This window comes from Lacerta agilis, chromosome 6, assembly GCF_009819535.1.
Source record: "Lacerta agilis isolate rLacAgi1 chromosome 6, rLacAgi1.pri, whole genome shotgun sequence".
Lineage (NCBI taxonomy): Eukaryota > Metazoa > Chordata > Lepidosauria > Squamata > Lacertidae > Lacerta > Lacerta agilis.
The window spans coordinates 29,753,382-29,825,470 of record NC_046317.1 but is presented as its reverse complement, the minus strand read 5'-3'; the positions used below and the strand labels follow the sequence as shown (position 1 = coordinate 29,825,470).

General features: G+C 41.5%; 1 protein-coding gene across 2 annotated transcripts; it reads left to right on the top strand.

Annotated features, from left to right (window-relative positions):
- The first annotated feature begins 22,775 nt into the window (after positions 1-22,775).
- On the top strand, positions 22,776-70,927 carry PTGFR (prostaglandin F receptor). 2 transcript variants are annotated; one of them, XM_033151750.1, is made up of 3 exons: positions 22,776-22,849; positions 49,014-49,854; positions 68,480-70,927. In XM_033151750.1, exons 2-3 carry the CDS (start codon positions 49,066-49,068, stop codon positions 68,783-68,785), a joined length of 1,095 nt encoding a protein of 364 aa, XP_033007641.1. In that variant the 5' UTR covers positions 22,776-22,849; positions 49,014-49,065; the 3' UTR covers positions 68,786-70,927. The 2 variants fall into 2 exon arrangements, with proteins under 2 accessions (XP_033007641.1, XP_033007642.1); XM_033151751.1 differs by lacking the exon at positions 22,776-22,849 and adding an exon at positions 40,656-40,758.
- Positions 70,928-72,089: the final 1,162 nt, after the last annotated feature.

Sequence of the window (72,089 nt, the reverse complement as noted above, 5' to 3'; positions counted from 1 at the left end):
GATGCTTTTGAATTATGGTGCTGGAGGAGACTCTTGAGAGTCCCATGGACTGCAAGAAGATCAAACCTATCCATTCTGAAGGAAATCAGCCCTGAGTGCTCACTGGAAGGACAGATCCTGAAGCTGAGGCTCCAATACTTTTGCCACCTCATGAGAAGAGAAGATTCCCTGGAAAAGACCCTGTTGTTTGGAAAGATTGAGGGCACAAGGAGAAGGGGATGACAGAGGACGAGATGGTTGGACAGTGTTCTCAAAGCTACCAACATGAGTTTGACCAAACTGCAGCAGGCAGTGGAAGACAGGAGTGCCTGGAATGCTCTGGTCCATCGGGTCACGAAGAGTTGGACATGACTAAATGACTAAACAACAACAACAAAAGTGAAACTTATTACCAGTAGATTCACTGCTGCAAGATGGTGACACAGCCATTTCCTTGTATGGCTGTGTAATTAATTCATGGAGGACATGTTCATAAACAGCTGTATCACCTATGATGGCTACCTTGAACCTCCCTGTTTCATGCTGGAATTCTATTAAGAACTGTTGCGTGTCAAGGCCCCGAACCCTCCCTCATTTGTTGAACAATAAAACACATAAACACCAGTATTTTAGGTTAATTGGCTAATTAAGGCCACAACTTTATTGGTTACAGAATGTGAGTGGTATTGGCTTAGGCATTGGAATTGAACTGACTATATCTGACTCCTGCCCATCATGCAGGTAGTCTTGTAAGGGTTATGGCATGACCCTAGCCCATACCCGGGCTTTGGACGAGACCCACACCGCCGAATCCCTTTAACGGAATACCCTTAAAGAGGAGGGGCAGGTGATGGCCACATCCTCCCCTCCCATGAACCAGGTTTTGCCAATGCCTAACCGCCAAACCTTACAAAGTTGTGATGATTGCTACGAGGTAGGCAAAAACCACATGGCTGGTGCCAATTTGACAAGTGGAAAAATTCCTACCAGGCCCTCTTAACAGGCGACCAACCAAGGTCTATAGCAAGGCCAAGATGTTGAACGCATGAAAACAGGATGGGAGGGCGGGAGATCAGCTGAAGCAGGAACCAAGAGGGAGAACCCCCAGCTGCGCAGCTGATTAAATACTGTAAGCCACGCCTCCCAGCCAACCGGATTGGTCAGCCAAGGGCGTTACACGGCTGGGACTCCCTATGACGCAGAGGCACCTGCCACGCCCCTTGCTGAACACGGGGAGAGCGCGTGGCTTGCCCACAACACTGCCTCCCAGGGAAGGGGAGCGGCCTTGCCAGGAAACAGCAGAATAAGATGCTTTTAGTTGGCTTTTGGAGAAGCAGGAGACTAAATCCTTGGCTGGATCCAGGAAGGCTGCCTTATATTCTTATGGTAGTGACTTGACCAATACCATACTATGACTTCTTGACAAAAAATAGATGAACTTATACCTTGGACTAAGGGAGTCCAGTTCTCTAGACTAGCACCACACTGTCTCTTTTCTGTTTTTGCACAGTCAGTAACAGATTAAGTTAGAAACAAGAACAGAAAAGTTATGTAAAATAGTTGAGTAAACAGTCACTTGTGCGCAAAGGAAATCTGCCATCACTCTCTATGGCAGCACATCATACACCCTGCTAAGGAAAAACATTAGTCTGCTGAAATCTATCCTATTTCAGAAGTCATGAACATCTGAAGAATTCACCCAACTTCATGTAATGGTTTTGAATGGCAAGTGCACAATGCAGTCGAGTAAAGTACGTTTTCTTCTCTCTTAATGTGTTGTAGATTTATAAATTGAATTCTCGGGAGTAATCATTTATATGTGCCAAGCATCTCATCAGTCTGGACTTCCTCCACAGTAAGGCCTGTAAGTTCTGTATTTTCCTTCCAGAATAGCATATGTTTTGACTTAGTATGGGTGTTTTCAGTGAAAAGTACTAATTGTTTATACATGGAGTCTAAGGCTTAAGCCTAATGTAAAGGTCACAGAGTGTTACAGTGGGTAGCTGGGACTAGTAGTTCTTGACAGAAAGCAGAGTCCAAGATTTGAGTTTATTGTCATAAATACTGCGCTTTCCAAGTTACATTCATTTCTAAAGAGCGCCACATATTTCATTTTTATATTTAAGACTGCTTTTGTACTTTATGTCCAGTCTCACTCACACATCTCAGTCCTCATGGCTCTGAGACAAGCCATAGCTCTGAGAAAAGTGGTCTCAGCATGTCCATGTACAAATAAGAATATCTGTCTTAGGGGTGTGCAGCAACCACATGATTTGCCTTTAGAAGCAGCCCAATCTGTTTCAGATCTGGTCTGTGTCATTCTGAATTGATTCACGGTTCAGTTCTGAATCTGATCTGTCAAATCTGAACCTCTATTTATGATGGGGAAGCTTGAAATGGATAAAACGATTTTCTCCTTTTCAAACAAGTGGATAAAATTTGCAGGCAAAGGAAACATTCCAGAGTGGGTTAATACCGCCAAATTTCAGTGAGATCAGTTTGGGGGCTACAATGCAGAAAAGCGGGCGCGGGGGGGGGGGAGCAGAATGAAAACAAGTGAATTGGAGTGTTATTTATTTATTTAGGAAAAAGAAAGTTTAGGAAAGAAGCAGGCCACCCCAGTAGAGCAGCTCCACCACTTACACTCGGCTCTCACAGACAAAAACTCAGAGGACATGGCAACCCATGTGCAGATCAACTCTACATGTCAGCAACTTTTCTCCGAAATCACTGTAATTAGAGTATGTTAGGAAAACAATTCACTGTGACTAAAAGTAAGACTTGCTCATCAAAATCTCCCAAGAAATAAACACACCAAGAACTTTGGCCAATGTAAGTTTCAATAGTGGGAGTAGTCCCTATTTGCAAATCAATAGTAAATTATAACAAAAACTAATCCATTCAAATACATATATTTAGACAGAGATTACAAACTCAAACAGAGATTACAAAGTCAAACTCAAAGGGATATGTACAACACAATAATCCATTACAGTATTGGAAATGAGAGTCTTTGAATAGAGACAAGTTCATGTTAGTTCATAGTCAGGTTTGATGTGAAGATCTTAGTTTCAATCATTGAGCAGAAGTCAGAAGTCAGTTATGGATCAGAAACCAGGACAGGGCCCTGTTTCGATGTATTCACCTTCATCAGCTAAATTTTAAGGGGTTGTATAAGTTTGAAGAAATCGTATAAGTATATCCTGTTATTTTCTATGTTTCTCAGAGATAACAACTAGGTGTGTGAAGATCGACGTGTATCTTGAGCTTTTCCAAGCTGACTCCAATTTATTTAACATCAAAATCTCCTAGCTCTCCACCTCTCCCCTCTAGTCTCTACCTTCTCCCCCCTAGAATTCACAATATTTTAGCAGTCAAGTTGCTTAATACTGATATACAGAAATCTGATAATATACTGAAAGTTGATTCAGGTCCAACCATTCTTATGTGTATTGAATTATGTCTCAGTTGCAATTCACACACTATATTGTTCTGTTCTATTAGCATTGAAGATGCTTATACATCTGCATTTCTGGGAAAATGTAAAATAACAAATTCACCTGTTTATGTACTTGGGATCCCATTTTAATTGGGACCTGTGCAATAAATCCTTTTGCACTGTTTTTTCCCCCTGAGAATGTCAATGAATGAACAACTCTGGCATCTTTAGCTGTTAATAATTAATAATAATTTTATTATTTGTACCCCGTCCATCTGACTGGGTCGACCCAGTCACAATAGTTTTGCAGATACCATTCCATCACGTGTATAAATCATATTTCTGTGGTTACTCTGTAAAGACTATTCACTCACAATAATTTATGACAGTAACAAGTCCCGCCACTCTGCCACGGTGGAGCTTTCTTGTGAAATATCCCCATGGGGCCAGATTTCTAGTTGCCATTGAACAATAAAAAATCCCCCTAACATTTCTGAGAATATGGCTGAAGGCAGATTCTACCATTCTTGCCTTTGCAAGGTATACCTTACTGTTGAGTGGAACAGCAGCAATACCTGGTCCTTATTTGGTATTGGATAGTTCTGTCTGTTTTGTATTATCGCATGTAGCTATTCAATCACAGAGTAATTGTCTTTGCAAAGTCGTTCAGTAACGCAGCCCTTGCTGTTGTAATGGTGTCTGCCTGATTTACTATCTTCTTGTAGTATGTACAAATATTATCCAAACACAGTGCTTCAGTAATATACAGAATTGGCATTTCATCAATGTCACATAAATGGAAGGTCATTTGTGAGACGTTCGTTTCTCTCACTAGAATGTTAGTGGTGAAGAAATGAATCTTTTAAGCTCCCTGCAGAGTGACTCACTGCACCAACTCAAAATATTTTATGGAAAGATAAGAGGTTCGGGATCTTTTTGTGCTTCAGTGGAGATGCACCCAAGGTGCAGAGTAATATGAGATGACATTTTTAGGTGGCTTTACTTGTTCTGGTGCTGTGCGTACTATTAGAGGAAACATTTTTTTCCTGTTTCTTCAGAATAAGTGTCCTTTAAAAAAACCCTTATTACCTAGAATCTCAAAATAAAGTAAAGCTGAATTGCTGTTGCTGAACTTGCTTCCATTCATGTCTTGTTACTTCTCTGCTGTTAACTTGTATAGCTGACCCAACATCTATTAATATATACCTGGGATGGGGAACTTCCATCAGCCCCAGACAGCATGGCCAATGGTTAGGGAGGATGAGAGTTGAACTATCCACCCCTGGTCTATATACTGTCAATTGAGCAATATCCTGGGAGCAGAGCAAATTGCCCTAGTTACTTGAGATCCAAAATACAACATCATGTGCACTGAATATTGTAGCTGCACTATTGAGGTTCTACATTAACACACACACACACACACACACACACACACACACTGTACCTTCAGTTTTGAGTCTATACAGACAAAATAGTTACCAAGATCATTTATGGAGTTCAGCTTTGGTTATTGTGGCTCAATTAATCTTTAGAAGCAAAGTATGCCACCTTTTTGAGAAAGATAATCCTCAACAGATTTGGGCTGTGTATTCTTGGCTTTGCCTGATTACTATGCTTTGCCTTGGCCAAAATGTGTTGATAACAATGTTAACACCACTGGCTAATCAATACTCCATTGTCTGCCACTTTGGTGAGAAAAAGCAATCAGGTATATTAAACAGAGACTTCTAGATAATATTATGCTAAATTCATTAGCTCTGGTAAAAGAGAGCTCCTCACCTTGTCTACAGCCTAGTAGTGGTTATCATCAACCCACTAGGTATTTAACAACATTAATTATTCCTAGATACAGGAGAGAATTGTAAATGGTTAGATTTAATGCTTTGCCAACAGCAGTTGATTTACGAGGCTGCCTTGGCATTGAAGAGTTCGTCCCTATGAAAATGGCTCAGTTGAAACATTAGCCATTGTTCTTCAATACTGTAATTTTTTATAGAGATATAAGATCCTGATTTATCTGCACCATACTTTTCTCACACTTCAGGAGCTCATATGAATTTTATGTTTCAATTTTAAAAGCAGACTTTGACCATAAGATTCCTGGAAATATAGGCAAGTTCCTTGCTGTAACAATCAAAACGGTTAAAAGGAAGATGAGTTCTCCTGCGTCACAAATATCTGCATTTCTAAATCAATTTTGATTGTTCGTTTATTTTGTGTACTTTTAAAAATTATATAAAAAGGTGCAAATTGTGCTTGTGCATATTGTGCCCCCCCCCAATTTCCTTTGGCTGTCTAGATAACCCAGCACTGTATTTGATGTTCAGTTAAAAAAAAACCTAAAGTTAAATAAAGTAACTTTGTATTAAAACATTATATAACAACCAAGTCAACATTTCAGATCTGCCAACACTTTAAGTCAGAGACTACAGTGGTCTTCACATGTTACATCCAATGAGCATGCAGTCTGTGTAGCTGTGTACCTAATTGTTCAGGTGTACACTCATACAGGCTCCATCTAAACTATACATTTAAAGCCATAACATAGCACTTTAAAATAATTCTGGGAACTGTAGTTTGGTAATGCAGCAGAGAGTTGTTAGGTGACCCCTATTGGACAGTGTTCTCAAAGAGTTGGACAATGTTGGACTGTTGGACAGTGTCCTCGAAGCGACTAGCATGAGTTTGGCCAAACTGTGGGAGGCAGTGAAAGATAGGCATGCCTGGCATGCTCTGGTCCATGGGGTCACGAAGAGTCGGACACGACTGAAAGACTGAACAACAACAATGCCCCTCACAGAGGTACAATTCCAAAAGTTCTCTGGGAACAGGAACGGACTATTAAACCCTGAATCCAATGCCCATCAGTCCAAGTCAGCATGGACAAAGGTTAGGGATGATGGGAACTGTTGCCTAGCAACATCTGGATGGCCATAGGCTTCCTAACTCTGCTGTTGTGAGAAACCGGGATAATTCCCTTAAATTCTTACAACACTGCCATAAATAATCTGAGTTTGAGATTACTTAATGGCTGCCCTTTCTTATTTTAAAAAACAACAACCCTGTCTATGTGCTGCTGCTATTCTGGTTTTTAAGATGCCTTGTGATATTGATTTACTGTGGATTATTTTATGAGGGTTGTTTTTTAATTTTCTGGTGAATTATGTTTTTATTTCAGGCTGCCTTGAGTGTGATTTCATCATAGCAAAGTCCAATGAACTAGACAGATAAATGGACTGAGAGCTTTCTCAGAAGTCATTGTGTACCTATGCAGCTTGTTGTTGGGTTTGTTATGTAGACTGTCTTTGCGCAAAGGGCTGAATGGTTTAATAAGGCTGCCTCACTCTTGCGGGGATTCTTTTGCTGGAGCCTCCCGCGTGCAGGGCAAGGCCCACTGCACACGGGATTCCAGTTGCCGGGGATCTGCGGCCAGCACCTCACATGCGTTCCTGCACGGGCGCCGGCCAAGCCTGCGAACGGGACGGCCGATGGTTCCAGAGCTTAAACTCACACCGGCCGTTGTCCGCCAGGTTAAATCTGAAGGTGCGTGAGTAGTCCGACGAAAAGTGCCTCGTAAAAAATACCTGTAATCACTTGCGACCTCCTAAGTTGTCCCCTTTACTAATGTACCCAAACAAAAGATGGCCAAGACTATGGCCAGGCAAAAGCGCCAATAGACTATGAAAAATAAAATCGAGATGAAATAAAGACAGACAATCACTGTTTCTTTTAGATGGCTTTGGCTGACCCGCATAGGCTATTACCTTTCTCTATACCTAAACTATTCTAACATTCCCTAGGCTAGCCGACCCTGAACCGCCAATTCTTCCGCAAGTTCTAGGCTACCTAAGACTAAAGCTATCTAAGCCTAAACCGCCAAGTCTTCCGCAAGCTAACCTCTCTACCTCCTGCACGCGCTTCCAACCCAACCAACCCGTTCCCCGAAACCCCAACTATCTACATCTAAATCATCTGAACCCTAACTCTGACTGTCCGCCTAATACGGGGAGCCACAGCCTTTTATTGACAACCAAGTGCAACGTCATGATCGATAAATTTACCAATAGGAACGCTGTTGCTGCCCCCAAAAAAGGCGGGAAGCAGATTAACTGATCATTCACATATTCAAACCTCTGGAACCAAAAAGTCTAGGCAGAGGGATCTCAGTGGCGAGACGCCTACTGAGCCCTGCTCTCGCTTTCACTTCTAAACGGAAGAATACATAAAATAGTGCATAACATTAACATTAACTTAAAACAAATAATCGCAGGTTCAAGGAAACCCACGAAGTGTATTCCCACAACTCTTTCCTTATTGTTTTTATTAGTGTACACCTTCTTCCCAGAGTGCTTTTGGGATGCCCAATTAACTCCTTGTTCCTGTTCCTCAGATCAATTTTGCAATGAGCATTTAGTAGTTATGCTACTAACCAGCCTTCACAAAGTGCCTCCCTGGTGATCGTATTGAGTGGCGGAGGCAGGCAAGCAGCAGAGACCAGAAAAAGATGCAGGCTGCTGTAACTACCTGGCCAGGTTCTTCTGTCAACACTGGGACCTTAAAGGGGGAAAGAATTGTGTCAAGTGCATCAGTGCTGCTGATCAGCATCTATCCACTGGGGAAGCAGAATAGTGCGTTGGGAAGGTGACAGGAACAACTGGTGGTGCTGAAGCACCTGTCGCAACATTTTATGTCCAGTGAAGAGAATAGATTGCCTGGACAGCAGTTGCCATCTTCTTTTACCAAGGCCCCAGGGACCCTGGCACTTGCCCAGTTATGCAACATACTTGGGTTGTTCTATAGTTGGCCAGGATAGCCTTCAGTCTTCCAAGAACTTGATATAACCTCTTTTCTCCCACCTTCCTGGGCCTGTAACAATAGGAGATTGCAGCGAGTTTGTAGGCTGCCAGCAATTTCTGGTTTCAGTTTGGTAGGCCACCTTGGAGCAGACCTATTTTAGGGGAAGTACCGGTAATTTCAGAACAAACTTCCAAGTGTACTTTTTAGTTCAAATTACATGGTACTATGAAACTCCCTTTCCCCCACCTGCATAGCTTTGTTATTGTGTGTTAAGATTCCCTTTTCCCTCCCCTTAGCTCCATCCCCGTACTGTATTATTATGGAATAGAGGTAATTACCATTAGAATTCTGCCAACGCCATGCTGTATTAGACTGGCATAGGGACAATGTCCCTATCAGCTTGATACGTCTCTTGCAGGTTTACATTTAGGTACAAGCAGGCTTAAGAGGCCTACATTTCGAATTGGCTCATATTCTGCACAGTTCTTTTGCTGCTGTGCTGTTCCCTTCTAACGAAAGCACATGTTGTCGACAGCTCAAAAGGATCATGTGGGGGAAATTGTCCTTATGCATAAAACCACATAGCATGAATGCACTGACTATTCAACAAAAGGTGGAGAGTGTGCTCCTTTATAATATTAGCCACTGAAGCAAATTTCAAAATATAAGTAGGGTGACAACTGAACAGTATTCCTATTATTCTGAAATTATGGTGCAAACACTAGTCCATGTTACTCATAATTTGGTAGATGACATTCTAATCTGAGGCGGAATTGAATTTGTGCCCTGGGATGGTTCTTGGAACACTGCATCAAGATGTATTTTATTGACTTGTAAATTGAATGTAAAAGGCCGCTCTTGCTTTTTAAAGGTCTGGTGTGATTTTTCATCCAGTTTCACAGCACTTATTTCAGTGGCTGAATTCCAAGCTTGCCCGTGCTTGCATGCTTTTAAGTGCCCCCCCCCCTTATGGGACTTTTATTGATGTCAGTCACACTTATGCTTGGAACCCTTTCATGCATACCATTTGTAGTACTGTACTATATGTGCTGGGGGTTTATTTATTTGTTTATTTTTCTGCATGCATCCACACAACAGTGTTATCATCCCATCACTGCTCTGTAATACTGCAACCATCAAACCACTTTTCCTTCCATTCAACAAAATAAAAAAAACCCAAACAACAAACAACAAGCAACATTTGTGAGAGCTCTTAAAGGGTTCCATGATATTTTCATTGTGTGGAAGGTGCCCTGTTCAATTTTCTGCATTTTGTGTTATTCAGGGTTGGAGCAAATTCCATTTCATGCCTCCCCCCCCCCCCCGGTGAGAATTGTTGCCCCAAACATTTGGAGGATGCCAAGTTGGGAAACACTGGCCTGCTTCACTCAAGGCTATCCCCTTGTAATACATTTGGAAGAAAACTAGAAAATTGTATGGTTATGCATGACCTCTATAACTAAATAAGAGTATTTGTACACAATCCAGTACAAATGTAAAGCTAGTTATGTGCATTGATTTCAGTGTTGGAGTGTAGCTTTTGGAATTGAACTAATATCCCCCCATGACTCCCATGCAGTGGAACAGCCTTAAATCTTAGCACTTCAGCTTGTTGTTTCTTTTTAGTTTGGCAGTTAAATGAAATAGCACTCCAGGCTGGCTCAGTGATCTGCCTGTTCCCATCTTCCACCCCAACTACTGTGTGGGGCAGAGCTGTAGCAGTGACCCTGCAGCTAAATAAAGCCCCATTGGGCTGGGGTACGGAGTTAGGATTGCTCTCTGAGTAGAAAATAAAATTAGCATTAAAGCTCTAGTTCTACACAAATAACTATTTCTGTCAAAACGCCTGTTGAATTAAAAATTAATAGCAGACCTGCTTTCTGTTCTGTGAAATGGCACATTGGAATAACATACCTCCGTTTTGACAGCCAGAACATAGTGTTTCTTCTTTTTTCAAAACACAAGCTGCTGTAGTGAACTTCCTTTCCATGCTATTGAACTAATATGGATTTTTTTTTAAAAAAAACCCTTTATTAAAGTAACCATATGTGTACAAAGAGGCCAGATTCTGATTACGTTAGTTGAACTTAGATCCCATTGGAATCGATGGAAGGACTTATTCATAACATCAGTCCCATTGATTTTAATGGGAACTAAGTGCTACTCACTCGGTCTATGAAAATACTGTGCTGAGAAACCATCTTGATTATTTCAGTTGTTATGTCTAACAATGACCTGATGTTATTAATTTCTATGTCTACAAACACAGCTTAAGAACTGGAAGTCAAGGAATTTCTTTCCACCACTTTCCCCTTATCATAGATGCTAAGGGACATCTATGTGTGCTATGCAGTTTTCAAGGGGCGAAAAGTTAGCCAACCTCACCAGTTGATCATCGGGGGGGCATGTTTTAGCTCTCAGTGCCTACAGCTACTCCTAGGCCTATCCTCCAAGACCAATATCACCTCTAGTAGTGCTGAAATGATGGCCAAAGCAAAAAAAGAAGTCGCATTGGTACCACAAGATTGTGGTTTGTTTTGCCCTAATGAACCAGAATTGCTAGGCAGCCTTAAATGATAGCTCATTATTGGCTTATGAATCTCGGCTTATTAGAGCAGAACAAACCAACTCAGTGCTTTGGACATAATGTTAAGCCATCGCATTCCTTGTTTGTTTGCCTGCTCAATCCATGGGAGAAGTGAAGTGAGATCAATTAGGCTGCATGTCTTAGCACACAGCTTGTGCACAATATGGCTTATTAAACCATTCTTATCATTCTTAGCTTATCTATCTATTAAACAATGGTGCATGCAGCATCAATTGATGACATATCATTTGCTGTGAGTGGGTGTGTAAATCCCAAACTTTAATAATTATAGCAACTTAATAAACATTGTGGTGTGTTTCCTAGTCTTTCTCACACTTAGCATGCATGGCTCGGTTCTTTGTGATGGAAGTCTGTCAACAAATGAGCTCACCCAAACGAACTAAAAGGCTCGTGTTGACATAATGAGTTTGGGATAATTTCCAGTCTGCATCACATAGGCAGCAGAAATTAACAGAAGTAATCTAAGACAGTTAGCTTCATTTAGGCCCCAAGCTTAAAAAAGGGAGCCTAACTCTCAGAACATCATTGTTTAGGTATATAATGGGGTCATTCTTACATTGTAAGCCTCTGGGCAAACCATTGTTTATATTATTTTAATTTACCCTTTAAAATGTTTAACAAGGAAAAAAAATATCCAGCTGCTTTGAAGCATTTGACATGCTTCCCCAACAAACGCATGTAATATATTTAAAAGCATACAAAATCCCTTAGGAAATGATTTCTCATAATCAGGAATTTCCTTGCAAGACGTTGCTCAACCGTTCTTCTTAAGTAATAATTCTGTTATGTATGAAGGAGTGCATGCTTCCATTTCCTCATTAGAAACATCTTTCTCTTGTTGCCTGTCCTTGATTGTGAAACAAGAATCAATGAATTTTTCCAGGCATGATGCACCCCACATTACTTTTTAAATCCACGGTCTCATCTCTTGTTGGCTTCCAGTGCGCTGCTAGTAACCTGTCAAGGTGCTCATCTTCACTGGGAATAGGGTTGCATCATGAAGTGCACCTGACTGCCACAGGTCATATGATCTATAATAATAATAATAATAATAATAATAATAATAATAATAATAATAATAATTTATTTATAGTCCGCCCACTTGGCTGAGTTTCCCCAGCCACTCTGGGCGGCTCCCAATCGAGTGTTAAAATCAATACAGCATTTAATATTTAAAACTTCCCTAAACAGGGATGCCTTCAGATGTCTTCTAAAAGTCTGATAGTTGTTTATTTCCTTGATGGGAAGGCATTCCACAGGGCAGGTGTCACAACTGAGAAGGCCCTCTGCCTGGTTCCCTGTAACCTCACTTTTTGCAATGAGGGAACCACCAGAAGGCCCTCGGCGCTGGGCTTTAGTGTCCGGGCTGAACGATAGGGGGTGGAGACCCTCCTTCAGGTATACAGGACCGAGGCTGTTTAGGGCTTTAAAGGCCAGCACCAACACTTTGAATTGTGCTCGGAAACGTACTAGGAGCCAATGCAGATCTCTCAGGACCGGTGTTATGTGGTCTCGGCGACCACTCCCAGTCACCAGTCTAGCTGCCGCATTCTGGATTAATTGCAGTTTCTGGGTCACCTTCAAAGGTAGCCCCACATAGAGCGCATTGCAGTAGTCTAAGTGGGTCTTGGAGCATGCACCACTCTGGCTAGACAGTCCATGGGCAGGTAGGGTCTTAGCTTGTGTACCAGATGGAGCTGGTAGACAGCTGCTCTGGACACACAATTAACCTGCACCTCCATGGACAGCTGTGAGTCCAAAATGGCTCCCAGGCTGTGCACCTGGTCCTTCAGGGGCACAGTTACCCCACAGTTACCCCATTCAGGACTAGGGAGTCCACCACACCCACCTGCCCCCTGTCCCCCCATAGGCTTCATGATGTGCTGATTCTCTGTGCATCCACAAAGATGCGTGGACAGGGATGACTGGGACCAGCTCATATTGCAAAAATTGTGCAGTCAGCTTCTAGGGCTGTTCTAGAGGGGAAGGGGAATGTAAAATGGAAATAATAGTGACTTACTTAGTAATACACACCCACCCACCCGGCTTAATTGCCAAGGTGACTTCCAAGTGGTTTACGTGTGTAAAGCCAATTACAGACAGCCACACATAATTAAAATATACAATTAAACAATTTCATCAGAACATGAAAATTAATACCTACAATTAAAATGATCAATAAAACAAGCCCCCTGAAACAACACATTTAAAGCAGTTAAAACAGTAAGTAAAACCAAAAACACGGTTATTTAAGGGCAGGAGACTCTCTGCAATGCAATGGGGCTTGAACCCACGACCCTTGAGTCAATCATGTCTGAAAATCATACTTGGATCCTCTGCATGGAAGCTCTTTCCCTGACCATAGATGTGCAGAGAAGAAGAAGAAGAAGAAGAAGAGTTTGGATTTGATATCCCGCTTTATCACTACCCGAAGGAGTCTCAAAGCGGCTAACATTCTCCTTTCCCTTCCTCCCCCACAACAAACACTCTGTGAGGTGAGTGGGGCTGAGAGACTTCAAAGAAGTGTGACTAGCCCAAGGTCACCCATCAGCTGCATGTGGAAGAGTGGAGACGCGAACCCGGTTCCCCAGATAACGAGTCTACCGCTCTTAACCACTACACCACACTGGCTAATAGATCATTTCAGTGTGAAGACAATAGCTTAAATAAGTGCTTCACACATCCTATTGTGCAGAAAACTTAAAAATTAAAAAGCTGCAACCCTATCAATTCAGAATGTTATCAGTCACCACTGCATAGATATGCTCCTTCCCCACACTTTTTTAAAAAAATTAAAGTTAATAGCCTCCTGGCCTTTGACAGAGGAAGTTTATAAAACTGAAGGGGACTCATCTTTTACAATACATATGAAGTTCAAGACAACTCTTTAATTTGGGGTCCAATTGTTTATTATTGAAGGCACAATGCTGCACTGAAGCTCAGCAGAAAATAAATAAATAAAGGGGAACAAAACCCAAGTTTTGATGAATGGATGTTTGTCTCTTCCACACTAGACGCTGCTTCAAGCTACACTGGATAAATGCCATGTGCCCTTCTTAAAAATCTCTAGACTCTTTAGTAAGAAGGACGGAAAATGATCCAAGACAGAAGAGTCAGTTTTGAAGCAAAGTGCAAATTGCCTAGCACATTCCAAATGACATCCGGTACCTTTTAAAAACTTTGCATCGTTGGTATGTCTCTATTTAAGCCCATCTGCCCATGCTATTTAAGTTGGCTTCCAAGAGAGGGAAAAAATCCATTATTGATGCCAACTAGCAGAGTTTTATAAAGCCAGAAACTCTTCTAGTGCCTTTTGATCTCATCCCTGCTCTTGTTTAGACTGCTAGAAATTAAATAATCTTAAGTCTCAATTCAATTGGATCTTGGCATTAGCAGAGACCTATAATAACCTTCAAACCTCTCTCTTTTTTTAAAAAAAAGCAAGCTGGTGTGTTACTTATCTGTTTCTTCATTAAATAAACACTTAACTGTGTATACCATCTCTTCATTCTAGCCCACTAGTGAGGAATCTGCAGCCCAGTCTAGATGTCCAGTTCCCATCCTACAGTAAAATAGACAGCTCTTTTGTGTTTGCTGGGGATCTCTGCAGCTTCACCGTCATAATACTAAATAGGATCTTATGTCTGGTACATCATACATATGTCTGGCATGCCTCATTTCAGCTATTGTTGCTGGAAAAAAAATGCATCCCTGGCTGATAAGGATAGTTTTTTGAATGTTACGAGTCCTCTTTTAGAACTGAAGGGGCTTTCAAGAATCTAGTACTGCAAACTGGGGTCTCCAATACAAAGAAAATATGGCCGCCAGGACAAGCTAAACACTCCATAGGATGTTGCCCTGCTCTACGGTGCTCATGTGGTATTTTTTGGCTATTTTCAAGACACCTCGATGCCCGAGAAGTAGCCTACAATATTTTAAGTTTTCCTCAATTTTTGTTTTTAATATGTATCCATTTTCTCTTGCGGCATCTTATTGCGATAATTTCCCCTCACCTTTCAAGAATCATGCACCTTCTTGCAAAATTTGCCTCAAAATGTATCCTTGCCTTTCATACGCTTTGTATCAGCTCGATGCCTCGCCACCTGTTTTTCATTTCCCTTCACTCTCCGTGATCTTTATGTGTCTTGTCTGATTTAAACTGTGAGCCTGTGGGGGCGAGGACTACGGGACAATTAACTTTTGTACAGTGCCTAGTCTTCTAGGCGCTTGATAACTATATATATTATTATTATTGCCTCATAAAAGCAGCCAGCACTCCAGCCGAAAGCCCGCCAAGCCGCATATGGGATGGCATGGTGAATTGTGGGAGATTCAATCTGGAGGGTTTCACACACTTTAATCAGACCCAAATTTGAAGATTGTGGGAAGAGAATTTCTAGTGGAAATCAGGAATTTGAGTTCATAAACAGAAAAAGCTGTTCATGGGATGGAGAGAGGCTGTGTGTTTGTGCGTGAATTCCCCCCCCCCCCTTTTACGTCAACAAGGTTGGGATGGGGGCGGCAGGGTGAGAATTCAGGTGCCAGCCAGGAAGATATGTCTCTGTTTAAGCCCATCTGCTTAATAGACGTTACATTGTGAGTCCTGTGCAGCATGGCAGAGTATAAATCAATAAATAATAAAGAGCATTCTGGTTGTAAAAATATTAACCCAAGCACTGTCAGGATGAGAACTTTTGGGTCCAGCAGATCTTGGGCTTTCCTGGCTGAGTTGGAGCTATGCAAGTGTAGATCCATCACCCCAGCTGAGCCAGATATACTCTAGCATAAGTCCCTCACACTAGCTGAGCTTAACCGGAGACTCTTCTGTATCTCACTTCATTAAGCCGGGATGCGATAACCTGAAACAGGCTACTTATTAAGCCAAGATAGGATCATTCGAAAACAGCCAGTGACCTCACCGAAGTCAGCCATAGTTTCAGAAGCCAAGGAAACACTGCATAAATAAGTCAGGAAAGAGATGAAGAACAGCACATGGCATCTTCCTGTTCAGAGATATGAACCAGAGTATAAAGGGTTTTCACCCTGCCCTTGACGGCAATAATTCTTGAAGCATCATGAAACCCACATAAAAGCGCTAGTTAATAATAGCATTTTTTCTTTCTTCCAAGTTTGATTGCATGATTAAAGCTGGTGTCCCTCACTGCACAGAAGGAGACCTGCTCAGTGGTTAGATATATCATAAAAGAGATGCTGTGTCATAAAACAAAGTTTTCACTTCTGCATGAGATTTATCATTACCAGCAAAAAGCAGCTAATAAAACTCCAGCGATTGTTCATTACCACATGCACAGCAATAAATAGTGTAAAACAAATGGTGGTGTAACTTCAAATTAGTGTAGAACTAAATAAAACCTTCCAAAGTGCTAATCTCCTGCTGTACAGATGTTTTAAAAAATGTGCACTATAATGTACAGGTGTAGATTTTATTTGGTTGTAATTGACAATCATTTGTTGCGAGTCAAGGGCAACCCCTGCTTGGAGATAAAATAATACACATGGACACCAGTATTTAGGTTAATGGGCTGAGAAGGCCACAACTTTATTGGTTACAGAATGTGAGTGGTATTGGCTTAGGCATTGGATCAGACAGACTATACTTGACTCCTGCCTGCTCTGCCAGGAGTCACACAAGGGTTAACAACCAGTAGGGGGAGCTTGTTGATGCAAATCAACTGGAAGCTTTCCCCTAGAGTCACCAGAGGGTCAAGCAATGACCCTAGCCGCCACCAGGGCATCAGACAGGAACCATGACCACTGGATAGCCAGGAACAAGAAGGGAGAGTCTGTGTGCCCGCGGTCTTTCAAATACAGCTAAGCCATGCCCCTATGCAGGCGTATAGGCTGGCTAGTGAGCGTGACACGGGCACAGGACTCAGTGGTGCAGGGGGCTGAGTTACGGCCCCTGTGAGTGCGGGAAGCGGTTCCTGCTCACAACACCTCCCCACTGGCGGAGCTTCATGCTCCAGCACCAGGAGGCAGAAAGCAGGTGTGGGCAGGGCTGGCACGTGTCCTGGGGGCAGGGGGCGCTGCCTGCAGGGGCGTGGCATGCATCCTGGGGCGGAGCGAGCAGCCTGTGCGGGTGGGGTGCCCAGCGCAGGCTGGGGGAAAGCCACGATCACACCCTGCCGGGATCACACTGCTGGGGGTGGTGCGCTCCCCCCTCACACTCCTCTTCCTCCGCCAGTGCACCTCCCGTCCGTGAAGAGGAGAGGCCTTTTGGGATTAGATTTCTATGGTGCATGAAGTCACTTCTTTCAGACCTAAGATACAATGAATCATAAAAGCACTAAATTATTCTGTTGCAAAATGAAGAAGTCCTGCTTCTTTCAGCCCTCCCACCCCCTTGCTCTTTTGTTAATGCTCTGCAAATTAATGCGGGCTTATATTTTGCAGTAGAAAGATACCAGTTCTATATGTCTTAATCAAATGGAAAGAGAAAACTGAATGGCTGGCCAGCTTTATTTCAAAACTAAAAATATAAATGGAAAAGCACAGCCAACAACACCAGGGCATCTTCTTTCTTTGGAAACAATAGGAAATAAATATATTCCCCTATGCTTCCTGTGTTTCCCTATGTACTGTGGGAAAGAGCAGTTTATTTTCTGGAAATAAGTCCTAGAACCTGTTGTTAAAAAGTTGACCTTAAGCAGTGAATTTCCTCCATTATGTCAAGAAATTTGATTGACTGTGACCAGGGCAAGCTAGAGACTCTGTATGCAATCCTTATGGCTGAAAAGGAAAGAAGATTAGTGTGGACTTGGAACCACTGCCAAACCAGGCAGAGATCATGGAGAAGGCCCCTGCAACTCCACAGCAGGGTGGATTCAAGGGTGGAGGAAGCCGCCTGGCCACCCGGGGTGGCAAACCTGGAAGCACCCGGGGGCGTGGTTTCGCTCCCAGCACGCATGCTGCGCACGTGTGCTGGGAGTGGTGCACTGCTGGCAGGCGAGCCCCGGGTGGGGAGGCCTCACTCTGCGGCTTGCTCAGGGCCTGGCGGCGGCGCGCAACACTCCGTAGCAGCATACTGCCAGCAGGAGAACCCCCGTAGCGGCGTGCTGCCAGCGGGCGAGCCCCGAACAAGCCCGGGCAGAGGTGAGCCAGGGAGGGGCGCCCAGAGTGTCACCCTCTCCAGGGTGGTATCTGGGGTGCCCCGCCCCCTTCCCCCCTTCCTACGCCACTGGGTGGATCCACTGTGCGTGACTGATGTTTTCCCTTCACTGTTGGAGGCAGTATGCCTCTGAATGGCAGTAGGTGGGAATCATGAGTGGGAGCTGGAGAATGGAAGGGGAGAGTTGGCGGAGAGTGGAGGACTGGCAGCGGGGTGGCAAGCAGAACCTAGGAATCACAAATGGGAAGAGTGCTGTTGCACTCAGGCCCTTCTTATGGGCTTCCCATCGGCATCTGCTTGGTCACTGTGACAACAGGATACTAGCCTGATCCAGCAGGCTCTTCATGTGTTCTTATTTGTATTTCCTACCTGCCTTTCACCAACCCATGGTGTCTTAAAGGTAAAGGTACCCCTGACCATTAGGTCCAGTTGCGGACGACTCTGGGGTTGTGGAGCTCATCTTGCTCTATAGGCCGAGGAAGCTGCCGTTTGTCCACAGACAGCTTCCGGGTCATGTGGCCAGCATGACTAAGCCGCTTCTGGTGAACCAGAGCAGCACACGGAAACGCCGTTTACCTTCCCGCCAGAGTGATACCTATTTATCAACTTGCACTCTGACATGCTTTCAAACTGCTAGGTGGGCAGGAGCTGGGACCAAACAACGGGAGCTCACCCCGTCACGGGGATTCAAACTGCTGGCCTTCTGATCGGCAAGCCCTAGGCTCAGTGGTTTAGACCACAGCACCACCCGCAGCCCTCTGCGGTGTCTTACAACAATATAGGAGTGGCCCACTGGGTCCAATTTGGCCAAATTGCTCAAATTGCCTTAAGGTCAGCCCTGATGAGACTGTGCAGGGGTTGGACTGACAAGCCCTGCACCTTCTAGGTCCCTGGTGTCACTATTCAGAGTACAGACTCAAGAACTTGTTATGGAAATAAAGGGGGGCACTTATTGGAAATCAGTTTTGTCACCTCCCCCTGCCAAACCCCAGGATGATGAGCCCAGCCACTTTTTATTCACAGTTGCATAAGCACTACATTACAGCACAGCCATAAACCTGTATGTTCAACCGCTGAAATATATACCCAATATGTACCAGTGGAGATTTATGTTACTGCTTTATGAATGAACACTATGTTTTATGAATGGACTCTGTATTTTGATAATTACCTAAGAGCCACCAATAGGGAGCTCTAGAATCTGACAGCTAACCAACCGGGTACAGTACTAAGAAACAGCGACCCCTATTGCAGAAAGCAGGTAACCAGCTCAGTCTTTGCACTGTTGATTGAACACCCCCTGCTGTGCAGATAATAGAGAAAGCTCATAAATTGTATCCCTTCTGGCTTCCAGGCCAGGATGCACAAAGTGGCACTAATAAAGAAAAGTTCCAGGGTGGCAACAGAAAGCAAACTAAAAATGCTTTTGCAGTTAATCAGAACTATCCAGCAACATCAAGTTATAGGAAAACTGGTGCTATTAACAGTAACCCTTCTAGTTGGTTAATTGATTCGGAAACTTCCATGCACATGACGTGTGATGCTAATTCCCCCCCCCCAAAGAGTTAAATGATAACCCATCAGAGGCAGCTACAGTTGCAAATGGCAACAAAATATCTGTGAAAGGAGGAGGAGGAGGTTTGCTCAAGCTGTTGCAGGTAGAAACACTGTTTGTAATGAAGTGAGAGCAGTAGTAGAGAGCAGTAGAGAGAATTTACATGCTAGATTAAAATTGATTAATTCATTGAGAAGGGGATTGTAAGAAAACCACTGGGGCCTAATATGAATAGTAGAGTGCCTGGTGGGCAGTCTCATCCTGCAGACCAAAACACTCATCAGGAGAGCTATGAGATTCAGATGAGGGTCAGGTGTCTTGTCAATCCCAGTAGGTATATAACAGGAAGACCCAGCCTGCGGCCTGCCCAGGTCTATTTGCGTAAGGCAAGCATGCTTGGGATAAGTTAGAAAGGCAGGAGATCTTTCTACTCAGTTTCCTCACTTCTTGAGTGCTCTCTTCAGTGGATAATTTTTCTAAAAGTAACACTCAGTACTCAAGGCAACTCTGGTTGCTTAATGACTATGAATCAATTCTCTCTTTTTAAAACAAAACAAAACAAAACAATCCAAACACTTCAGATAGGTAATTGATTTAGTACACCTTTCAATACTTGATCAAGAAACAGCTCTTCACACCTCTTAAGTGTATTGGAGTGATGCTTATCTCATTTTAATAGTGGTAGAACTGAAGTAATTGATGCTAGACTTTTGTATTGATGTCTGCTGCTAAATAAGGCAAAGAGTACAGGTCTTGCATTATGCTATTCTTTTATTATCTCAGGACAGAGAGATGCTAAGTTTCTTATATAACTGAAGCCAAACATACCGGTAGGTGAATACATTCGAGTAGCTGAACAAAGACGTGGGAGGTTTATGCGAAAGGTACTGATAGATGTGCCATTAAGGGGAGATTTGCAACTTTGTTTATTTAAATCCCATTTGTAAATGGAAGAACCAGCACTATTGACTGCTATCCTCTTAGAGGGCTGAAATATCGCAGACAATTCTGTAACCATCATCATCTGCAACGGGAATAGCAAATGAGACTTCACCAGATGTCTTTCCTTTTGCTCCTCAGTCTGCACTCCTCAGGCATGAGTTAGCAGCCATATTAGACACAATGATACTCTTGTTAACAAAAATGTGCATTATGTAAATAGCAGCCACAGGGAAGCCTGAGCAAGATTTGGAATAATGGGAGGTAGGGAATGGGACTTATCTATTTTTTCCTCCAGGCTGGGGTCCTGGCAAAGGACAATAACTCAGTAGAAGCAGAAGACTCCACAAGATCTCACGGGAAACCGCCGTCATCGTGTGACCCAGGTAAGGCAGGCTTTGGCATGAACGCAATGGTGGATTGGCACCTTCCTGTTTTGATACAGGTGGTGAAATGGGTCAGGTCTTCGCTGCGCTTAGCATAGTCAGTATTAAGGTAGAAGAACTAATGATCTGAATCGGTATGTTCCACATTTTGGAAGGTGCTCTTTGAATACCAAGGAAAGTTCCCATTCATACCAATAATGCTTCTCTTTACATCAGTTATGGGAAATCTTTGGGCCCCTGGATGTTGCTGAATTGCAACTTCCATCAGTCCCAGCAAGCGAGGCCAATATCTAGGAATGATTCGAGTTGTAGTTCAGCAGCATTTGGAGAACCATAGACTTCCCAGCTCTGCTTTAACTACAAACAACTACTTTACAGAGGCAATTTTTGTTGGGACCATGAGAGAGAGAGAGAGAGAGAGAGAGAGAGAGAGAGAGAGAGAGAGAGAAAGTAAACTTCCCCTTTTCTGCTTCCATAGTCTCAGACTGCTCAGGCTCTCCCACGGCTGCTATTTATGTTTTAAAACTCTCCATGTTAAAAAGAGAGATTATCTTGTGATATGTTATTGGTGCACTGCCCTGCCCCAGTGCTTGGGGGAGAGTTAAGGTAATGTGTGAGTATTATTAGTGTGCCTGGAGATAAGACAATGATGCCATCAATGTCTTCTTGAAATGACTCCCCAAGTGATTCAGTTCATTTAAAACATTCTGCTGTTCCTGGCTGCTAGCTGTAGGCCTGAGAGTGCTTTGCTGATATCACTGCGGTTCTGAATTACATTTGAGAAGTGCATCCAGCATCATCAGCACCGGCAGCAGCTACTCCAAGAGCATGGCCTGTAGGAAAAATAATGGGGCCAGATAAAATGAGATCATGGATTCTGTTCAAACCAAGTCTCTGATTCCACTGGGATTTGGTGTAGCCCATTAAGCTGTATCACTTGAGCTCCAGAGGGGACCCTCACTCAAGTTAGAATGCTACTATAGGGCTACGACTCCCTCCCTGTAAAATGTATATAGGATTTTAACCTAAGCCATACCTGTAAATTACTTCCAAATAGCCCAAGCTCAGGATACCATTTTCCAGACAGAAACAGAGGAAGGAACAGATGACTAAATGCAAATGCATTGTAAACAATAGGAATCGGTGCTGCCATCAGATAGAAGAAGCATAGTCACCTGTCTTACAGGAACATCATTATCTTGTTGTTTACCCATTATATGGCTACATGAACTCAGACTGAGGTCACTGGATCCTGAATAGATATTACTGGGACCCTCTGGATACCCTGTGACTCATTTAGAATGGTCTATGAGGAACACTATGTCTAAATAGGTCCAACAAGAATACCCTGAAAAGAAATGAACAGAATCCCTTCCAGTGCTTATTGTAAGAAGCTGGTGCTGCAGATCCAACTATTGATTATTGTATTTCATTGGCAAGTGCTTTGGGATTATAAATAATAAGGTATGGTTAGCATATGGAGTATTGCATTCTTGCGATAAAGTTCATAAATCTCAGTTCTCAATAAATGATCAGTTCTCAAGACCTACACAATGAGGATTTATCAAAAGGGGTAACTTTAGAGTCCATGTTAAGAACTGATAGGATTAGTAGACATTCAATACTGTATTTACATCTGTGTTTACAAAGCTTCTGTTTTTTATTTTATCATGCTATTCCATACAAAACATTTCCCTTGGACTTGTTATGTTCCTTGCTGGTTTAAGTGACAAAATGGATTCATCTGTATTTATATAAGTGTTTTCACCAGCATTTCCCTGACTCTTTAAAAACTGTAGATGTAAATATAGTTCTACTTATGAGTAATAGTTCTACTTTAATGCCTACTTTGAGAATCACATCTGTTGGTAATGTATGAATTGACAGCTGACTTCCATTTCCCTATATAAGACCTCAGCGATGGCCTCAAATTGCAAGCAGCAGCATTATCTTAAACAACAAAAGCAGAGAGTCATCTGCTTTCAAAGTAGAAAATGTTACCTTTGGATCATAGGTTTGTATTTTTACACTATGCAAACTTTTTATGTCATGTTAGAAGGATTTATGATAACCAAATTGTCTATTTTCATGACAGTCCTTAGGAGTAACAAATATATTGTCTTTGGGCCAAGTGATTTAAAGTTTTATAGGAGGACAATACCAGGTATTTAATTTGTAATGGTGGTTTATTCCTCCTTAAATTTTTGATTCTGCTCAAATTGAAACATAAAATACATTAGTATATTATATTGGTGCAAGGAAGAATCTATATATAGAAAAAAGAATTCCCTTGATGACAAGATCTGGGTTTGGGGCAAGTATTCTTTAGTTAGAGAACTCCAGCAGAGATTTAAAATTATGGAACATGCAGCAAAGTGTGGAAATATAGACTGTTGGACCTTTAAAATATGCCCTTCTGAGTTCCAAAACATCCCTCTTCCTCTATCATAGAAAAAGGCCAGGCATTTGGAAAGCTAAAAAATGGTTTACTTACAAACTCATGCCAAAGGTCAGATTCATGTGCCTTTCCATACAGTATTCAGAAAAATTGCACAGGCAGTAAAACTCTGCTTCATTACAGTGGTGAAAGTTCCTAAATTGCGTGGTCAGGCGGAGTCCCCCAAACCCCCAGGCAGCCCCTGAGAGGAATAATGACACAAGACAACGTTCTATGGGATTAAAATTGGCCACAACTTTATTAAGATTCATATGTAGGGAGACCTTGGCTCAGGCATTGGGTGTTTATCCTTCCCAGGCCCCCAGCTGGGGAACTGGGTAAATTCAGGGTTATCCAGCATGTGTGGGGGTTGGGCTAGCTCTGGAAAACATATGTGGGGAACGGTCATTATTGGTATAGGAACTCAAGAGTTTGATCCATGTGGCTTGAAATGCAGCAACCTGTTGAGGCCTCCTCCACATTGTGTTAAAACAAGATACTATAACGGGATCTACAGTTGCTAACTGGGGGAAATTATCCAGCTTTGTTTCCGAGGAAATATGAAACAGCTCGCAATCCAGGAGATCATGTCTAAGTTCCTATACACATTTGTTGCTTTGAGAGATTTCTGTGACATTGTTGTTTCTCACTCTCGGGCACCTTCTTTTTTAGTGTTTCGTTTGAGGGTTGTTTTATTTCTCTGCTTTGTACAGTATTTTATTGCACTGGCTTTTATCTGGCTTGTCTGATGGCTTGTGTCTTTATTACGGTATGGTTTTATTGTGTTTTCATCTGTAAATAAGTATCCTGTATATGTCGCTAACAAAGACTTTCCAACACGTGTAGCTAACTCTTTTTAGCCAGAGGAATGCATTGACAGCTGGCCACCTTTCTTAGGGTCATATGCCAGTAGTGAGTGTGACCCATGTATGTATGCATATATACACTCTTGCACACATGCAGAGACATGTGTGCACACAGCATTTTCCACCCTGGCCCCCCAATCATAACTGTGGTGGGGAAGCTGTAAATGCTGCCTTTTAGTACACCCAAACCATTTTACACTTGTAGGGGAACTGGATAGGGCCGCTGTTTTATAGCTTGCTGTTTTACTTAAAATGCAGCTTTGCTTTTATAATGCCTCATTTTAAAAATCAATTTCATGCGACATGAATTTTTCTTTGGTATATTCTGATAAAGCTTTAAAACATTCAATCAAACATTTAAGCAAATAATTTCTTTGAGGACAGCCATGTTGTCAATAGCATTATTGCAGCAATATAAATTTGACTACTGTGCCATTGGTTGGCTTTGAAAAAGGTGCTTTAAATGTTCGTATGGCACAAATCTGCCCATGGTTTCTCCTTTTAGCAGTTCATTTGGTGGATGCTTCCCAGTGGTGGTGTTGGGCAAGTTTGAACAAGTACAGGGTCATAATTGCTGCATTCGCATGCTACACTATCTGCATGAATTGGAACAAGCACATTCACCAGTTCTCCTTGCACTTAGCCAGGAGAAACTTAAATGTTTTGTTTCATTTCCCCCTAATCCCAATTTATCATTACACACAAACCTTACATTGTGGTTTATCACAAAATTCTAGCCCGTATCAAAACAAGCAGAGCAGATATGAAGTTGGCTTGTTTAACTCCTTGTAGACATGAACTTTTGGGGTTGTGAGGCACAGATATTCTGCAGAAGGAAGTGTGCCTGCCTGCATTGTTTGTCATGAGCCCCATTCATACAATATGAACATGTGGACAGGCCACATAGGAGGTATGTCTGCCCTTCTCACTCCTTTATTCTTGGCAGCAGAGCCAGCGTGCATATAAGGACTTGCTGACGGCATGGTAGGGTGTCATCATTCACCTGACCTCTGGTCAGTCATGTCGCAGCTGCTCTGATGCTCCCTCTAGTTCATTTGCTCCATGCTACCCTCACTATAACTTCTCCTGTCCAGAAAGCAATGGGAATGCAACCAACTAGATATTAGATGGGAAACAATGCCCCACTTTGCAACCCATTTCCGCAAAAAAACAAACAAACAAACAAACAAAAAAAAACCACTTTCCAAAATCACAATGAGAGATGCTATCTGCACACAACTTGTAAGTGTAAGTTTAGATAAAAGTGGTGCTGGTTGGCTGGCATCCACAGCTCTAGACAGATTGAGCACCATTTTCATTTGTCTGCAATGTTCTTAACACAAACGCTAAAGCCCAGGATGCAGAGGAAAATGGAAATGTCTATATGCCCCAGGAGGCTTAGGTTTCTGTTTCTTGAGCAGCCTTCTCAGTGTTAGATGGCAAGCTATTTTTGAAACTGAAGTGACTTTCAACAGCAATTTTGCCAGTGAGGTAGTAGGGATTCGCTACTCAACAAAAGCAAGTCAAAAATTACGCTGAGCCCTTGGGCTCACTTAAAGTAGCTATTTGGATTCTGTCCCATAAAAATTGCTATTCCATTATGGTGAACTAATGGGCTAGACCTATTGTAAGTATGATGAGGGAACAAAATGGAAAACATCCAAAATACATCAAAATTTCCATCTGGAGATAAGCAAATTAATACTAGCTTTTTAAATACAGATTGTAAACGGGGTCACCTTCCTTTGTTGGGAACTGCTGAAATTATCACAGCAGATCCAACTTGGTTCCCAATTTTGATTTCATTAGTGATACTTTATTGACTAAAATTTTGATGAGCAATCGTTATGAGTCCACTGACGTAAATCTGCATTGTTTTATTATTATCATTATTTATTAAATTTCTATACCACTGCTCATCCGAGAATCACAGGGTGGCTTACAATATAAAAACACAAAAATATATAGCAATATATATAGCTCTACCCCCACACCACTCACCAACAGCTAGCATTCCATGGCCACTGATCATGCTCAGTGCTCATTGGACTATTTTTTTGGTTATTTCCACCACCCCCCCTCACTTCTGTAGAATTTGGGGTTCCCCTCACGATTGCTATTGTCTTCCTCTTGAGTGTGGATGGTGTCGTTAGGCTACACTTAGAGGGAATTGTGGTAATACTTAGTAGGGGGAAAGTCAAACACCAGAGAGGAATAGGCTGGAGATTAAATGCAAGTTTCCTTTATACGGAGTGACACAACACACAAAGGCAACATATAAAATAGGCAAAGAAAATGAAAATTCAGAAACACTGGCATAGGGAGAGCAAAAGCTGGAGAAATTAAGTGTACATGAACATTCTGCTTTTATAGATAACCCAAATTGCAATCTCCAGCCTCCAAGAGATTATAAGGAAGTCCATTGCTCTTTAAGGCAAGTGTCCTATTTTTATGCTAGAGGTACTTGAAGCCTTTTAGATCTCTAAAGCATCCTCAGTGTCAACGCTTTTAAGATCATCAAAGAAAAAATTGCAAGAAGACATCAATGGTGCAGAAAGGCCACTTGAGCAGTTTTTAACTTTCAGTTCCACAGGGTTTATTTCTGATTGTTAGTATTCAAATCTGACTTGTATGTGGAAAGAAACTTTTTCAAGGCCAACCAATGGCACAGTAGTCAAATTTATATTGCTGCAATAATGCTATTGACAACATAGGTAAAGGTAAAGGGACGCCTGACTGTTAAGTCCAGCCGCGAATGACTCTGGGGTTGTAGCGCTCATCTCGCTTTACTGGCCGAGGGAGCTGGCGTTTATCCGCAGACAGCTTCCGGGTCATGTGGCCAGCATGACTAATCCGCTTCTGGTGAACCAGAGCAGCACATGGAAACATGGTCGTCCTCAAAGAAATTATTTGCTTAAATGTTTGATTGACTGTTTTAAATCTTTATCAGAACATACCAAAGAAAAATTCATGTCGCATGAAATTGATTTTTAAAATGAGGTATTATAAAAGCAAAGGTGCATTTTAAGTAACAATGCAAGCTATAAAACAGTGGCCCTATGAAGTTCCCCATCAAATGGACAATGTTTTGGGTGTACTAATTGGTTTGTGCATCCAAGCATGGCTCATTTCCTTAAAGCATTAAATGCTTCAGTGGATCATCTGTCCCAGTCTGCATTCAGAGATAACTTTAACCTTTGATGAACTAATGAAACAGAATAAGGCTGGAATTTCCTCACCCTTTTGGGATGTGGAGGAAATGTTATTCAGGGTATATTTTAGTAGGGATGATAAAGTGTTTTGAAAACACAACTGTCATTATAAGTGGAGCTTCAAGCAGTGGGTATGGTTATGGGGTTATAGTTCTTTAGGGGTGTGTCAGGAAGGCATTGACAGTTTAGAGTTTAGAGACAGAGAATCAGAGAAAAGTCCTGTTCATACTTGCATTTGTGCACTCACTTTTCCATGCTAGTCATGGGACTCGGCTACACTAGTCATTTTATAACGTTATAACTGCGTTATAAACATGTGACACCAGATGGCACTGTAGAGCAGCCAAAATCGCCTATGAGATTTTACATTGGGAGTTTTTTTTCCTTATAGCGATTTATTGTTTTTTCTGTATGTGGTTCCAGCCATAGTTTCACTTAGTATTATGTGCAAATGAAGCCAGGTGTCAGTGATTCCTGATTTCCACTCCAGATTCATGTAATTCTTATACAGGGTTTCCAGAGTTCCAGACTGATCAATTTCCCCATTTTAACAGATTAAATACATTTGATTTATTAAGATTATTTTCACTCCACTCAGATGTTCACATTTAAGCATGGTTTGGGAATTAAGTGTGAACTGGGGCACTGGGAGTTCAATCCAATGCATGTCTACTCAGAAGTAAGACCAACAGTTTCAGTGGTGCTTATTCACATGAAAATCCATATAGGATTGTAACATGACATTAATTATCTCTTAACCCTGCATACAACAGATATAATTGTAAAATTTGATTTCCAGCTTAATTCCTAATTCTGAAAATGTCTTAATATATCAGCCCTTAAAATAACAGAATTGTTATTTTGTGGACAGTGATCTGGAGATGCTAGAAAGATTTATAGCAATTGTCATCCTTCCATAAGTTGCATGATGGATTTCATGTCAACTGGGTGCCATGCTTAGCTTCTATAAAAGGACTTGGTTCACAAAAAAGCTTTTCTGTGAGAAAATACGTGTGTGTGGGTGGGTGGGTGTGGGCGCACATGCACATCACCATAAGATGAATGAGGTGTTTCAAAACACCCAGATCTCTCTTAAATGATATATATCACCAGTCTATACTTTCATGCATTTGGTAGGGTCCTTTGAAAGATTCCAGAAGTGAAAAGCATCTGAGAAGAGTGGGAGGAAAAATTGTTCAAAGACAGTTTAAAAGTGTGCTTAAGAACAAAATACTATCAGGTGTCTATTGCGCACACAGTTCCCTGTTTTCCATCATTTATGTACTCCATACAGACACACAGTTGTGCACGATTTGCATGATATCAGCCTTTATTATTTAGGGAGTGGAACTGTGTTCATGAGGCATCAGGGTTACTGGGCATCATCTGTATGGTGGGCTCATATCTTCCATGAAGCTGTCATGGTTTATTCTAAGAGGAAATATATTTTACTTATAAAAATTCTTGCCCAGCCTTCACTATAAGGCCCCAAGCTGTCGCATCCCATAGCATCGCTTCCTCTAGAATATTCTTCACAGAGACCATGTTTGCAGCAAGGTAGACTGCCAAATTCATTGAGGATGTCCATGAGTGTCCAGAGGAGGGCAACCAAATGGTCAAAGGCCTGGAAACGATGCCTTATGAAGAATGGCTTAGGGAGCTGGGTATGTTTAGCCTGGAGAAGAGAAGGTTAAGGGGTGATATGATAGCCATGTTCAAATATATAAAAGGATGTCATATAGAGGAGGGAGAAAGGTTGTTTTGTGCTGCTCCAGAGAAGCAGACACGGGGCAATGGATTCAAACTACAAGAAAGAAGATTCCACCTAAACATTAGGAAGAACTTCCTGACAGTAAGAGCTATTCAACAGTGGAATTTGCTGCCAAGGAGTGTGGTGGAGTCTCCTTCTTTGGAGGTCTTTAAGCGGAGGCTTGACAGCCATCTGTCAGGAATGCTTTGATGGTGTTTCCTGCTTGGCCGGGGGTTGGACTGGATGGCCCTTGTGGTTTCTTCCAACTCTATGATTCTATCAGTGCTCAGGCTTCCAGCTTATTCAGTGGGCTACCTTGCCCATGGGTAGGGCTGGGGGGGGGACAGTGCTGGGCAAGATGGTAGGGCTACATGTGTTTTTTGTGAGTGTGTGTGTAACAAGTGCCATCAGAATCCCCACCCTTATGTGATTATCGCCACTTGTTTCTGAATGCCTAAACAGAGCTACAGTCTACAAATGCCTAGCATTCTAGTACCAGTGGATTGTTGTTGTAGTTGTATTCAGATAGAAAGTTTATGGGGGGGAGGATTCATATTAGCTCTTTTACCATTTGATTGCCATATTTTGAAGCGGAGTTGTACATTCAAGGTTGCTACCCTTCATCCAACGCACACTTACCTAAGAGTTAATGTGATTCAACCAAGCAAGACTTGCTTCTCAGTTGATGTGCATGAGATTGTTCTGCTGTGCTTATGTTCAAAATTTATATCTTTTTTTTTAAAAAAAAACAAAAACTTTTGGCTTGCATTGTCTATTGTCCACCCTAAATGGGTGCTTGGTTTGGGTAGCCTGGTGGTTGGAAGGAACCTGTTGGGAGTGGCACTAGCAATGGGAATATGAAATTTGAACCTAATATTTAGATGAAGTGGCCGGAACGAATTCCAAAGTATAAGGAAAGGGACAAGAGTCAAAGTAGTAAAGAAGTAGAGAACTTTATATGATGTCATGCTTTTTACTCAATGGAAGAACTCTGTTTTGGGTGGTCTTTTTGGTCTGAGGTGGTAGATATTGAGTGTGTGGTGGGGACTGGATCATACAGATATGGATGTCAAGTACAATTTATTCTGTCTGTGGAATCCTGACCCATGCATAATTGCTAGGGACGGCCAATCTTGTCAGTAATTGTTTCTCTCCATTTCTCATTTTCCTGAACTTCACTTCTCAATGTCAGTTTGCAAATTTTTTTTTTTTAAAAAAAATCCTCATGAAAATTCATCAGCATTGTAATGTGAATTTCTCCCAATACACATTTTTCGTATGCAATATTGCATAATAATTGAAGACTGCCACCCTATCTCAGGAATCGCCATGCTTGAGTTTGGCAATGATACCTTGAGAGGCAGCCAAACCTATATAGCACAGACCAGCCACTTTCCAAAATATATAGTAGACAGCAACACAAAAATGTATGCGTTTTCTTCTTATTCTTCAGCTGAATTTTTATTTTTATGTAGTTTATAATGAAAGTAACTTCTAAGGACTGTGAACTGAAATGACTAAGTATCAAATAGAGCTTTCTTTTATCGCCCTTGGCCTTCCTTTAAAAAAGATTAGCCCTTTAATTGGCCTTTCTCTTTCATTTAATGCTTTGAGAAATTCAAGTACAGTCAAAGTGATTTTCAAGTACAGTCAAAGTGATTTTCAATTTCAAATACTGATACATAATTGTTCATGACTAATATTATCCATGGTAGCAAATGACATTTAAGGATCTGGCAGTGTCATGTTTGATTTTCATTGTGCACAGCATATTTCAATTTACTCTAATACTGTGAGATCTTAAATGGTAAACTGTCAACAACATCAAGATGTTTGACAGGCAGTATGTTGAGATATGGGATCATGGATACAGACGCACACTATAAATAAGATTTATCTGTGATTTATCACTAGTTACTCTCAATAAATCTGACACATCCCAGCTGATGAATATAAATATTTCCTTGTCCACTGCATTAACATGCATAGAAGGATATTGCATAGGAAAGTTTATCACATGTAGTTTGTCAGGCACTTTTTGTACTTTACATTTTAATATTTCTCATGAACATTTTGTATTTTAATATTTTGTTGGAAGCTGCCCAGAGAGACTGGGGAAACCCAGCCAGATGGTCAGGGTATAAATGTTTGTTTGTTTGTTTGTTTGTTTGTTTGAAGCAGCTGGTATCACAGCAGCAGGTTTCCTGGATTCTGAATCTTATTTTTACTTCTTTTATACAATCCTCAGTTTTATTATTGAGATACAGTTGTGGTTTGCTTTTATCTAGTTTTAAGGATTTTTGTTGCATAAAAACTGTAAAAATCCAAACTGCGTAGAGATCCACCCCACCCCACCCCGTATTAAGCAGCTCCAGCAACCACACAATTATCTCTTATTAACAGAAAGTATTAAATGTTCTAAAGACCACTAGCTTTCATTTCTTAGAACTCATGGTTCTGTTCATGATAAGAGGCTGTAAAAATTTAGAAGCCTTATTAAATATCGTCTTGATTTCATGCCATTAGTTTTTGTAGTAATTAGACTATGAAACTATTAAACATATTAAACTATGACTGTCAATAATTGTGGATCAGAGTGCATTGCTGGATGTAGTATTAATAACTCCAAAAGGGATCGGAAGGTACAAACCAATGAAGTCTGTAATTATAAGCAATTAGAAGCATTAGGGATAAAATATATTATAAGGAGGAGCAACAAACAAGTTGGATAATGAACTCCTATACTTTTGATTCTTCGAGGATGTGTGTTGTTAGAAGGCACCCTGAAAGAGATTGGAAGCTCATATTTAGTATGCATCATTCATTATGCAGTAGATCTCTTAATGCTGCCATCCCATGCTCAAATGATACGTTCATAGAAAACACAAGATGGATTCAAGCATCTCAGCACGGCTGGTAGCAGGAGCAGCAATTGCTCCTACTGAGACAACACTTTCCATCTGTTTCAGATGTGGCTATTCTATTATTTTTGCGCTAGTAAGCAAAGGGAGATTAGTGGATCTGACAATATTCTGAGTCATTGAAAGCCAAGGTTTGCAGTGAGACAGTTAAAGTATATCAACAGATCTGGACATAATTGAGTCTGTCTGACGCAACAGTCTCTTAACTTTAAAAAAAATGTATGCAAATTAAACTGCCCTAAAGGTAGAATGGGGAATGTAAAACTTTTCTGAAGAAAAGAGGTGATTACAACATGAATGAGATAAATAATCAGTATCTGTGAAACCACCAGAAGGCAAATATTTAATTAGTAGAAAGCATTTGCCATTATATTTGCAATAAAAAGCAGATATGGACATTCCGTGGGACACCTCTCATTTCACCACCCACCCAACATTTGGGTTCTAGGTGAAGACAGATTTATAGAATTTGGAAGTATATTGGAAGCAGACTCTGTTTAATTCTAATTTCATCTCCACTGAGGCTGCCCATTCTATTTTTGCAGAGGAAACATTGGGAATGTAAAGAGAAGGCAGAACTCCTTGTCTAGTTTGTTTCTCCTATCCAAACTGCAGTGGATCATAAAAAGGGGTAGGAACAAATTTTATGCTTCATGGAAACCCTGGGGAAAGTATGCAATAATAGGCTAGGAGGAAGCAGCGTAAATATGACCTGGGCAAGATTGCTTCTCTCTTTCTCCCTCCTGCACATATGAATAGCTCAAGTTGTGCTGGTTATCTACAGCTACGCTGTCTAGAAAACAAAGTGGCATTCGTTTTTTATACACAATGTGCCACACCCTACACTTGAAGATTGTGATTTCTAAATTGGCAGTGAAGGGGTAATAATCAGAACAAGTGGAACCTGGACATACTATGTTCTCGTCGAATTTCTGTTAGCTTTTCTCTTCTTGAGCTTCAGCCTAAACTTGTTAAGGCAGCAGTCTCAGTGTCTTTGCTGCGAAACTAAGGAGCTACTTTGCCATCATAGATCAATTCTGATTAAAGCTTTTTGGGTCATTCAAGCTGGGAAGCTGATAGGAAGCTATGGCTGAGGACCTAGAGAGAATGAGTTTATTAAGTAAAAATCTCTCTTCACCCACAGATGCTTAGGTGTCTGAGAGATGATGGACTGATAAATAGAAAACCTTGGCACTGACTGATGAAACTTTCACAATATTAGCTGTCATATTTACACATTCATGATCTATACTCCAACATAATCAGCTTGATGATTTAGAATACATTTTTTTCCCTTATTGGATTGGGGGGAAGGGAACTTTCCAGAGAAGTAACTACAGGGCTTTTATTTTCAGCTGGAACTCACCAGAACTCAGTTCTGGCCTCTCAGGTGGGTGCCATTGCCATTATATGAGAACAAGGGAGGTGCTCATGGTGAGATCTGGCACATCTCTTTCTAGAAAAATAGCACCGAGTAGCTATATTAGACTTTTGCCGCAAAAGCAGCAACCTTATGGCACCTTAAAGACTCAAGAGCAGTATCCACTTACTTGTGCCATCTGTGTAAGGATTAATTTTTTTGCACAACAGAACTTTCCTCTCTCTCCTCCTAATATGCACATTCACACCCTCCCCAAACCTGCTCTGGAGCATTGGAGAAAACCCCAGGGGACATTTTGGGGGTGTGCACAGGAAGAAGAAAGGGGCAAGGTCTTAAAAAAAACACAAAACACCTGAAATCCTTGGACCAATGGAACGTGTACTTGGTGTTATATTGGATATAAGCTGAATACCCTTGTTATACATCTGTTCTGAGAAAAGTGATCTCAAATCCAGAGAAGTCCTGATTTCCCCAGCTCTGTTCAAAGTTCTTCTGTAGAGTTTCTGTGCTTCGGCCTATATCTTTCTTATTCACCACATTTCTCTTATTGTAAGACTACAAACAGCCAAATTTCTGTGAACCGTCCTGAGACCTGTAGGTATAGAGCGGTATATAAATTCAAACAACAACAACAACAACATCATATTGAAGTGTGCAGGAGAGTGTGAGTTTTCATCTAGCCCTTGCATAAGAGTTCATTGAACAGCACCGATGCATTTTATCCTTCTGCCCATGGCTTTTCAGAACTATACCATTCTGTGGTTGGTACAAAACATCTATATTTTAAAGAAGTGTTATAAGTTGAAAGCACACACTCCAGCCAAAGAAAAAACACTTTTATGTCCCATTATAGAGATATACACATGAGTTTAATTCTACTGTTCAAACAAATAGGAAGTCAAGTGCTTAAAATTTTGTTGGATCACGTACTGTGTATTTTTAGTCATTTGCTTGTCTAGTAGTATCCTATTTTCTTCCATTTATTTTGTGCATTTGACAATAATTTGGACATCCCCTCCCCCTTTTAGTATGCTTAATGGATATTTTGAATCCAGGCCTAAATAAGTAAATTGAGCATAAATCAACATTAAAATATACAGGGTCATCTATACAAGTATGCAAAGTGCACTTCCAGTGTATTTTTCTTTGTATGGAATCTTCAGGCATTTCTTTATGCTACATCCAGTCACCATGGGAAAGTATGTAAGCGGTGAAAGTCTTGCTTTAGGGAAATAGTAATGTCAGCCGTCTAGCATGAGTTTGGCCAAACTGCGGGAGGCAGTGAAAGATAGGCGTGCCTGGTGTGCTGTGGTCCATGGGGTCACAAAGAGTCGGACATGACTGAACGACTGAACAATGTCAGCTGTGCCCCATTTTCCCTTCTGACATGCATCCCACCCGCTTGGTGCAGCTAGGCAGATCCCTTTTAAACAAGCATCTAGATTAACTTTTCTCTCTGCAGCTATCTGTAAATTTGGGACACTTGTCCAGCAAAGATTTGTAAAGGAAAAAAGGATTCTTGAAAATCTATGCAAATTGCTGTGCAGTGGTAGGTTAGTTTCTGACACTTGTCATTAGTGTCATCACAGCCATTATCCAAGCGATATTTGCAGAGATACAATCTACATGGCAATCACATTTGAAATTGTAGCACTATCTGGTGGAACAAATTCATTTCACAGCATCTGTATTGGCTCTCTTAATGCTAGGATAATGTGATATCTCTGCAACATAAGTGCTGCCTTAGGTAAAGATATTACGATATCCCACAATAAATAAATGAATAAGTCATATATTTGTTCTGTGGACCGCCCTTAAACCTCCGGGTATAGAACGGTATATCAAAAACACAAAAACACAGAAAAATACCCTATTCTATGGTTTAGCGCAGGCTTCCTCAAACTCGGCCCTCCAGATGTTTTGAGACCACAATTCCCATCATCCCTGACCAGTGGTCCTGCTCGGTAGGGATCATGGGAGTTGTAGGCCAAAAACATCTGGAGGGCTGAGTTTTAGGAAGCCTGGTTTAGTATGTGCCTATTTATACATATTGAGTCATCAAGATTTGTATTGGAATTTAATTAATTTGGACTTGCATTTGTCTTTGCTTCACTGACTCTTTAGAACAAATTTAATTACTTGTGGCCTTTTGTTGTCAAGTAATTATTGTATATAAACTGTATTTGACATCAGAGCAAGGTATTTAGTTTATTTGTGTGGGAAGCATCCTTAAGAAGGCCTCTTAATCTTTCCATAAAGGCAATAACATTATTTTTCTCTAGTAGATACAATTACAGTTTAATGTGCTCTCTTATTTCACAACATCATTAGTTGCATGTGAAAAAATGGTTCTTTAATTGTTAATCCCCCCTCTTCTCAACCCCATCCTTAAAGAGAGATGTCTTTGTTTAAGCCAAGAATGCATCATAAGATTGTCAGCTAGGCTGGAAACAGTATATACTTTGATGGCTTGCTTTGTGTGTATTGTAAGGAATCTTATGATATAACCCAAGGAGCAGGGCTTTTTTTCAGCCGGAACTTGCCGGAACTTACAGGTGAAACTTGAAAAATTAGAATATCCTGGAAAGGTTCATTTCTTTCAGTAATTCAACTTAAAAGGTGAAACTAATATATGAGATAGACTCATGACATGCAAAGCGAGTACGTTTCCGAGCACAATTCAAAGTGTTGGTGTTGACCTTTAAAGCCTTGGTCCTGTATACCTGAAGGAGCGTCTCCACCCCACCCCCCCGTTCATCCCGGACACTGAGATCTAGCACCGAGGGCCTTCTGGCGGTTCCCTCACTGCGAGAAGCAAAGCTACAGGGAACCAGGCAGAAGGCCTTCTTGGTAGTGGCGCCCGCCCTGTGGAATGCCCTCCCATCAGGGGTCAGAGAGATAAACAACTACCTGTCATTTAGAAAATACCTGAAGACAGCCCTGTTTAGGGAAGTTTTTAATCTGTGACTTTGTATTGTATTTTAATATTTGTTGGAGGCCGCCCAGAGTGGTCGGGGAGACCTAGCCAGATGGGCGGGGTATAAATAAATTATTATTATTATTATTATTATTATTATTATTAGTCAAGCCTTTATTTGTTCTAATTGTGATGATTATGGCGTACAGCTGATGAGAACCCCAAATTAACAATTTCAACTTTGGGGTTTTCATCCGCTGTATGCCATAATCATCACAATTATAACAAACAGCGGCTTGACATATCTTGCTTTGCATGTCATGAGTCTATCTCATATATTGAACTCCAGTAGCTAATGAAAACAATTGCTTACATAAATGGACTTTTCCATGATATTCTAATTTTTTGAGTTTCTCCTGTAGTTTGGCACCTCATGGGTGGGCAACATTGCCATTCTAAGAGAATGAGGGAGGTGTTCATGGTGAGTTGTGGCACCTCTTTTTCTAGAAAAATAGCACTGCCAAAGGTAAAAGGTAAAGCACCCCTGGACGGTTAAGTCCAGTCAAAGGTGACAATGGGGTACGGCACTCATCTCGCTTCAGTCTGAGGGAGCCATTAGCCGCTTCTGGCATATCAGAACAGCATGATGGAAGCCAGAGCACACGGAAACACTGTTTACCTTCCTGTTGCAGCGGTACCTATTTATCAACTTGCAGTGGTATGCTTTCAAACTGTCTGGTTGGCAGAAGGTGGGACAGAGCAATAGGAGCTCACCCCATCACGCAGATTCGAACTGCTGACCTTCCGATCAGCAAGCCCAAGAAGCTCATGGGTTTAGACCACAGCTCCATCCACTCCCTGGACCTGTAAATGACAGAACTATTCACATGAACTAACATTTGAGGTAAAAAGGCTATGTTAACTCAAGTCCCAGTTATGTAACTTCACTTAGGTCCTAAATATGGTGGGCACATAGATACTTGGAATGCGCTTTGCTAGGCTTTCTTCTAATGCATTGCAGGGGGTTGGACTAGATGATCCTTCCAACTCTACAATTCTATGAATGTGAATTCCTTAAGGAATGGATATTCTATTTCAGTAGGGATTAAACCAGGGGTCCCCAGACTTACTGGACCTCGGGCCGCTTCCTCCAGCGCTGATCGCATGGTGGGCCAGAGGGCGGGGGAGCGCACGGCCAAATGCTATTTCTGGCGCACTTTGGGGTCAACGGAGCGGTGGAAATAGCTTGTGCACATGCATAAGCGTCATTTCCGCACACTTTTGGGTTGGCGGAATGCCGGAAATAGCGTGTGTGTGTGTGCGCACGGGCCTCCGCAGACCTGGAAGTGCGCCGGAAATGATGCTTGCGCATGTGCACAAGCTATTTCTGGTGCTCCTCAGACCCAAAAGTGGGCAGCTGCGCCGCGCTGGTAAGAGCGGGTGGTGGCAGCGGGCGGTGGAGGTTGCGGGGGGCCAGATAAATGAGCCCCTCAGGCCACATCTGGCCCGTGGGTCTTAGTCTGGGGACCCCTGGATTAAACTGTGAGTTTAAACAAATCTTCCTGAATAGCCAGGGAAGCCTTAATCCTTTGTTGTGAGAATAAATCACATTAATGAAGTTTGCGGTAGCCTACAAAATTGCAGGTTCAATTTGTATTGGGAGAATCATGTTGGTGCACATTGGGACTGATGGGGCAGAAGGCAGGGAAGGCAATGGTAGGTGGAGTAAACTAATTTTAGTTTTGTCCCTATCTTTTTTCCTCTTGAGTTATTTGAGGGCATAAAGAAGGCATAGACAGAAGAAGCAGACAGCCAGCACTTACTCCTGGGTTAGTTGTAACAAGGCGGGTATGCAGGAACTAGCTGAGGACAGATTGTGGTTGGTGGGGCAGTGGCCCATTGGGCAGCCTCCACTGAAAAGGGTAGACTTTGTTGTTGTTCAGTCGTTCAGTCGTGTCCGACTCTTCGTGACCCCATGGACCAGAGCACGCCAGGCACACCTATCCTTCACTGCCTCCCGCAGTTTGGCCAAACTCATGTTAGTAGCTTTGAGAACACTGTCCAGCCATCTCGTCCTCTGTCGTCCCCTTCTCCTTGTGCCCTCCATCTTTCCCAACATCAGGGTCTTTTCTAGGGGGTCTTCTCTTCTCATGAGGTGGCCAAAGTACTGGAGCCTCAGCTTCAGGATCTGTCCTTCTAGTGAGCACTCAGGGCTGATTTCTTTAAGGATGGATAAGTTTGATCTTTTTGCAGTCCATAGGACTCTCAAGAGTCTCCTCCAGCACCGTAATTCAAAAGCATCAATTCTTCGGCGATCAGTCTTCTTTATGGTCCAGCTCTCACTTCCATACATTACTACTGGGAAAACCATCGCTTTAACTATACGGACCTTTGTCGACAAGGTGATGTCTCTGCTTTTTAAGATGCTCTCTAGGTTTGTCATTGCTTTCCTCCCAAGAAGCAGGCGTCTTTTAATTTCGTGGCTGCTGTCACCATCTGCAGTGATCATGGAGCCCAAGAAAGTAAAATCTCTCACTGCCTCCATTTCTTCCCCTTCTATCTGAATAAGGGTAGACTTATTCAGTGTAACTACTGAGCTGCCACAGGAAGAAGAACTTAAGCATTGCAAGCAAAGTAGAGTTGGCAACTGACTGGGGGGCGGGAATCTAGCTTGTTCCTGTGCCTTTAAACAACAGTTTGATGTTTGGAATCAGCAGGTGAAGCTTTGCACAGCACAGGGATAGACATCTTCCAAAATTGTATACCAAGCTTCTGTATAGCTACAGAGGCCAACTGAATAGTTGACAACTCCAGAGCAGAGAGAGTGTGAGTCAAGAGCTGGACCTTGTCTTACGATGCGCTTCTTAAAGTCAAAGCTCAAACCAGGCACATGTTAGATAAAAAAAGCACAGAAGCCCTTCTGCTGAGCCGTTACTATATGTGTCATGTATCTTAGGAATTTGAACCATAAATCAGTTTTATCCTTACCAGTATTTGCTTGCTGATGCAAACCCACTCAGTTCCCATTATACATTTGTGTATATTCCCTTTCTCAATTTCTCAGAAGCTGGAAGGAAGCACTGGGTTTGGTTTTTTCTTTACACAGAAGTTTTTTTGTTGGAAAGCATTTTGGAAAGCATACAGTCCACAGCCCACTGTCATAAAAGCTATGCCACCACATCTTGTGCCCTGTACTGGATTTAAATCAGTTACATCCTCGCATGGGACAGCTGCAAATTTCTGCATTGCAGGGGGTTGGACTAGATGATCCTCAGCATCCCTTCCAACTCTCTGCTTCCATGAATACCCCATAGCCAAAGCACATAAGGCAATATCTTCTAGTGTCGGTGTCAAGTGGAAGGCAGGCTTACACTAGCAGTAACCAATTGGTCCAATGCACTTGTTTGCTGTCAGTTGAATGGTACTTAAACACTGGTGATGGGATAGCATCTTCCATGGTACCTGATGGCAGTAGCCAGTAGGCAATGGGTTTTTATTGGGGGGGGAGGGTTGATGGCTATGTATCAAAAAACAAAACAACCCATGTCCTCCAACAGTGGGAAATGGCTGAGGTGCTTTCAAAGAATGGGCAGATGGTTTCTGCTCCACCCTATCTATCATCTGATGCTGTTGCCTCGCCTTGCCCACTGGTAGGGCCAGTTCCGCCTGCTGCTCTTTTCAACCACATCCTCTGGAAAAAGCCCACCTAAGTGTTTGAGGTTTTCAGCCTTAGTGTCTCCCCTTCTCTTGGACTCCCTCCCCCACCATGAAGGTGACACCAGATCTCTCCCAAGTGAGATCTGTTTCATCCCCCGTAGCTTGACGTAGCTCAGCCTCGTTCGCACAGCATTTTGAAGATGTCAGGGGCTAAGCATTTTTATATGGAAACCTCAGAGCGAGTGCCAGACCGAGGGAACAATGCGCTCCTTAGCTCTGAGGATATTTGGGGTTAAAGCGCTTCCAAGGGAAGCACATCTGCGCCGTTCCGCGGAGACCGAAGCCCATCTCGTTAAATCTTTGGAAAGCGCGAGGAGTGGATCTGTTTATTGTCACTTGTGTGGTGGAAAAACTGTCTCTGCCGCCTCCCTGGCCCGCTCCTTCCCGCCAGGTGTATGTTGCTTGGCCTTTGGCAGCGTCCTGCCTGACTGGAAAAGAGACAGCGGAGAGAACTCCTTTTCTCTCTCCCCCTCCTCACAGGAGAGTTGGACGGCTAGTCTAAGGGAGCGCGGGAGCGAGCCGACAACAAGCGTGACGCTCGCTCCCGCCGAAAGGGGCGGGAATGTGGGCGAGCCTAGGGGTCAAGGCAGCCGGAGCTGCCGCCTCAGTTCGCCCGCTTGGTGGGATGAGCGCGGAGCAGCTGGCGAAGCAGCCTGGGGGCGGCGGCTGCCATGGACGGACCAGGCGAGACACGGCGGACGGGAGCAGAGGAAGGAGCTGAGGTAAACAGCCTTCCCGCGCTCGACAAACTTCTGTTTCAAGGGCGGCAGGAGCAGCTGAGTGGTCCTGGCGGGAAGAAGCCCACGGTCGGCAAGGAGCCCTACTCGTGTTACTCGGAAGTCTTCCCGTGTTCCTTGGGGGGCTTGTTCCCGAGTCAGTGTGCTAAGGGGGAGGCTTCCGCCCCTGTCTTTGAGGGCTGCAGGTGTAACACACTGCTTGGCTCCTCTTGCTCACAGGTGGCGGGATCCAGCCTGGCTTGACTGCAGCCCATCCGGTTAGAGCAGGGTGCTGAGAATGCCGAGGTGGCCAGTTCGATCCCGGTGTGGGGCAGCTGCGTGTTTCCTGCGTTGCAGGGGGTTGCGCTGGATGATCCTCGGGGTCCCTTCCAACACGAAGGTTCTATGACGCTCAACTTCGCACGAGCGCGCGTGTGAATTAAAACTCCCGGATGAATGGAGGTGGCCACCAGATTGCAGCCTCTTATCTGAGACTAAGCTCCAGTGGTGCTGAGAGTTAGCTCAGTGGCAGAGCGAGCCCGCCCTGGGACAGATGCGGGCAGGATCCCTGCATTGCAGAGGGCTGGGATGGATGACCCTCGGGGTCCTTTCCAGCTCTGTCATTCTGTGATCTGCTTTGCATGCATGGAGAGCTTGCCCGTCGGTGCAGTCGGCAACACCAGATGGATCAATGGTCTGGCTCGGTAAAGGGATGCAGAACACTTGTCTCTGCACATTGGTGTTTGCCACTTTTCCTGTATCTCGTCCCCATTTCCCACCCCCAAACCCAGTTAATTTCTCTCTGCCCCCTCCAGCTTCGTTTCCCCATAATAACTTACTGCCATCTGTTCTTCGATAATGTCCTATGTTTCTCAACATCATGATCTTTCCATGGTTAATCGCTTTCTCATCATCATCACCATCACCACCATCATCCCGTTCCTTCCCCACTGTTCATCTCACTTCTCCATTACTTAGCTTTTTTCCAGTTCACCAGGCATCTCTCCATAACTTCTGTATAGTTACACCTTTCTTCGCACGGCACAACCACAGGATTGCTGCAATACGATTCAGCTAGTGGATTCCGAATTCCTTACTCATTTCCCCCCAAACTCTCCTACCTTTCAAATTCCTCATCTCCTCAGAATTATGCCCCACTTTCCTTCTTCCCCCTTTCTTCTTATCCCCCCTTTCCCCTATCTATACTAAATGATTCCTATTGATCCTTCACTCCCTCATCACTGCCAATTGCTCTAGCCTCCAGTTATACCTATTGTCTTGTGGTATGTATTAGTTTTTTAAATATATTGAAGTCCGGTAAATTGAGTTGGTACTGGAGCATGCCATCCATCCAGCTGCATCAGATTTCTTTCTTGAGGCTGCCCACTTACCTGGGAGTAAGCTCCATTGATGACATTGGGATTTACTTATGAGAAAACTTTCACAAGATTTCTCTTTTCTGGCCACATCAGTTTGGCTGGGATTGGTGCATACCTTTTAGGTAACCTGTCTGGCTGGTGGAATAGCAGCTTAGAATATTGCTAACATGTGTTATGTGCAGTGCTTTTTTCTGGGGACATTCAAGGGTACGCAGTACTGGCACACACCCCTTCCCCCCGCGAATGCTAAAAGTGTGGCACTTAATGTAACAACTGCATGGTGAGTACTAGCACATTCCCCCCCCCTTTTATGTGCAATTCAGTGTCGCTGTGTCCAGAAATAAGAACGTCTGTTGAATGGCATGCCATGGAGCTTCTTAAAATAATGGGTGCCTTGCAACCTGTTTGTGTATGGCAAATGGCACAAAACAATGGGTGTTTTTGATAAGCTTTTGAAGCTCCTATATAGTCAGATCAAATGAGAAACAGCTTACATTTCAAGAAAGGTAACCTATGTAACTCATCCACAGACTTCACAAGGGATATGTTTTATACAGAAGCAATCCCTGCATAATTACTGTTTTTATGTGGCTGCTTTACTTGCCTTTAATTGTTTAAGGTTGCACGCTTGCAAACTTCAGCTTATGCTCCCCCATAAGTTGAAATGCTAGAAACAAAACATTTCCACCCCTCCTTATCAGTCAACTGTAGGCTGTAAGTTCTCTGTGCTAAGAAGCGCACCACTGCATTCAGGACAGTGCCTGATATGTGCTTGGAGAGAAATAAATGCTTAGTACTAAGTGTATTTGTATCAGAACTCTCCCACTACTGAATTGGCAAACTTGCACCTGAATTATATAATTTCCATTGACGTTGGCACTCCTAATCAAAGCATGTTGAGGCTTGCGTATTGTAGTGATTATCTCCTGGAAGCCCTACTCTTAAACTGACCTAATCAAAGCGGAAACATGTACCTTGTAATCATTATGGCCCAGAAGGGGAGCTAATTTGTCAGAATCTGCTCAGCTGATTGATCTAATTATTTAAATATAGATAGTATCAGCTCTTCGCCAGCAATTTATAGCTTAAAATTCAGATAGTTGAATAATATTGCTGTATTTTGCAAGGAATGATCAGGGAGTGCATCGAGTATGTGGGCTGAGAAATGAGGAAGGAATGATTGTGCAAATGGCCAGTCAACTCATCAGTGAGATTCTCTTGGGTCACTTATCCCTGTTTGGAGAAATGAACGACAATGCTCACCCAGCATTACCATGGGGTTTCTGTGTTTTCATTGTGTATTTTATTATTTTAAAATTACAGTAAATACTAAAATTGATATGTGTGTGTGTATATATATATATTACAGCTGATTTCATTTTTAAAAAAGATTGGTGTTTTCTCTTTCTCCTGCATTTATATATGCTTTTGAAAATGTATATTTTGCAGTACCTACTCAGACCCCTAAATAGGCTTTAGGAGATTAATTTGGTCTACTGTGCTTTTACCTTTGTTTCCCAGAAGTTTTATTGATGGATGAGGAGCAGGGTGTTGAGGTGGATGGCTTCTTTTTAAAGCAAATTATTTTCCTGTTGGAATGGTTGCTGTGATAGTGTTCATCTATTCCCCTTCATCTCCCAAGGCAGTGTAAAATGTTATAGTTACAGGTGGGTAGCCGTGTTGGTCTGCCATAGTCGAAACAAAATAGAAAATTCTTTCCAGTAGCACCTTAGAGATCAACTGAGTTTGTTCTTGGTATGAGCTTTCGTGTACATGCACACTTCTTCAGATACACTGAAACAGAAGTCCTATAATACCTATAAAATGAAATATTTTATAGAAATACCTATAAAATGTTATAGGTATTTATAGGTATTTGTGAGTGCAAGGCACCCATGCTCCCTAGATTTAGTAAATGTTTGAATTTAACAAGAGAAGGTGCCAGATGTTTGATTTAGCAGTGTTAAAAGACAGGCTAAATGAGTTTTTTTTCCTGATCAGGAGATAACTTGGCAGTAGAGCCATCATGTAAAACAGAAGGAAGATAATAGGCAATTAACAAAGAAGTTACTCTCTGCCAAAGAGGGGTGGAAACCTTTCTTCAGCTTTGTGTTAGTGGGCAGAGAAAAGAAAGGGTTTATGGTTTAGGATTTCAGTTTGCTTGTTGTAGGCTGGGGAGAAATCCTTTCAGTCTGATAGCTGCAACAAGGAAGAGGAAGGAGGGCAAAGAGCACCATGTGGACTGACAAGGACAGGTTTTAAAAAAGAGACAGAGAGCATGGTTGATTTCCCTGTTCTTGGACCCAAGCCTGCCGCGCCTATGGGGGAAGCAAGAGACCCTCCTGGAATGTGAATACTCTGCACACCCTCCATCTAAACTCAGGTTGTATATACATGTAAATAAACCATATATCATAAAGACACCACAGTCTCCACTGTGCCCCATAATCCAAAAGGAAACACAGACCCTGGATCAGGGGCGTCGCTAGGGGGGTGCGGTGGGGGCGGTATGCCCCGGGTGACAGGGGTAACAAGCGGCGGGTGGGGGTGACAAGCGGCGGCCTCTCCTGCCACTCCCCACGCAACACCGGTTACCCTGGGAGCAGCAGCGCTGCACGGACGGGGTGCTCCCTCGGCCATGCGCTGTTGCTCCCGGGGCGACGGAGCGAGCGGCGGCGCATGGAGGTGACAAGCGGCAGCTCCTCCCGCCATTCCCAAGCGCTGCCGCTCCCTCCGTCACCCCAGGAGCAACAGCGCAGGAGGGGCCACCGCTTGTCACCCCCACGCGCCGCCGCTCACTCCGTCGCCCCGGGAGCAACAGCGCACGATCGAGGGAGCACCCCGTCCGTGCAGCACTGCTGCTCCCGGGGTGACCAGCCATGCGTGGGGAGTGGCGGGAGGGGCTGTCGCTTGTCACCCCCACGCGCCGCCACTCGCTCCGTCCCCCCGGGAGCAGCAGCACACGGTGTGTGCAGTGCTGCTGCTCCCGGGGCGATGGAGCGAACGGTGGCGCGTGGGGGTGACAAGCGGCAGCCCATCCCACCATTCCCATGCACTGCCGCTCCCTCTGTCACCCTGGGAGCGGCAGCGCACGGCCCGATGACTGAGTGCACCTGCGCGACATTTCGTCGGACCGCCGCTTCCACAGCCTCCTTTTGAGCTGCAGAGCTTAAAAGGGGGCTCTTCGGCTTAAAAGGGGGCTGCAGAAGCGGCGGCGGCACTCCCGGAAACACCCTGGGGGCGGGGCGTCGTGACGGCACAATGTGACATCACGACGCCCCACCCCCAGGCGTTTCCTTTGCCGCCCCGGGTACCGCGGAGCCTTACTCCGCCACTGCCCTGGATAAAGTGTGTCTGCAACCCCTGGAATCGCACACCACTCGTGGAAATTGGGGTGACGTGTAACAATATAGTATGATGCCTCTTGCATGAGCATTTGGTAAACTGAGGTTCTAAGAAAAAAATTCCTTCCAGTAGCACTGTAGAGACCAGCTAAGTTTGTTATTGTTATGAGCTTTCGTGTGCATGCACACGTCTTCAGATTGTTGGTCTCTTAGGTGCTACTGGAAGGAATTTTTTTATTTTGTTTTGACTACGGCAGACCAACATGGCTACCTACCTGTAACTGAGGCTCTAAGAGCATCCTATGAAGGGACTGTGTAAATACAACTGTGTGTATGTTGTGATGTAGTCTACTGGAATGGTAATTGTTGTTGTTGTTCAGTCGTTCAGTCGTGTCCGACTCTTCGTGACCCCATGTACATTCTCTCATTTGCTCACACCCTCATGTGTAGGATGCACACTAAGCACTGCATAAACCATGTTAAGTGTCTCTTGGGGCTGTGTTAGCCTTTAAGGTGCCCCAAGGCTTGTTGAAAGTTTTGCTGCAAAAGATTAACAAACTTATTGTGGCATAAGCTTTCATGGACTCAAGCCCACCTCATGCATCTAATGAAGTGGGCTTAGGTCCACAACAACTTTTGCCATAATAAATATGTCAGTCTTGATTGATCAAGTTAAGTGTGGAACCATCTGTGTGGTGGGAGAGACAGCATGGCACATTTTGTTCAGTTGCATCCACAGGAAACCTGATGAATAGAATAAAAGGTAAAGGGACCCCTGACCATTAGGTCCAGTCTGGTTTCAGCTCCTAGATTAGCTGAATTATTTAGACCTGCGACTTTACTTCATGTATTAAACAATCTACTTATGCCTCAGCAGATGTATGATAGTATTTCAATGTATTATTTAAGGTAAGATTAAGTCCTAGTTTTATACCCTGAGAGATCATATATATAAATATAAACAAGAAATACATCAGTTTCTTGGAAGCCAATCAATCAAAGCAGAACATGCTCACATACTCTGATTCTTAAAGGAACCTTTGGCTATTCAAGATGTGTACTACAAATGCAGTAGAATGCATTCATTTGGTCACTCCAATATATCAGCACACCATTATTTATATGGAAATTGTTTTTTATTCTGTTTCCCCTGTCTCTATGTTCTCAATATATGTTGGTCTTTGAGCAGCATGCACAGCCCAAAGTTTCACAAATACTGCTTTCTGCCAGCTAAGAATATAATTTTTTAAAGGTCTCATCCAGCTGATATCCATGAAGAACACAGTCTTGTTGAACACACATTAACTGTTGAACCCATTTAGTCATAATACAAGCTGGGTTCAATCATCACTACGAACCATTCAAGTATAGTTTTGAGGCTCATAGTAATTTTTTGCAAGATGAAAAGTATGGTGAAATTCTTCTAATTATATAGAAGAATTGTATTTCACCTTTAAAGTATTTCAGATTGTTTTCAATTTACATTTTCAAACCCTTATCATTTACTTAATATAAGCTTGCAAACATGGTTACGCAGGGATGGATCCAAACTTGCCCTTTGAGTGCAAGGGCTTCTTCTGTTCATTGGAAAAGATGCTCCAGCTCCTGGTGGATGAAGGAGAGGTTTATGTCAATTTTGGCAACTTTCCACCTGCAGCTCTGCACATCACATCCTACTCTGCCCCGAAACTTCCGGAGCAGATTTTTGGGAATTGCAGGGGATGCAAAGAGGAGGAGGGACTGGAACATGACCTCCCTGCTTCCTCCAACAGGTAGTGTTTTGTGAGTTGGGGATTCAACCCAAAGTGTAAGTATGATAATATTGCTAAGCACGTCTCTGATTAGTAGTAAATCCAAGGATAATGCTACAGAGTTTCATTTTGCCTGGATGACAGAGAACACTGTAGATTTAGGTTATCTTTGTATTACTTATTTTATTTACAAAGGTGAACAGGTCATAGTAAAAGTAAATGCAATCATTCAGCTACTGATCTTCCATCAGAATCCCAAAGCCAGCAGTGTTTTGCCCAATTCCCTAAAAAACTACTGCTAGTCCAGCTAAGCTCACAGTTATAAACCTCATATATCTTCCTTTGCATTGAGAGTCATACAGCAAAGATTCCTATTGGCCTCCCTGTCACTTTCCAAATTTGGGAGGATTCCCAAGGCTGGAATTTGTGCCTGACTGATGTGTGATCAATCTTGTGAGACAAAACCATCAGACAGATGTATTCACGACGAGACAGTTAAACATATGGAAAAGTAAGATACAGTTATGTATCTTACTTCTCCATATGTTCTCGATTTTGACTTCTATTACCTGATTGCTCATTTAAATAGAGTTTTGTGTTGTTGTTTTTTTAAATGTCACAGATTAGGTTCAGGATAGTTTTTTGTTTTTTCTTTTTAAAGCAAGTTAAAAGTTTTACTTGTATAATCAGACTCTCTGCATTAGTGAAATGTGAATATTTGGGGGAAATGAAATTTATATTAGATAGTATGCAAGTGGGACCTGCAACAAAATGTTGCAGCAGGGTGGACTGCTGTCCAGGATTCTAGCCACTCCACTCTATTCCATCTGCCTCTGGTTTTTTTTGAAAGTGAGCATTTCATGGTCACTGTCCACACTTGGTCATCATTGAATTGTTTTTAGGAAGTTCCTCCCATAAGTTTTTACCTTAGAGAGGATGACGACGACAACGATGATGATTAGCAAACGTTGAGTAGGCTACTTCTTTATTGTGTGTGTGGATAGGGCCCTTTTGGCCACACAAGCAGCATCAACCACGACTTGAATATCAGCAGTAGAAAGAATGATTGGCAAAAACAGAATGGAAGATACAGAAACTAGGTACTCATTTTCAAGGCTTGGAAATCCTACTGCAGAAGAATAGCGCATGGAGGCTTACTTATATGGGCTAAATTATTTAGTTGAAAGATGAAAGCTTTCAAATATATTGCTGTATACTTTTTGGAAAGAAAGAAATGCCCTTTAGTAGTAAATTCTGTTCCTACTTAAGTATTTCTCAACTTTGGTTTCAATATTTCAAATGTGATACATGCTTTGTTTACATGTGTCTCAATTGCTGCCTCCACCCTTGCTCAGTCCTGTCTTTTTTCCCCACGGTTTTGTTGGCACTAGAGCCTATCTATGCATGATCACCTAAATGTATATAATACTCCATACGTGTGACCCATGTAATTCCAAATTATGCACAGGCTCCAATGCAAATGACCAAGTGAACATGTGAAGGACAAGGCTAGTGAATACATCTTCACTTTCCTTTTCTGTGCATCCCCCCCCCCAACTGTCTGTGAACAGTGGGGTTTACTTCAAGGTAAGTGTGCATGGGCTTGCAGCCATAATTAGTTAGCTGCTCTGAAATACTGTACCACACCTCAAAAGACTTATGCAGATGCAATGACTATTACATAAATGTTGGAGTTTCTGCAGTGTATGTCAGCTGAGTTGAGCAATATATTGCCATTTCCTACATTTTAAAAAGTTTTTCCCCCCTTCAAATTTAATGTCTTACAGATGCCTGGTGTTTTCCTGATATGTTTTGAATGCTGAGTTTGCCTTTCTAACAATGAACAGTTCAAAACCATCAGCGTTGCTTGGAACTGGTGTATTCTCCAATACTACCTGTCCCACGGAAAAGAAGATCTCTGTGTTTTTTTCCGTCATCTTCATGACAGTGGGGATTTTATCCAACAGCCTTGCAATAGCAATTCTCATGAAGGCGTACCAGAGGTTCAGACAGAAATCAAAAGCATCTTTTTTGCTTTTTGCTAGTGGCTTGGTTATTACAGACCTGTTGGGCCACCTCATCAACGGAACCATTGCTGTATTTGTATATGCCTCTGACAAAGACTGGATTCGATTTAACCAGTCAAATGTTCTCTGCAGCATTTTTGGCATCTGCATGGTGTTCTTTGGCCTATGTCCCCTTTTTCTGGGCAGTGTGATGGCTGTTGAACGCTGCATTGGAGTCACCAAGCCGATATTTCATTCAACAAAAATGACTTCTAAACATGTAAAGATTATGTTGACTATGGTATGGCTCTTTGCCATTTTCATAGCTTTACTGCCTATACTTGAGCTAAGACCCTATCAAATCCAGGCATCAAGGACCTGGTGTTTCTATAAAACTGAGCACATTGAAGACTGGGAAGACAGATTTTACCTCTTACTTTTTTCATGCTTGGGTTTACTGGCCCTTGGTATTTCATTTTTGTGCAATGCTGTCACGGGGATTACACTTCTAAGAGTCAAATTTAAAAGTCAACATAGACAAGGCAGATCTCACCATTTTGAAATGATCATTCAGCTCTTGGCTATAATGTGTGTCTCTTGCATTTGCTGGAGTCCATTCCTGGTAAGAGGTTAATTATTTTGGCAGTTTTTTAAAATGCATGTTTAATGTATGGTGTTTCTCATGTTTAGCCACATGTTTTATTAAAATGCATAATGGACAACAGAAATGGATGCTCCTGACATTAGAACTCACATTATTGTTTTCAGTAACGTAGTCCTAGTGGAATGCAGGTCTTTGTATTTGTAAATACCATACAGTTTTCATTATGAACCTGATCTAGCCCAAATTAACAATTTTTAGATTCATTGCATGTGGTGTAAAAGTGCTTTTTTTAAAAAACTAGATTGCATTTGCTATATATGTCTTCAAGATCAGTTTGTGCAATGCCTTAGGATCTTTGATAATGTCCTGTTCCACTTATGGTAGGGTTGCCATATTTCAAAAAGTGAAAATCTGGATACAAAAGTTGTTGATCTGTTTTGGCAAAATAGCAAGAAATTTATGATTTTGAGTTATTTTAAAGGAAAAGTATCAAAAATGACATGGATAGCCACATGTACGAATTTCCAGATTTTCCAATACATTTTTGCTGATTTATGCCTGGACACTTCTTCTGACTGCAGTATTCCGGGTATGTCTGGGAAATTCCAGACATATGGCAACCTTAACTTATGGTGTCTATGGTGAATAAACATGTATAATGGGGTTCAGGGGAATGCACACATTGTCTCTGGCCAAACCTGCTCATTTGAATAGTGGGAGAGGCCATCCATCATGCAGCTGTACTTGTGTTAGGCTTCACTTCATCTTCCTTTTTCAGTTGTATTCCGAGACGCTGCACTACAAACTTCAAATGAATATAGGTTCGGGTGTGGGTTCTGCTGCCACATTCTCATCCCACTGCAGTGTGTTCTCTCAAAGCAGACAATGTCTCAAAAGGGTGTTAAGGACTAAATGTCAAACAGCTGCACAAGTCCGTGGATTGCATGTCTGCTTTATTTATCACTGCTGAAGTTTTTGGCAGAAAGAAAACTGGTAAAATACATAGGTGCAATAGAAACAGTCAGTGCACATTAAATTCAACAACTTGGTTATAGGACTGCATCATTGGGTAGACTAGCACCAGATCAGCAATATTTTTTCAGATGAAAATACTGTATTTAAAGGGATCCAAGAAACAAAAGTAGCCGCGGAATGCGCTAAAACATAAAGACTGATATTGTAGCAATGCAGTAAATTAAAAGTTGTTTGAATAGTTCAGTAATCCATATCACTATGACTAAAGCAGAATGGTGTGAGAATGCATAAATGGGACTGATTACAATGTTTATTTATAGAGTGCCTTCATTTACTTTTTCTTTGTTTACGTGTGAGTGATAGAGAGATATAGGTTGCATTAGTCTCTTTTGTTATATGTGTGAAATTTGCAATACAATTCCAGTACTTTAGTGCTTCCTGATTGTTGCAGAAATTCAGCTTTTACTAATTCATATCACATTTAGCTGTGCTTCACAGTGCTGGGGTGTCAGCTAGAGCAAGACAACCATAGTCAAATCTAACTTACAAATATCCATGTTGTGTACCTGGCTTGGGAATGATATAAGCAGGATCAACACGGACGCGAAAATTAAAATGATATGAAAAAGGCCCCCTCCTATTATCATTCAAAGCAGAAACATTTCATTAATTACAGTGTACATTCAACAAGAGATCAAAAATGAAGCTAAGGCTGGGAACAAAACAATGAATGTGATGTAATAGAAGCCTGTTTTTCATTTAGCTATGCGTATTTCTCCTGGAATGCTATGGTCTGAGTTAATATGTGCTAGTCACCTCTTCTTTGTCTCTTTTTGTCTTGAACTGATCCTGATTTTTCTGAACTGATTCTGAAAAGAGACAGTAGATACTCTTAAGGATTGGAGTTTAACCATTATATGAGGCTTTTTAAAAAAGTGAAATTTAGCATAATAGGATGGATTCTGTTCAAGCAACTTCTTACACACCGGCTTTGAGCAAGGCTTCCGTGTCTCCATTATATGCAGAATGAGAATAGCTGTAATATATCGCACAGGTTATACATAAAATAAAGCAGCTAGCCTAATTTAGTGGGACTTGTTTCTTTTTTCTTTTTAAAGTTTCATTTGATTTTATAAACAGAGATACAAATATCAAACACATTTTTATGTCCAAACTAAAACATTACTCTTGATAAAATAAGAACATAGACTGAGAGGAGGAAAGGAAAAGAGAGAGAGAGACAAGCATTAAAAGAAAAAAAGTTAAGAAACTAAAGAACTTCTGATTCTTTGTCAGCTATATATAAACATTATTCAACTCACCCACTCCAATATAACACCCAGCATGACAACCTTCTATAATCCAACATTATCTTCAGCCTTCAAACCCAAATGTCATTATTTCATTTTATTTTTCACACAAAAAGTCTGAGAGGTTTCCAGTCTTTAGTAAATGTTAACAATGACGAATTTTCTGAGATGGTTTTCACAGGAGTGCACTGCATGGTTCTTAGTGTATATTGGCTGCAGTCCTATACCCACTTTCCTAGGCATAGGATTGAAGTCAATATTTACTTCAGAGCTTGTGTAAGATCATGCTGTTTGCTACTATTATGAACCCTGTTAGCAATTTAGTACACAATTAGAAATATATTTCTAGAACTACATAACTTAATATGAGATGGGGTGAGATTGTTATAAAAGCATAAATAAGCAGGATGTAGTCTGTAGGTAAAGGCTTAAAGAAATTGAGATGGCACTTCCAAGTATCTGGTTACTTTTTAAACGAAAAAGCTACATGGAGAATGAAGGAATGGGCAAAATACCTTACTTTGTTAAAATTGTCTTTGAATACAAGTCCCCAATTCCCACCCCCCACGTAGAATATTTGACTTTACAGATTGCAGTTGATTAAACTTCAGAAGTAATTCAAGCACCACCGGTAATTTTAGGCTTCTACAACAGGTGAACTACCATGAATTATTATTTTGCTGTTACCTCTTGCCTTAGCATGGCAATGTGCTTGGTTTTCATGAGTATGTGAGAATTATTAAGAACTGGGGTGGCCAACCTCTGACACTCCAGATGTTGTTGACTCCTACTCGAATTGGCCACAACTGATTGTGAGATTTTGGTCCAGCAACATTTGGAATGCCAGAAGCTGGCCACCCCAATTTAGAAAATGCTGACAAATGTCTGTACATTTTCCAAAAAGCACTTTAATTTTGACAACAATGTTAGACTTCATGTTTATTTTGATTTACCGTCAGTGCATAGGTTGAATGACTGGATGCATCCATTGGAAAGAAAGAAGTATACAATTTTTAGTATCAGCTGCCAGTGACACTGGTTTGTACCAGCAGATCTCTTTAAATTTTAGATTTCTTCTGGAATGTGGATTAACATTAATCAGAGGTGTTAATGGGATGGGGACAAACTAATTTCCCCATGTGACATATTTTCACTTTCCAAGCTATCAGTGAACTGGAATTATGAAACTGGGAATGTACAAAGTAAACTTCAGTGCTGGGCTAAAGTTTTCGGTCCAGACATTTTCATTACATTTGAGGGAGTTTGTTTGTACCTATTGGTTTGTTGTCCCTGGCCACGTAATAAGATTTAACTGGGGCGAGCCAGCTGGGATTAACCAAGGTTTAGAGTTCAGACAACATGCTAAATCTATTTTAAGAAGAAATGGAGGCTTCCCAATCTCTTCATTCTAGCTGCACCAGGTGGGAAGGGGGAAAATGTGCGAGACTGAAATTTAGTGATATACCCAAACACAGCCAATGCCAGAAATTACGATATTTTATCAGTGTTACAGGGGCACATTGCTATTTTCCTGCAGAAACATGAGTACAAATATTTAGGGTAAGAATTACTAATTACATTCTATTTACAATGTCAAACTGTTTTAGACAGACTGTAAGTGGGATGTTATAGATTGAGGCATCTGGGGAAAAAACCTTGCTTTAAAAAGACAAGCTGGAGATTAAAATTTATGACACTGTTAAATTGAAATACAATGGACCCAAGAAGGATTCTGGAACCTCTGCAGAATGGATATGTCCAATACTCTGTGACTGTCTGCCTTACATAATTGGTGCACAGCTTTAAAAGCTTCTATTAAATTTAACTGGACTTCCAAGTAAATGAGCTGAAAGCTATGGAACCTGTTGTATACAGTTCAATATTGTTTACCGGTATCTTTCCCTTCTACTAACCCCAAAAGTGAAGGCAACTGGCAACTGCATTTTTCCTTTCCCAAAAGAAATTACCATATTATTTTAGTTCCCTGTGTGTCACAACCAAAGAGGCAAGACTCAAAAAGGTTAAATGAACTAGGCTATGTTTGTTCATATATTAAACTGAAAATAGATGTAGGCAGAGAAACCAAGATGTGGGGTCTAACTAATAACAAAACCTTGCCTAGGCCAAGGATAGTTCTTCCTCTATTGCCTCCCCACTTTCAGGTGACGTCCTTCAACTTCAAGCATGGATTACAGGTTTACCCAAATGTGGTCCATAACCATGGCAGCAGGTCCCACAGCTCTGAATGTGGTTCTTGAGACCACACCCTTCCTCTTTAATGGTGCCTAAGAGTGCTCACCAAACCTTAACTAACATCATAATTTCCTACATCTACCTGCCAGTGTGGCCAATTAACATATTTAATGACTCCCCCCCTCCCTGCCACTAAGTACACCCACCACATCAGGACAGAGTAGATAAAAAAGCCCATCAGCTTGGCCAATCAGCTGATGAGCAAAGAAAATCCTGTTTGGTTCCACAAAAGGTGACCAGCAAAAGCAAGCATTGCCTGTTGGGTGGGAGGGTGAGTGGTCTGCTGAACGAAGAGGCCTGGAGGGCAGGGGTTAAATAGCCTTCACATCAATCCTGCCCCCTCCCCAGTATTGCTGCAGTGTTTTTTTGTTTTTTTTTTTGAAAAAAACTTTATTTCATTCCAACATATTACAATTTTTTTTAAAAAAAGGGAGCGCATCGCAAAAAAAACAGCTTTACATATACAATCAAGTTACAAACTGCTTATCAAAGCATATTACACTTTACAAAATGTCATCTTCTTTCCGCTTAGCTCCTCTCCCCTTCCCTCCTGTCTCTACGTTCCCTCCCTCCCTCCCCCCCATCTTTTACTTCTCAGCTTACCCATCACTGCCTAGATGTCCTTCTTTCCTCTATCCGCATGATCTTTCCTTTATTCATAGTCTAATAATCTCAATTATTTGGGTCTTTACTAATCTGTCAGGAGGATGGCTTTTCCTGCCTGTAAATTAAAGTAATCCTTTAATGATTTCCAATTTTTCTCTCTTTCTGAATTACTTGTTCCTTTTAATTCTTCATATTTTAGCGCCAAATTATAATATGTTAACATTTTTAGCTGCCAATCCGCCTTTTCTGGTGTAATTTGTGATTTCCAATTCTTTGCTATTAGTAGCCTCGCTGAGGCCGTAGCGTACATGATTGTCTTTCTATCTTTTGGCTGGAATTCGCTACCCACCATTCCTAGTAGAAAGGTCTCCATACTCTTCTTGAAGGGATATTTAATTATTTTTTTCATCTCTTTGTACACCATCTCCCAGAATACTTTAATCTCCTTGCAAAACCACCACATATGCAGGTAGGTCCCTACCTCATTCTTGCATCTCCAGCATTGGTTGGTTACGTTTTTATACATTTTAGCTAACTTGACAGGTGTCAAGTGCCATCTATATTGCATTTTTAGAAGATTCTCTTTGATGTCGTAATTTGGGGTCAGTTTGCTATCCCTTTTCCATAGGTTTTCCCATTTCTCCAACCTGATTGGCTTTCCCACATCCTGTCCCCATCGTATCATCGCTTCTTTGACTTGTTCATCCTCTGTTTCCCATTTTAATAATATGTAATATAATTTTTTTATATAATCCTTTTCTTTATCTAATAATATTTCTTCTAGTTTCGATTTTTCTTTCTCAAATCCAATTTTTTTATCTTCCTGAAATCTCTGATTTATCTGAAAATATTGAAGCCAACTGGTTAAAAAAGTTTTGATTAAATTATAATCTTTTAGTTTCAATTCACCATTTACTTCCTCCAAAATATCTTTGTAAGTGGGCCAATTTGTTTCCATGTTTCTCCTTTTGGATGATACGATCTCCAGGGGGGATAGCCACCAAGGTGTTTTCATCTGCTGCAGTGTTGATCTATATGCTGAAGTTGCTTGTCAGTCCCCTTCATTTCCTGAGCGGCTGCAAAAGCTTCTCAGTGCCACAACTGCTTAGGGTCACGACAGGCATGGGATTCTTCCAACCTAAGTACGAAATCACCCTAACAATTTGATTCTCCAGGATCAAAGAGAACCAAGAGAGCTATGAACCAAATTTCAGTGGTGCTAGAAGTTGTGGAATTGTGTACAGCTTAAGCAGTTGCAGTTTTTCTTTTGGAAGCTGTTCACATATTATGTTTTGCAGATAGTCATTTCTGTAGCTATATATTTTAAATTAGAAGAACTGGCAGATCTGCCTTCCTATGAAATCGGGCGGGTTATTTTTCAAGGCCTGTCCTCATGTATTCACAATTAACAAATTATGTTTACTGTGTACGGAGTCATGGTGATGATGACTCTTCAGTCTGCAGGCTTATTGTGTGAACTGGTTCTTAATTTCAGTTCAATTTATTGTGATGGTGATGGACTTCAGTAATGCATATACCTAAGCAGCTTTCTATTTGATGCTAGAATGCTTAACATCTGGGTTATGGTGACAGCTGTTGTCTTTACTTACTTATGGCTACAAACTACAAATCATTGCAACTGGCTTCATCCTATTGATTTCAAAGGGGATTAAACCTATTAAGGACAAATTCTCATTCATAGTTTGTATCCTCCTTGGATGGCTATGACAGGCTTATTTTGAGCACATGAAAATGATAATCTAGATTTATGCCCATAATTATTTTCACAGAAGTGAGTGGGAATACTTGTGAATGCAGACTCACACACACCTGCATAAATATATAGAGGATTGTGACCCTATTTGTATTTTTTTTTTGAAAGTTATGATCTTGAATTGTGAGTCACATTTGCTTTATTTCAAACAACTCAAAAAGAACCACACCATTTCCCATTGCTGTATTACTTTAACTTTAGTTGGAGAGTAATGAGGTGTGTGTAGACAATGAAAATAAAAATACTGTCAAAAGTTACTGAGAATTCAGCATTACTGAACCGAAGGAGACTAGACCATATCAGAAATAGGAACTTTTGTGCTGGATGATAACACACCATAACTTCAAATAATTTTCTGTCAGGAAAATAGAATCAGTGAGAGGCAAATAATTCAGTGTTTAGGAGGCAAGAACCAAGGAGCCCAAGAGGAAAAAATGTCCTCTAAGTCTTTTTACAATTCCAACCTTGCACCGTTGTTAGTTTTCTCTATGGATATAACTGCATGCAGGAATGTTTTGGTGATATGCAAATTGCTTGAGTAACAAGGTTCGTTTAGGTTCTTTCCTGCTTCTAAGTACTGTATGCAGTTGCTTTGCAAGTTGCTCCACCTAGGGTGGGATTTGCTGACTTCTCTTGATGGGTTCATGAGCAAAGTAGCTGATACAGTTACTGAGTCTAGGTGCAGGGGGATCTGCAGAAATAACCATTATTCAGTTTTCCTGTATTGCACTTTTTTAACATGTCGTATACCCTTGACCGAAGAACGGTACACTCCTTCTATCTGGGATGGTCGTCCTCTTCCACCGAGTGCGCAGCTTCGGGAGGGATGCACATGGAGCGGTGAGGGAGGAAGGGGACACCCGCCTAGCCAGCCAGATCAGCCGAATCAACCCTGGCGATCAATGGGGTGACAGATGTCGCAGCCAGATCGCCCTCACATCCCACCCTAGGTGGAGCACTACTTAAAAGGGAAACACAAATACACAGTAAACCCAGGTGTAGACAAACCCTTATAGGCTTCACATAGGAACACAGGATGCTAGCACTAGCTCAGTGCTGTTAACATTGACAGGCAGCAGCTCTTTAGGCTTCACAGAGTTTACCAAGCTCAGATAGAAATAGGGTCACTTAAGAGCTATCTATAAAAAAGGAATTGTACCATTAACCAAACCACTTAAAAGGAAGCAGAAACTTCTTTGGCAACCCTGAGTCTGTTGATAGTCACAAAAGGGACTTTTATTAAATGATACATTTTAATTTTTTTACCTCCTTGGAACCTGGTTTGTTGTACTTACTTTCTCTCAGCTTCCTTATATAGCTACCTTTTCTTGACGACATGGCACACATGGGTTGAACTCATGAACATAGCCTTTTTTCCTATCCTGGGAGAATGGGTGGAGTAGGGCCAAGCAGAATTGCAAATCTTGCCTTTAGCACACATTGGTTGGTGGTTTTGTACAATGAAGGTTAGTGAATCAAACTTACATCTATAATAAATGATGTAATCTCCAATGATAAGAAACAGAACCTGGTGAAGCTTGTGCATTACAATATTAGACAAGTCAGAAAGATTAATAATAATAATAATAATAATAATAATAATAATAATAATAATAATAATAATTTATTTGTACCCTGCCCATCTGGCTGGGTCTCCCCAGCCACTCTGGGCGGCTTCCATCAAATATTAAAATACATTTAAAATATCACAGTTTAAAAATTTCCCTAAACAGGGCTGCCTTCAGGTATTTTCTGAATGTCAGGTAGTAGTTTATTTCCTTGACCTCTGATGGGAGGGCGTTCCACAGGGCGGGTGCCACTACCGAGAAGGCCCTCTGCCTGGTTCCCTGTAGTTTTGCTTCTCGCAGTGAGGGAACTGACAGAAGGCCCTCGGCGCTGGATCTCAGTGTCCGGGCTGAATGATGGGGGTGGAGACGCTCCTTCAGGTATACGGGACCGAGGCCGTTTAGGGCTTTAAAGGTCAGCACCAAAACTTTGAATTGTGCTCGGAAACGTACTGGGAGCCTATATTTGTTTTTGCTTTTCTGTTAATGTTGACATGCTAATGTGACAATAACGCCAATGCTGATCAAACCTTTTTTGAAAGGGGAATCACGATTTAAAGCTGAAAGTCTAATATTGCTTACTTTTGGGGTCTTCTGCCACTGACCAGCTTATTAGGGGGTGCATAGCAGAATTGAAAATGTACCTAGCAGTGGTCTTCTGCTGCTTAGGATGAGCACAGCAGTGATGTTTTCAATACTTTCTCCTTAACCACAAGGGTGTTAGACATTCACTATGATTTTCAAATTAAAAGCAGAGTTCAATGAACTCTAAACAGATGTCTTCCGGCTAAGATATTTTTAAAAAATGCTTTGTGTACCATCATGTTGTCTGGCAACTTCAAATCCGTGCATCTAGGCTTTAAAACAAAACAGAAATGAATTTCCAAATAATGTTATATGAACTAATTGTCAAATGTTGTTACTCTTATTTAAAATTTCGGTATTCTTTCTTTTGACTGTGAAGTCATTGGGAATGACATTCGTTTTTAATATCCTATCTGTGTTGGGGTTTCAGCTGAAGGATTCATTTAAAGTAGAGGTCCTAAACAAGTCTTATTTGGATGTTTTGTTGAAATCAGAAGGACTCCCCAGTAAATGTGTGTTAGGTATATTTTATGTTGATTAATTTCCAGTTATGGTATTGTTGTATTTGTCCATGTAAACCACCCTCCAATCACTGTTGGCCATCAGTTGAAGGGAATGTAGTCTATGAATTGGGATTTGTTCATGAGTTTTGTGGCTTAGTTCTTGGAACTGGACTTCATATCTTGTCATGTTGAATTCTGAAAGGTTGTCTTCCAGATTTCATTTGTGTGTTTAGACCTTTAACCCTCCCCAAATAAATTCACACCAGAGACAGATATTTGGTTTGGTTTTTGGCAGAATTTAGGCCACAACTTTATTGATTACAACCAAGTGAGTGGTTGCATAGGTTCTGGTTCGACTATCTCCCTGCACCCTTGCAGGCAGCACTGTCCCAGAGCCATGTTCATAGGACAAACAAGGATGAACACCAGGGATGGCTGCTGGTAGGGGTACCAAACAGCTGTCCTGATGTCCCCGGGACTCGGGCACAGGCCAGACCCCTTTTGGGGACCGACAACCAATGAGTCCCTGGATTCCTATACCGGAATATCCTGTATTTGCATAGGCGTGGCCACATCACGTGCCACGCCTATCACCTGAACCAGAGCCTATCCGCAACTTACAAGTTGTGACTATTTGCTACACGACAGGCGAAACCCAAATGGCAGCAGCCAGTCAGCCAAGTGGGGGAAATTCCTGCTGTGCCCCTGTCCCAACAACAGACGACACACAACGGCATAGCAAGGTCAAGCACAAGCCCTAAATATAGGGAGAGGTGGGTGGGTGTTCCGATGCGAAAGGCCCCAAAGAGGAAGGTCAGCAGCCTCACATGGGCTTATATAGGTCCCGCATTGCTGTATTTTATGACGCCCCAGTGGTCAGATTTCACTCCAGCAACACGGGACCGACCTATCAGGGGTTGTGGCCATGATTTCCAATTACCCCCACAACACATGCCCTCTTTTAATGGAGGACCCGATATGTGAGCTGATTTATTTTCTTGTGTTATTTTGAAATGACACATGCAGAATTCCATAATGTTTATAATAGTACTGTTTTGTTATCTAAACAGCCCTGTTCCTATTTTATTTCTCTTTCCCACTGATCTGTAAAAAGCAGTTTTATTTCACAATATGGCTCCATCTGACTCATTTTTGGGGGCAACTGAGACCTCCATTTGTAGGAAGATTGGAGAGCTCGTTGACTAATACTTTAGTGTTTTGGTGTTTTTTTCCATGGGAGATATTCCAGTAACAAAGTTAAGAGAATGAAAATGCCCCGAAGTCACAAATAATGGAGATTTTCTATTTCTTTTGAATTCTGTGTAGAAAATATAATCAGAAGAAGAAGAAGAAACCTTCTCATTACAAGTCTTTTCTTACTTCGTTATTTTGAAGTGTCCCAAGAGCTCTTGTGCATCAGCAGTTATTTAGTCGGGATTGCAGAGAGAGAAAGAGAGAGAGACAGAATAATATGGTGGTGGAATGGAAAAGAATGCATTTGAGGAAAGATCTTATTCAACTATTCAAGGTTGCTCTTTTGTGAGAGGACCTATTTTTAAAAGGGGGGGGGAAACCCATTAATTTGAGATGAGAAAACCCCAAAAGTAATTACTATTATCATTTCTACTGTGTGGTTTACATTAATATTTCTAGCAAAAACCTAATTATGTGCTACCTATTAGGAAGCGAACTTTATTTCTGACCAAAGGAGGGAATCTTTTATGTCAAAACTCTGCTGGGTCTGACACTTTCTCCTTGTGGTTTTCAAAGATTACTATCACTCATGTTCTCTTATTACTTTTTCACGCCTTGTTGCTTCCCAACTTTTTAGAAAAAGAGAAATGGTCTCATTTGCTGTTTTTAATAATTCCTAGTCTCATTGGAAAGTGAAGATAAATTGTACTTGGAATACATTTCCTAACAGAAGGAGAATTTCTTTACAATTCTTAATAATGGAATCATTTGGCATTAGTTCTGGAACATTATTTTATTTTTTGGTATGGTCCTGGCTTGTCAATATCTGATGGCTTTGGACTAGTAATGATTGTAAATCAAGTGACTTACTAGTTCACCCCCCCCTTCTTAAACTATAAATGACTGTGGATAGGTAGACTGGTCCAACTGTTGTGGACTAATGACCTTCCAAGATCTTGTTTTTAGGGTAGAATAAAATTCTGCAATAAAGAATACTTGGGAATTCATGGGCTTAATTGAAATTTGTGGACCGAACTTAGTTCATTGTTTTATTATTTTCAATAGATCTGCTGTGAGTAGAATTTAGTTGGACTTTCACCCAATATATCCCACTGAAACCTATGAGATTTAAATATGCTTAACTTTAGCTGGTATCCTAAGGGTGTGGTTCAAAACCCTCTGTGCTGGATTTGGAGGTGTCCCTCTGCCCAACCTTGCTGGGCCCTGCCTGCAGAGTGAAGTTGGCATTATTCTACTGATGCAAAACACCACACCCACCCACATTATGTTCACTGAACATGTGGGTGGGCAGAAATGCTGCTGCTGGGATGCCTGATGGTGCCAGCCACTGGAAAGACCTAACACAACACATTCTGGGTGTGGGGAGTGGCTGAGCTGGGCTGGGATTCATTGGATTCTGAACTCGACCCCACTGCCATAATTTTTGCTCTGCTAGTTTATTGCTCTGCTAGGTAGGATTGCATCCTAAATAAGTGTTACCTGACGGGCATAAGTATTCCACTAGTGCCAAAGAATTAATTCCCTGCCTCATGAGATTTCTCAGTCACTGAAATGAAGGTTAGGATGTTGTCTGAGTAGGTTAAAAAAAAATTCCTAGGCCAAACTTTCTTTCACTGGTTTGTGTAATCTGAAAGAATATAAATTGGATATTTTATACTATTTCTCCTCAGAGGGTAGAAATGTAAAATTATGTTATTTTTTAGGGAGACAATTAAAATGCTAACTATATATCCACCAGTAATTTTAGATAGCCAATGGAGCAAAATAGTTTATTTTTCTGCGAGTGCCTGCATGAGGAATAAATAAAATTGCACATTTTTTTGCACTTCCCAGTTATAAATTTACCAGCATGCTACAACTGGCCTATATACAACTGAAAGTTTACCAGTAGAAATATATTATTATTGTAATTTCTTGCCATTGCTAGTTAGCCCTCTCTGCACTAGGAAGTAAAAACTGAATGGAAGAAACATTAGTAACATGCTGTTTATATGAGTTATTTGTATTAGCTGCACTAAGGCATGCCTCTGGTGGGAAGACACATGACTTATTCCCATCTATGAATATTTGGAGGATCTATATTTGGGATAGTGGGAAACGAGAAGTCCAGTTTCATACAATGTTGTAGCCTTAGTTCTGGGTATTGCAAATTAGCTATTTGCCGAAAGGATTGTAAGGACTCTATCTCTTGTTAGCTTTCCCTTCCAGGTTGAGCGCTTGCAGATTATTTTGTTTGTTCATTCATTCATGTGTTCACCAAAATGACTTTAAGTTATTAAGACTAGGGTAGTGGGATTTTGCTTTACTGTTCCAGTTGTGCTTTCTTGTAATTAACCTTCCTGGTTAATTGAAGGCTTCCAGGCTTTGTTATAGTGCTCTCTGAAGGGAAGAGGGAAGGGGCTGTGTGTATTCAGGCACAAGTTTGTTCATATTTTGGATGATACTACTTAGTATCAAATAGTGTAGAAAAACACTAATGTTAGTGTCACGGCAACCTTGCCTTTGGTGTTGCGATGAGATAACACCCGGCTCGTTTCTCGCTTTTGAAAGCATTTTATTGTCCTTACTAATTACAGAGCTATAATTCACGTCTACACTCCATTAAAACAAACATCCTAACTGCTATCTTCCGTTACGCGCCTTTTCCAACACAATAACCCCTTGGTGCTCCGGAAGTGACGCGTGAATCTCTTCTTCCCGCTTTTGTTCCCCTCCCCCTGTTTATTACTGACATCAGCACTCCCCCTTTCTTCTGGCGATACCTCTAAGAGATTGCTGTCCTCATCGTCGGACGTATCTGTTGAGATTAATGGGCCCGGTTCTCGATACCTCGCCCCCTCCCCCTGCCTGTCTGTTTTGCTGCTTTCCCTCACTGATCCTCCTCCCACGCTCCTCTCCCTATCCAGGCTTGTCTCCGTGACAGTTAGTTTGTGTTTTTCTGTACAATTTGTTTCTATTCTTGTGCCAATAATCTACATTGTGACTGGACCCAGGAGTAAAGAAGTAAGACACAAAGGATGGGTTTGAAATACAGTGGCACCTCGCGTTACGTACTTAATCTGTTCCGGAGGTCCGTTCGTAACCGGAAACTGCCCATAACATGAGGCGCGCTTTCACTAATTGGGCCTCCCACTGCTGCCATGCCAACAGAGCACGACTTCCGCTCACATCCCGGGGCAAAGTTCTCAACAAGGGGCATCTACTTCTGGGTCAGTGGAGAGCGTAACCCAAAGGATTTGTAAGGGGGGACGGTACGTAACATGAGGTACCACTGTACGGTGTAGGAATTAGAGTGTGCAATTAGAACTTGGGAGACTAGGGTTCAAATACCCACTTGGCCATGAAGCTCACTGCCTCTCAGACTAATCTGAGCGTTTTATCCCTACAGAGTTGTTGTGGGAATTAAATGGGATTTGGGAGAACCATGTACTGCATTCCACCTTGAGCTCCTTGGAGAAAAAGGCGTGATATAAATACAGCCATACCTTGGTTCTCGAACAGAATGCATTCCGGGAATCTGTTCGACTCCTGGAACTGTTCGAAAACCCAGAACTGTTCGAAAACCAAGGTGCAGCTTCCGATTGGTTGCAGGAGCGTCCTGCAGCCAATCAGAAGCTGCGGAAGTCGCACCAGACGTTCGTTTCTGTAAATCTTTCGAAAACCAGAACACTCACTTCCAGGTTTCGATCATTTGGGAGCCAAGGCATTTGAGATCCAAGGTATGACTGTACAATGAATAGGTAGGGCCACATTTTATTTCAACTACATCTGCAGCAGAAATGAGAGGTCTGGCGGGTGGCAACATGAGAATGGGCCTTTTCTGCAGTGGCCCCCATCTGTGGTATGCTCTTCCCAGTGACGTGTGGTTGGTGCCTTCATTATATATCTTCAGGTGCCAGGTGAAAATGTTTCTGTATAACCAGGTCTTCTCTGATTAACATTCAATGTCATTTTAAATGTGTTTGTGAGAGGGTGTGGGAGCTATTGGTTTGTTTTTTGTTGTTGTTTTTTTCTTACATATTTTATGTTCTCATTTTGTATTTTTATATTGTGATCTTCAAATGAATGGCTGTATACAGATTTAATAAATAAATAAAGAGAAGATTGGGAACCTAACTTAATTTCAACCTTGGTCAGCCAAGCTGTGCCCTTCCAAGGTGTATGTTATAGCATAGACCCAAAGCCTTATGGTGAGTAGGGAGGCCTTCCTGTCCCACCCCCTCCCGGATCCCACAACTCTGGGCAGGTGTGCCAGATTAGTCTCAATAACATTCCATATCCAGGCTAAGGGCCTCAAAACCCAGAGCAACTTGTCTCTGAAAATGCCCTTCACTTTCAAAGGTGCATAAGGGTGCTCACATGCCACACCTCACCTCAACCTTTCCTGCATCTGCCTGCCAACCATGAGACCAACTTAACCAAGAAACCAACTTAACCAAATCAACCTATTGGGTTGGGGCAACTGGCTAAAATATTTTAACATGTTTTAAATGGTTTTAATTTTGGTTCCTCTGTTTTGTTTTTGTTGGGTTGGGGTTGGTTAAATGTTTAGTTGGGGATGACGGTTATTTTAATTTCGGTATAACTGTAAACTCCTCCTCCTCCTCCTCTATTAATTTATTGGTTTATTTATAGCCTGTATAAGATAATCTGTTTTTTAATGTTTGATCTTTTATTATGTTTTTATATGTGTTGTAAGCCACTCAGAGTGGCTGGAGAAACTTAGACAGATTGGTGGGATATAAATGTATTATTATTATTATTATTAACCTAAACACCAACCTCCTCTGAACCCAATACAGACTAGGTGAAAAAAACCTGCTTACCTGTGGAGGGATGCAAAACACTCCTACTCAGCTACAAAGTGACTGGCTATTTTCAGTGCTATTTTTCTAGAAAAAGAGGTGCTGGAACTCACCACAAACACCTCCTTTGTTCTCTTAGAATGGCAATGACACCCACCTGAGAGGTTCTGGCTGGAAATAAAGCACTGGTTATCCTATATTAGAAAAGAGGATGGGGTGGGTAAGAGAAATGACCCAAAGAGGCAATTTAGGGGCCTGGTCAAAGCTTATAAAGCCAATGACCCCCCCCCAAGACGATAGCCTCCCCATCCAGCAAAATGCTCCCAGACACAGAGTTTCACAGCTGGCAGGAGTGGACTTAGATAATCACATACTATCTGTATGGCAGTGCCAGAAAACATGAGCTGATCCATAAGAACGTGCATATGGATTCATTGCATGTAATCATATGCACAGAGAAAAAACATGGTTTGGCTGTGATGCCTGTTCAAAGCTACTCTCAAGTATGGGGCAATGCATGCAGGGGTGTTTTATGCACGCACTTCTGGACTTTCATGACTAAACAGGATGTGGCCATAGACGTGTGCATACTCTAAGGAATGATTTGAAGTTTGCCTTGCAGTCTTTTCAGAAATCTCAACTTTGCACTCTCACAAATCTGGCAGTCAACTCAGAGCCTTCACATCAGACTGATTCACTACACTAGCATCTTGATGAAACTTGCAGACAGATTTGCCAGCTATTTCCCCTTGGCCTCAATCAGTCCTTAGTGCCTAAGACTAAACATAAATATTTTTCTCAGATGCAATGCTTCAATGATTTAAGCAGTTATACCCTAATGAAATTATAACTCTAACTCTAAAGGCCCTGCTATTTCGTTGCATTTAGTAGAAGTAATGGGAGGGAGGCAGTGGAGGATAGGGGTGCCTGGCATGCTCTGGTCCATGTGGTCACGAAGAGTTGGACATGACTGAACGACTGAACAACAACAACAACAACAAATGGGATTTCAAAGCCAATAGCCTGTGTTTATATGTTTGTCTTTTTTCAAACTGATTTTGATCTGATGTAATCAAAGCTGGTGTGTGGCTAATCTAACTGTTCTGCATGGAATGTAGATAAAGTTAGTCATGATGAGTGCTTTTAAAACTAATGGAATTAGCTAATCATGATTAATGGGATTCTAGATGGATTGAGCTAATTTAAGTGCCCAGAAAGGTTATCCAAAGCAGGCTTTGACTTTTCAAATAGTTCTAAGGATTTCAATTTGAATCCCATTTCCTTATTCTTTAGAAATCCACCTGGATATATCTCTACATCACTTCATTGTCTTCCAAGGATTTGAGTTACTCAGCCGTTAACTATAAATGTGTTCTGACTCATTATCTTTTTGTACCACTGCAAACATTGGTTATGGGAAAATATATTGCTGATGGGGGACTTTGCAAAAATAGCCTTGTTTTCCTTTCTCTCTAAGCACCTTCTTGAACATTCTTACATTGGTAGGGGAGAATATTAAATGACTTCACCACATGAGAAGAGTTGATTTAAGAGAGTTTTGCATTTGTCAATGGCTAGAAAAAAATTCATTGCTCTTGTAATTTACTGTGGGAATTACTTTCTAATGCTATGAATTTATTGATTGTAGTAATAGTACGTCAACCCATTTTCTGTTCCCTCTTAAATCCATTGGTCCTCAGCAACTAATTTCTTTTTTTTGAAAGATGTGGCATCGACACCTGGCACCATGGCAAGGTCCCCTGGAATTGATAGGTGTCTTGGGACCTCTGTGCTCAGTGACAAACACAGAACACCCAATGTAGGTGCCATTGAGGGGAATTTAATGTGGCAATTTGGCACTACCCACAATTGTTGCCAGATAAGACCATGGCAATGGAGCTCATAATTTGAAAAGGGCTAAACATTATATATAATATTAATATGCCTTTTCTAATAATCAAAATTAGTACAAATCTATATTCTTCAGCACTAATGGAATAATTCAATTAAAAGAGACTATTATTACTCGTGTAATTTTAATTTAAAATTATTGGATTTCAGGGCAAAAAGCATGTTTCTTTTTAAGATAACCAGAACATTCCTGAACCCATGTCCAAGAAAAGCATTAAACAAGATATATGGAATTCGAATTAATTCTAAATGGTTGAACACGTAAGATCCTTCGCTTTAATGGAAACAGATTAATTTTAAGATTAGTTGAATAAACAAGGAGTTGAGTGGTTCACGGGAAGGTTATAAATCTTTATGCAATAAATAAATCAGCTTCTGCATCTTTATGTGACATCTCAAATCACAAATCTTCCTCTGGAGCCATATTAGGATGCAACAGTTTCTCATGTACACAGATGATTATACATAGAATAGAATGCCTAGCCATTCCTATATAATGCTGGTGATATCTGTTCAGGATATCATTTCAAATGAAATCATTTTTGAATTGTATACCAATTTTAACTCTTAGTAAGAGATAATTAGGTATTGCATGATTAAGTACTAATTGGTAAAATGAGTTTTATAGCATGGAATTTTGAGTAAATAAAATGGGAAATGCTCCACTAAGAAAGGTAGCATGCAGAAATCAAAGGAGTTAACAAATTTTAGGTGAGTCAAAGAAGGTACCTAGTGGATGCTGAGTTAAAAAAGCATGTTTGGAGAAAGTGGGAAAGCTGTTTATGCCAGCACACAGCTTGGTCATTTCTCTGATGCCAGTACCCAGCCAACCTCCTCCCATTCTGCCTAATTCTCTGGCCTATTTCTGTTTGCATCAAAATTCATTCGTCTGTGATCATTTACTCCTTTAACATCATGCTAGCTTTTCCATCCCTCCACTAACTTTCAGGCAGATCTAGTGAGTTTATTAATTTTGTTTCAACCTGTTTGTATGCCACCTAATTCATTAGTTTTCAGATATTCATTAGTTTTCATTATTCTGAAAGCAAATTATAACAATGTCTTTAGAATGAAAGATGATTAATATGGGTATATTAGACAATGTGTTCTGATATCTAATAGAAATTATTTCCTTTTGCAGGTGACCATGGCCAATATTGGAATAAATGAAAATCATTCCCAGGAATCCTGTGCAACAATCCTATTCGCTCTCCGAATGGCAACGTGGAATCAAATTTTAGATCCATGGGTATACATTCTCCTGAGAAAAGCTGTTCTTAAAAAACTCTACAAGATTGCCAGGAGATTTTGTGGTGTGCATTTTATTAACTTGCATACATGGGAACTTAGCTCCATTAAAAATTCTTTGAAAGTTGCTGCAGTTTCTGATTCACCAAGCAGTTCCAAGAAAACGAACCAGCAGCTACTCAGTTCAGCAGTGCAATAAAATGAAGCATGGAGAACGATGAACTTAATGGGTAATGGTAGTTAAGCTGCTCAAAAATTGGTACAGTGTGACTGGGCTGGGTTTTTTTTTGCCACTTCAAAACAGGAGAGCTGGCCCATTTCTGGAAATGTAACAATATGGAGCTGCTTGTTACCTTCCAAAGACTGCTATTTATGTGACTGGCCCATCAAACCTGGGGCTGAAGACTTGTGACTCTGTATAACATAACAGAAAAGCATATGTGTTCTGTTAAAAACAGAACATTAAGCATAAAAGATGATGCTGGTAGCTTTGGAAATACTTTTGAATAAAAGAATATTGTTCAATGTTCTTAGGAAAAAGAAAAGAAGCAAACAAACACCTTACTGTTGAAAGTGGCAATGAATTTGTTTGTTAAGTGTAACTTTGAAGATGCACCTTGCATTGCAAGTATAACTGTTCCACATTTTCTTGAAAATGTAGCACTCAAATCTGAAAAGCATGCATTGTGGCAGGTCAGTTTCTTGGTGAAGGGACTCAAGACCTTGCAAGCTGAACTTCTCACAACTTAAAAAAAAGAAGTCCACAGATAAATGCATTTACATAGTAAAAAGGAAAACAAAAAACCACTTGTGACATATGTGCCAAATGTTAATTTTGATCATTCAAACTGAGGTCAGAATCAAGTATGTAGCAATATTCAGGTGTGGTTGTTTTTGTTTTTTATAAAAACAGAAACAAAAAGTGGTTGATACAAATGTGAGAATTGCAACACACTTGGGTTGAGCTAAAATAATAATTGTAGCACAGAATTATGTAGATTGAATTTAAAAGAAAATAGTGGTGCAGAGCATACTGAGCTTGGCAAATCCTTTGATTAGCCAATGTTTCAGCAAGAGGATGGAAGAGAAACTAGATAGGATGAAGGGAGTGTGGTTTCCATTTCATAAGCAAAGGATTTTACAGAGACTCGGGAAAGCTTTTATTAAGAATGTAATAACCTGTCTGCTTAATAATCAGCCTTAAATCTCTGAGATCTAGTATCATATTCTTTAAGATACCAGGCCCACACAGTACTGCATAACTATTTCAAGCCCCATAGCATTCCTAGGATCTCAGGCAACTAAGTGCCTAGGATTTTCCCCGCCTTGTATATGCTTTCACAGGTTTGTTTGTTTTTTAATGGAAAAAGAGTAGTGATGGGTAAAGCAGAGATGTTAAATCTGTTCCCACCATTTGTCTGCAAGCAAAAGTAATTTCTGAGTAGAATACTCAGAAACATTTGTGGGTATTCTTACAGAAGTCACAAGCCAGGCCTGTCATAGCTTCTCTCTCTCTCTCTCTCTCTCTCTCTCTCTCTCTCTCTCTCTCTCTCTCTCTCTCTCTCTCTCGTAAAAAACAAAACAAAAAGAAAATATGCCTGAAATAGTACCACTTGATGCTACTGCTGCTATCACTATTACTCCTCTCGCTCTTGAACCTTGCACAGTGCTGTACAGAAATAGCATCCTGCAAAAGGCTTATAGACTACACTAGACAAACGAAACAAGAGTTTTGCAGAGCTTAGGGCCAAACAATTTAAGACTTGTAATATCAAATGGAACTCACCGACCATTTATTGTGTCCTTGTCAGGTGACTTCCTGTTTTTGTATCCAAACAGGCAGCATAATTGATTGATCAGGAGCTTTAATCATCTTTATCGCTGAATGCTGGTGGCTGGTGGGTTGTATTTGCTCTGGTTAGACACCTGCCTTGGTGGCTCCTACAAGTTGTGCAGGCTTAGTAAAGATGGATTGACAGGGTTAATAGCAAGGTGGAGAAAATAGCATTTTGTAAAAAAAACACCAACCCATTGAATTGTCATATGAAGGGGTCATTAGCACTTCTTTCACAAGCCCTGGGACACACTAGGCTTTATTTTTTTTTTGATAGATTACAATAGGGCCTTAATGCCAAATCAATGCTATCACTCTCTGTGGTGCCACTGAAATAACTCGGTGAGTCAAATTTAAAATTGGACATTTTATTGTACAGGTCACGATGTCGGTATTTAATAACTTCCTTCAGTTTTTCATCCTTCTGGGCAAGAAGTTTGCTTCAATGACAGCAGACTGATGTTCAACCATACATTTGTGAAAATGCTTGACTAGCAAAAAAAAAAAGCATTAAAAGCATTATTTTGTCATGTGAATAAATGTTATGTAGATATTTTTCTTTGTGGCTAATGTTTTTTTAAAAAATGTATGTATATTTGTTTTCTTCTATGTATGGATACAGAATGAATGTAAGATGCAGTGCCTCATTTAAATTTGTTGCCATGTGACTAGAGCAATGATTCTTTTGGAGTGGCTAGGTGAACCCCCAAGTGCTGAGAAACAAAAGTCTGTGCTGTGAAAGTCACTGAAATGTCCTAAGTATTAGAAACAGTCTGGGTAGCTTGTACGGTTTACAGATTTAAAGTTGTTCACTATGTGCTTGTAAATAAAGCTTGCTTCTTTCGAAGCTTTGTCCTTGGACAAAAAAAAGAGAGTAGTATTTAATTTATGTACCATTTCATATTTCAAGAGAACTCTCTAAGCATTCTACAAATCACTATAAGAAATACAATACAGCTTTCACATTCAAAACCATACTACTACCAGCCACCATCAACATTTTACATTTTCAGTAACATAACAAAATGCCTTTAAACACACCATTCTAATGTGTGTTCCTTTGTATCTAGGTAGAATGCTTTCTCATCTGTCACTGAAATTTGCTTCTGTATCTTCCTAGTCTATGTGTACAACTTCACATACTAGAGCTTAGGAAACTTCACATACTAGAGCTTAGCATTTTCCTGTGCACAGGAATTTATTTCATATGGAGGACCATTTGATACTGTGGAGCACCACTTGCTTTAGTGGGAACTTGGCACAGTTATGCACAGTAACCTCTCTTGCTTTCAGTTTTTTCTTCTTTGGCAATCGTAGCTGAGTAAGATTGTCTTAAATGAACATGGTCTTAACAGTGAGTCCGTAAGTGACTGTGGAGGCCAATTCTGAATCCACACATCCTTCCACAGTGGGGACATAGGTTTCTGGGTGGGAGTAGATCGCAGAGAGGGTTTGCCAAACATGCCTTCCTCTTAGCTCATTTCTCCTTTTCACCCTGAGTTCGTGTTTCTTCAAAGTCCATGATGCCTTTGGTAAAGGTTATTCTCCAGCTGGCACACACTCAGGCCAGTTTTTCTCAGTTATCAGTGCTTATGTTACACTTTTTAAGATTTCCCTTGAGAGCATCTTTAAACCTCTTTTGTTGTCCACTGGTATTTCCATTCTTGAG

What these genes read in the sequence shown, in the direction of transcription:
- PTGFR (XM_033151750.1), top strand. Translation starts at nt 49,066, where the DNA reads ATGAACAGTTCAAAACCATCAGCGTTGCTTGGAACTGGTGTATTCTCC. An exon ending in TTTGCTGGAGTCCATTCCTG is followed by an intron (nt 49,855 to 68,479) that starts GTAAGAGGTTAA and finishes TTCCTTTTGCAG; the next exon opens with GTGACCATGGCCAATATTGG.